General features: G+C 47.4%; 2 protein-coding genes across 3 annotated transcripts in view; one reads left to right on the top strand and one right to left on the bottom strand.

Annotated features, from left to right (window-relative positions):
- Positions 1–2,497, top strand: part of tdp2b (tyrosyl-DNA phosphodiesterase 2b) — an 8,408-nt gene extending 5,911 nt beyond the window's left edge. For both annotated transcript variants that reach the window (XM_014143247.2, XM_014143248.2), the window contains exons 5-7: positions 839–957; positions 1,072–1,242; positions 1,526–2,497. In XM_014143247.2, the coding sequence (XP_013998722.2) occupies positions 839–957; positions 1,072–1,242; positions 1,526–1,813 (578 nt within the window). In that variant the 3' untranslated portion in view covers positions 1,814–2,497. The remainder of the gene's footprint in view (positions 1–838; positions 958–1,071; positions 1,243–1,525) is intronic.
- Positions 2,498–26,464: 23,967 nt separating this feature from the next.
- On the bottom strand, positions 26,465–59,261 carry LOC106570755 (transmembrane protein 64). Its single transcript, XM_014143242.2, has 3 exons — positions 57,680–59,261; positions 32,041–32,196; positions 26,465–27,536 (listed from the first exon to the last, which is right to left on the bottom strand). Exons 1-3 carry the CDS (start codon positions 58,400–58,402, stop codon positions 27,348–27,350), a joined length of 1,068 nt encoding a protein of 355 aa, XP_013998717.1. The 5' UTR covers positions 58,403–59,261; the 3' UTR covers positions 26,465–27,347.
- Between the last annotated feature and the right edge of the window lie 12,828 nt (positions 59,262–72,089).

Here is a 72,089-nt window from a genome sequence, read left to right on the forward strand (position 1 = left end):
AGGGGCAGAAAGACAGATTTTTACCATGTCAGCTCGGGGATTCGATCCAGCAACCTTTCGGTTGTTGGCCCAACGCTCTAACCACTAGGCTGCTTGCCGGGCCAGTTGGGTTATGGGAACAGAACCAGTGTCTTCTGTCTTTTTATGCCAAGGTAATGGGTTCGATTCCCGCTGAGGAATGGACGTTGCTTTGAATAAGTATCTGCTAAATATCATATATACATACAGAGTATACAAAACATTATGAACAACTGCTCTTTCCATGACATAGACTGACCAGGTGAATCCAGGTGAAAGCTATGATCCCTTATTGATGTCAGCTGTTAAATCCACTTCAATCAGTGTAGATGAAGAGGAGGAGACAGGTTTTAACGAAGGATTGTTAAGCCTTGAGACACGGATTGTGTGTCATTCAGAGGGTGAACGGGCAAGACAAAAGATTCAAGTGCCTTTGAACTGGGGTTACGGTAGTAGGTGCCCAGTTCACCGGATTTGTGTGTCAAGAACTGCAGCGCTGCTGGGTTTTTCCACGCTCAACAGTTTCCCTGTGTGTATCAAGAATGGACCACCACCTAAAGGACATCCATCCAACTTGACAGGACTGTGGGAAGCATTAGAGTCAACATGGGGCCAGCATCCCTGTGGAAACGCTTTAGACACCTTGTAGAGTCCATGTCCTGACTAACTGAGGCTGTTCTGAGAGTAAAAGGGGGGGGGGGGGGGTGCAACTCAATACTAGGAAAGTGTTACTAATGTTTTATATAATCTCTGTGAGATGTGTATATATATAAAAAACATTTTTGCCATGACAAACACGTTTGACTTCCTGGACGTTAAGGGGGCGAGGAGGGGTACTTCACTGGTTTGATGCTGAAGAAGTCCAGAGTCAAACTCCTGAGTAGTGACATCATCAGTTACCCAACCACTCAGATGATGAGGAATCTGCTCGTTGCTCAAGTAGGTCGGCACTGATTTTTAAACCAGAACTCCAAACAGGTAATTATCTTGTTAATACACAGCTTATCATAGGTCTGTCGGTGTGTGTGTGCGTTTTTCCCCATTCGGTCTCAGGTGAAGTTCAGGGACCAGGCGATGTGTTTGATGACGTCCCACTTTGAGAGCTGTAAGGGACAGGCGGAGGAGAGGATGAAACAGCTGAGGGAGATGCTGAAGAGAATGAGGGAGGCGCCCAGTAACGTAACTGTCCTATTTGGAGGGGACACCAACCTGAGGGACACAGAGGTTAGGCTCTCTCTCTCTCTCTCTCTCGCTCGCTCTCTCTCTCATATATTATCCTAAAACCGTGATTTCTCTCTGGCCTCTCATATCTCACATAGGAATCTGTAAACCCTTGATAACATTTTCATTTCTGTCCCGTGTGGCTCAGTGTTTGCAACGCCAGGGTTGTGGGTTCGATTCCCACGGGGGGGGACCAGTACAGAGAAAAAAATGTATGAAATGTACGCATTCACTACTGTAAGTCGCTCTGGATAAGAGCGTCTGCTAAAATGTAAAAATGTCTCAGGTGACCAAGGTTGGAGGTCTACCCAGTGGGGTGTGTGACGTGTGGGAGCAGCTGGGGAAGCAGGAGCACTGCAGATACACCTGGGACACCAAGGCCAACAGCAACAAGAGTGTACCGTATGTCAGCAGGTGTCGTTTTGACCGCGTCTACCTCCGACCGGCCAAGGAAGGCCCCGGGTCACGGATGACCCCAGACCATATGGCTCTGGTGGGTTTAGAGAAGCTGGACTGTGGTCGCTACACCAGTGATCACTGGGGAATCTACTGCAGTTTTATCCCTGGCTCCTGAGACTTAAGATTGTGTCCCAAATTGTTCCCTGTAGTGCACTGCTTTTTTTGATCACGAATCAATATAGGGATGCAGCCTAACTGAGAATGAAACATGTTTGCGTGTAGTGGTCCCAGCAGGACTTGGAAGGGGCTAGAGTCTGACGAGTTAAACTTTCCTAAAGGACAGTTTTAAAAGGTTATAGTTGCTCTAATATTGGATAGGTAGCAAGCACAGTCTCTATGGCTACTAACGGTAGGCTCAGAGACGGTTGGCTCACCTTTATTGTAATGCTAGTGCCTTGAGCCGAGGACAGGAAAGGTTTCTGAAGAGGATACAATCTTGCCGTGGTCACCTCACGGATCTCTGGTCCTTGCAAATATACCCTCAGAATGAAAATGTTGGCAGTTTTATGTCCTAAATGGCTCCCTATTTAGTGCACTACTTTAGACCAGAGACCATAAAACTGGTGAAAAGGAGTGCACTATATAGGGAATAGGGGTTTCATTTTGGACAGCAAGCTGTGTTTAAATGCTTTCATTTTTAATTTCAATATGTGATTTGAATATTTGTTTGGTTTTAATAGCAGAAGTCTTACATGTGATGATGATTTCCCTCAAGTCTGTTTTTAGTCCTGTACATTGAAAACACTTGAATAAAATTGAAATAAATACATTTATGGTATAAAACACCTTCAAGAATATATTCAAAAGGCTTGTTTTTCTTAATTAGAGAGGCTTCTATGACATATCGGTTAAACACCTAGGGAATGATGTTGCACAAATTATCAAGTCAAAATGCTAATCAATTTCCATGACAATAGTTAGTTTAGGAGGCATCTGTTCCCATCTCACTGCCCTCTGTCAGCATTTGATTGGCCAACTTTTTAAGGAAGGAAAAACGACAAGTCACGATGCTCTGCTAAAAGCTTTTTCTTCAAGTTGGTGTCCTTGCCAACGATCAACAGCCTACGCAGCATGTTCTCTGCCCTGGTCGGTTTCACAGATCAGATTTCAAGCGTGGAAACAGAATGAGATGAATTGCTAGATTCAAAACAAAATGACCCACAAGCATTTCGCTACACCGCAATAACATCTGTTAAACATGTGACAATTTGATTTGATGTCACTGGGGAAAAAAGCAAACTGGTCAATTTATCATATGCAAAGATTTTACTGAGTTACTGTTCAAGGACATTAGTCAATTGAAAAATTAGGGCCTAATTAATCTATTGCTTTCACATGACAGAATACAGATACCCTTTAAAAAATATATTTTTAAAGGTAGGGTTGTGGATCAGAAAACCAGTCAGTATCTGTTGTGACCACCATTTGCCTCATGCAGCGCGACACATCTCCTTCACATAAGAGTTGATCAGGCTGTTGATTGGGGCCTGTGGGAATGTTGTCCCCAGTCCTCTTCAGTGGCTGTGGGGAAAAGTTGTTGGATTTTGGTGGGAAATGGAACACGAGGTCACTTTTTATGGCGTCTTTAATATCATGTGTCCTGTCATGTCAAGACTTGCTCCCGCTGACCTCTACAATTATATATATTTAACTTTTCCAATGTTCTGCCAGTGCTCAGACCATAGATATATAATTACTAGAATGGACACAGCTATTCTATTTGTAGTTGTATAGTTCAGATGTTTGGCAAGTGTCTACTGGCAGCTGTTTCCTGGATGTTCCTTCACTCAGAGGATGCATCCTAAAAAGCACCATATTCCCTATATTGTGCACTAACTTTGAACATGGACTATAGGGTAGATTTATCTAGGGAATAAGGTGCCATTTGGCACACGCACTTTGGATCTTCTCTGGTCATCGTGGTAGATGGCCGTGTTCCTCCAGACGGTAGATGGTCGTGTTCCTCCAGACGGTAGATGGTCGTGTTCCTCCAGACGGTAGATGGTCGTGTCGACGGTAGATGGCCGTGTTCCTCCAGACGGTAGATGGCGTGTTCCTCCAGACGGTAGATGGCCGTGTTCCTCCAGGCTCTGGGAGGGTGACGGTAGATGGTCGTGTTCCTCCAGACGGTAGATGGCCGTGTTCCTCCAGGCGCTGGGAGGGTGACGGTAGATGGCCGTGTTCCTCCAGGCGGTAGATGGCCGTGTTCCTCCAGGCGGTAGATGGCCGTGTTCCTCCAGACGGTAGATGGTCGTGTTCCTCCAGACGGTAGATGGTCGTGTTCCTCCAGACGGTAGATGGTCGTGTTCCTCCAGACGGTAGATGGCCGTGTTCCTCCAGGCGGTAGATGGCCGTGTTCCTCCAGGTTCTGGGAGGGTGACGGTAGATGGTCGTGTTCCTCCAGACGGTAGATGGTCGTGTTCCTCCAGGTTCTGGGAGGGTGACGGTAGATGGCCGTGTTCCTCCAGGCTCTGGGAGGGTGACGGTAGATGGCCGTGTTCCTCCAGACGGTAGATGGCCGTGTTCCTCCAGGCTCTGGGAGGGTGACGGTAGATGGCCGTGTTCCTCCAGACGGTAGATGGCCGTGTTCCTCCAGGCGGTAGATGGCCGTGTTCCTCCAGGTTCTGGGAGGGTGACGGTAGATGGTCGTGTTCCTCCAGACGGTAGATGGCCGTGTTCCTCCAGGCGCTGGGAGGGTGACGGTAGATGGCCGTGTTCCTCCAGGCGCTGGGAGGGTGACGGTAGATGGCCGTGTTCCTCCAGACGGTAGATGGCCGTGTTCCTCCAGGTTCTGGGAGGGTGACGGTAGATGGTCGTGTTCCTCCAGGTTCTGGGAGGGTGACGGTAGATGGCCGTGTTCCTCCAGGCGCTGGGAGGGTGACGGTAGATGGTCGTGTTCCTCCAGGTTCTGGGAGGGTGACGGTAGATGGCCGTGTTCCTCCAGGTTCTGGGAGGGTGACGGTAGATGGCCGTGTTCCTCCAGGCTCTGGGAGGGCGACGGTAGATGGCCGTGTTCCTCCAGACGGTAGATGGCCGTGTTCCTCCAGGCGGTAGATGGCCGTGTTCCTCCAGACGGTAGATGGTCGTGTTCCTCCAGACGGTAGATGGTCGTGTTCCTCCAGACGGTAGATGGTCGTGTTCCTCCAGACGGTAGATGGCCGTGTTCCTCCAGGCGGTAGATGGCCGTGTTCCTCCAGGTTCTGGGAGGGTGACGGTAGATGGTCGTGTTCCTCCAGACGGTAGATGGTCGTGTTCCTCCAGGTTCTGGGAGGGTGACGGTAGATGGCCGTGTTCCTCCAGGTTCTGGGAGGGTGACGGTAGATGGCCGTGTTCCTCCAGGCGGTAGATGGCCGTGTTCCTCCAGGTTCTGGGAGGGTGACGGTAGATGGCCGTGTTCCTCCAGACGGTAGATGGCCGTGTTCCTCCAGGCGGTAGATGGCCGTGTTCCTCCAGGTTCTGGGAGGGTGACGGTAGATGGTCGTGTTCCTCCAGACGGTAGATGGCCGTGTTCCTCCAGGCTCTGGGAGGGTGACGGTAGATGGCCGTGTTCCTCCAGGTTCTGGGAGGGTGACGGTAGATGGCCGTGTTCCTCCAGACGGTAGATGGTCGTGTTCCTCCAGGTTCTGGGAGGGTGACGGTAGATGGTCGTGTTCCTCCAGGTTCTGGGAGGGTGACGGTAGATGGCCGTGTTCCTCCAGGCGCTGGGAGGGTGACGGTAGATGGTCGTGTTCCTCCAGGTTCTGGGAGGGTGACGGTAGATGGTCGTGTTCCTCCAGGTTCTGGGAGGGTGACGGTAGATGGCCGTGTTCCTCCAGGCTCTGGGAGGGCGACGGTAGATGGCCGTGTTCCTCCAGACGGTAGATGGCCGTGTTCCTCCAGACGGTAGATGGCCGTGTTCCTCCAGGCGCTGGGAGGGTGACGGTAGATGGTCGTGTTCCTCCAGACGGTGGATGGTCGTGTTCCTCCAGGCGCTGGGAGGGTGACGGTAGATGGCCGTGTTCCTCCAGACGGTAGATGGCCGTGTTCCTCCAGGTTCTGGGAGGGTGACGGTAGATGGCCGTGTTCCTCCAGGCGGTAGATGGCCGTGTTCCTCCAGACGGTAGATGGTCGTGTTCCTCCAGACGGTAGATGGCCGTGTTCCTCCAGGCGCTGGGAGGGTGACGGTAGATGGCCGTGTTCCTCCAGGTGCTGGGAGGGTGACGGTAGATGGTCGTGTTCCTCCAGACGGTAGATGGCCGTGTTCCTCCAGACGGTAGATGGTCGTGTTCCTCCAGGTTCTGGGAGGGTGACGGTAGATGGCCGTGTTCCTCCAGACGGTAGATGGTCGTGTTCCTCCAGGTTCTGGGAGGGTGACGGTAGATGGTCGTGTTCCTCCAGACGGTAGATGGTCGTGTTCCTCCAGGTTCTGGGAGGGTGACGGTAGATGGCCGTGTTCCTCCAGGCGCTGGGAGGGCGACGGTAGATGGTCGTGTTCCTCCAGGCGCTGGGAGGGTGACGGTAGATGGCCGTGTTCCTCCAGGTTCTGGGAGGGTGACGGTAGATGGCCGTGTTCCTCCAGACGGTAGATGGTCGTGTTCCTCCAGACGGTAGATGGCCGTGTTCCTCCAGGCGCTGGGAGGGCGACGGTAGATGGCCGTGTTCCTCCAGGTTCTGGGAGGGTGACGGTAGATGGCCGTGTTCCTCCAGGCTCTGGGAGGGTGACGGTAGATGGTCGTGTTCCTCCAGACGGTAGATGGCCGTGTTCCTCCAGACGGTAGATGGTCGTGTTCCTCCAGACGGTAGATGGCCGTGTTCCTCCAGACGGTAGATGGCCGTGTTCCTCCAGGTTCTGGGAGGGTGACGGTAGATGGCCGTGTTCCTCCAGGTGCTGGGAGGGTGACGGTAGATGGTCGTGTTCCTCCAGACGGTAGATGGCCGTGTTCCTCCAGACGGTAGATGGTCGTGTTCCTCCAGGTTCTGGGAGGGTGACGGTAGATGGCCGTGTTCCTCCAGACGGTAGATGGTCGTGTTCCTCCAGGTTCTGGGAGGGTGACGGTAGATGGTCGTGTTCCTCCAGACGGTAGATGGTCGTGTTCCTCCAGGTTCTGGGAGGGTGACGGTAGATGGCCGTGTTCCTCCAGGCGCTGGGAGGGCGACGGTAGATGGTCGTGTTCCTCCAGGCGCTGGGAGGGTGACGGTAGATGGCCGTGTTCCTCCAGGTTCTGGGAGGGTGACGGTAGATGGCCGTGTTCCTCCAGACGGTAGATGGCCGTGTTCCTCCAGACGGTAGATGGCCGTGTTCCTCCAGACGGTAGATGGTCGTGTTCCTCCAGGTTCTGGGAGGGTGACGGTAGATGGCCGTGTTCCTCCAGACGGTAGATGGTCGTGTTCCTCCAGGTTCTGGGAGGGTGACGGTAGATGGTCGTGTTCCTCCAGACGGTAGATGGTCGTGTTCCTCCAGGTTCTGGGAGGGTGACGGTAGATGGCCGTGTTCCTCCAGGCGCTGGGAGGGCGACGGTAGATGGTCGTGTTCCTCCAGGCGCTGGGAGGGTGACGGTAGATGGCCGTGTTCCTCCAGGTTCTGGGAGGGTGACGGTAGATGGCCGTGTTCCTCCAGACGGTAGATGGCCGTGTTCCTCCAGACGGTAGATGGCCGTGTTCCTCCAGGTTCTGGGAGGGTGACGGTAGATGGTCGTGTTCCTCCAGACGGTAGATGGTCGTGTTCCTCCAGGCGCTGGGAGGGCGACGGTAGATGGCCGTGTTCCTCCAGGTTCTGGGAGGGTGACGGTAGATGGCCGTGTTCCTCCAGGCGCTGGGAGGGTGACGGTAGATGGTCGTGTTCCTCCAGACGGTAGATGGCCGTGTTCCTCCAGACGGTAGATGGTCGTGTTCCTCCAGACGGTAGATGGCCGTGTTCCTCCAGACGGTAGATGGCCGTGTTCCTCCAGGTTCTGGGAGGGTGACGGTAGATGGTCGTGTTCCTCCAGGTTCTGGGAGGGCGACGGTAGATGGCCGTGTTCCTCCAGGCTCTGGGAGGGTGACGGTAGATGGTCGTGTTCCTCCAGACGGTAGATGGTCGTGTTCCTCCAGGTTCTGGGAGGGCGACGGTAGATGGTCGTGTTCCTCCAGGTTCTGGGAGGGTGACGGTAGATGGCCGTGTTCCTCCAGGTTCTGGGAGGGTGACGGTAGATGGCCGTGTTCCTCCAGGCTCTGGGAGGGTGACGGTAGATGGCCGTGTTCCTCCAGGTTCTGGGAGGGTGACGGTAGATGGTCGTGTTCCTCCAGGTTCTGGGAGGGTGACGGTAGATGGCCGTGTTCCTCCAGGCTCTGGGAGGGTGACGGTAGATGGCCGTGTTCCTCCAGGTTCTGGGAGGGTGACGGTAGATGGTCGTGTTCCTCCAGGTTCTGGGAGGGTGACGGTAGATGGCCGTGTTCCTCCAGGCTCTGGGAGGGCGACGGTAGATGGCCGTGTTCCTCCAGGTTCTGGGAGGGTGACGGTAGATGGTCGTGTTCCTCCAGACGGTAGATGGCCGTGTTCCTCCAGACGGTAGATGGTCGTGTTCCTCCAGGCGCTGGGAGGGTGACGGTAGATGGTCGTGTTCCTCCAGGCGCTGGGAGGGTGACGGTAGATGGTCGTGTTCCTCCAGACGGTAGATGGCCGTGTTCCTCCAGACGGTAGATGGCCGTGTTCCTCCAGACGGTAGATGGCCGTGTTCCTCCAGGCGCTGGGAGGGTGACGGTAGATGGCCGTGTTCCTCCAGGCGCTGGGAGGGTGACGGTAGATGGCGACGTGTCTCTACAGGTCTGGACAGAGTAGAGTTGGTTTGTCTGATCAAATCAAATCAAATGTATTTATATAGCCCTTCTTACATCAGCTGATATCTCAAAGTGCTGTACAGAAACCCAGCCTAAAACCCCAAACAGCAAGCAATGCATGTGAAAGAAGCACGGTGGCTAGGAAAAACTCCCTAGAAAGAAACCAGGCTATGAGGGGTGGCCAGTCCTCTTCTGGCTGTGCAGGGTGGATATTATAACAGAACATGGTCAAGATGTTAAAATGTTCATAAATGACCAGCATGGTCAAATAATAATAATCATAGTAGTTGTCGAGGGTGCAACAAGCACGTCCGGTGAACAGGTCAGGGTTCCATAGCCGCAGGCAGAACAGTTGAAACTGGAGCAGCAGCACGGCCAGGTGGACTGGGGACAGCAAGGAGTCATCATGCCAGGTAATCCTGAGGCATGGTCCTAGGGCTCAGGTCCTCCGAGAGAAAGACAGAAAGAGAGAAAGAAAGAATTAGAGAGAGCATATTTAAATTCACACAGGACACCGGATAAGACAATAGAAATACTCCAGATGTAACAGACTGACCCTAGCCCCCCGACACATAAACTACTGCAGCATAAATACTGAAGGCTGAGACAGGAGGGGTCAGGAGACACTGTGGCCCCATCCGATGAAACCCCCAGACAGGGCCAAACAGGCAGGATATAACCCCACCCACTTTGCCAAAGCACAGCCTCCACACCACTAGAGGGATGTCTCCAACCACCAACTTACCGTCCTAAGACAAGGCCGAGTATAGCCCACAACGATCTCCGCCATGGCACAACCCAAGGGGGTCTGATGGTGATGTGTCTCTACAGGTCTCAAACAGCAGGAGGTACAAGGCAGGTTGTTAGCCTGGATCCCAGATCTGCTTGTGTGGTCTAGCTAACTCCAATGTAGCATGGGTACCAGTCTGTTTGTACCACCTTGCCACTCCTTGTCTTGACGTGAAAGGACAGCATGAAGTAGGCAAAAGCACAAAAACAGATCTGGGGCCAGGCTAACTACAATGGTCATTGTCACCATAGATAGGAGTTGGCAAGACAACGCACACAGATCTGGGATCCAGGCTATGACGTTATAGCCCAAGCCAGGGGCTTGTATGATTCTGCCCGTTAATATCGTTCAGTTCAATCAACATCAATACGGTCCCGTCATCACATTTCTACACACTTTTCAGGATGTTAACATCTGTTCTAGAGTCATCTCTTTCTCAACCCCCGTCCTACTCCTTACCATTGAGTTAAGCAACAATTTGACCCTGGACCAGCTGTTAAAAGATGCATTTACTGTACAAGTATTCAATAGTTTCAATCAATTGAGCTTGAAATCATGAATTTCCAAAAGAAAACAAATGTTGTTTGTGTCTTTATGTTTAACATGATTTATAAGTTAAGCAGAAACAGTGAAGAAGTCATATACCAGAATGACAAAGCGATAACAGGTTTTAAGACATTTTTGGAAATGTATAAAAAAATAAAACATCCATACCTTATTTAAATAAGTATTCAGACCGTTTGCTATGAGACTCTAAATTGATCTCAGGTGCATCCTGTTTCCATTGATCATCCTTGAGATGTTTCTACAACTTGATTGGAGTCCACCTGTGGTAAATTATATTGATTAGACATGATTTGGAAAGGCACACACCTGTCCTCCGAGACAGGATTGTGTCGTGGCACAGATCTGGGGAAGGGTACCAAAAAATGTCTGCAGCATTGAAGGTCCCCAAGAACACAGTGGCCTCCATCATTCTTAAATGAAAGAAGTTTGGAACCACCAAGACTCTTCCTAAAGCTGTCCACTCGGCCAATCTGACAAATCAGGGGAGACCAAATCAGTGAGGTGACCAAGAACCTGATGGTCAATCTGACAGAGCTCCAAAGTTCCTCTGTGGAGATGGGAGATCCTTCCAGAAGGACAACCATCTCTGCAGCACTCCACCAATCAGGACTTTATGGTGGAGTGGCCAGACGGAAGCCACTCATCAGTAAAATGCACATGACAGCCTGCTTGAAGTTTGACAAAAGGCACCAAAACGACTCTGGCCATGAGAAACAAGATTCTCTGGTCTGATGAAACCAAGACTCTTTGGCCTGAATGCCAAGCATCATGTCTGGAGGAAACCTGGCACCATCCCTACGGTGAAGCATGGTGGTGGCAGGGATTGGGAGACTAGTCAGGATCGAGGGAAAGATGAACAGAGCAAAGTACAGAGAGATCCTTGATGAAAACCTGCTCCAGAGCACTCAGGACCTCAGACTGGGGCGAAGGTTCACCTTCCAACAGGACAACGACCCTAAGCACACAGCCAAGACAACACAGGAGTGGCTTCGGGACAAGTCTCAATATACTTGAGTGGCCCAGCCAGAGCCCGGACTTGAACCCGATCGAACAACTCTGGAGAGACCTGAAAATAGCTGTGCAGCAACGCTCCCCATCCAACCTGACAGAGCTTGAGAGGATCTGCAGAGAAGAATGGTAGAAACTCCCCAAATACAGGTGTGCCAAGCTTGTAGCGTCATACCCAAGAAGACTCGAGGCTGTAAATCGCTGCCAAAGGTGCTTCAACAAAGTACTGAGTAAATGTTATATTTCAGAAGGCAAAAAATGTCTAAAAACCTGTTTTTGCTTTGTCATTATGGGGTATTGTGTGAAAAAACCCCAATTTAATCTATCTTAGAATAAGGCTGTAACGTGCCAAGCGGTGTGAATACTTACTTTCCGAATACAATGTATTCAACAGCTTTTTGAGAAAGACAACCATACTCTGAAGCTGCTTCCAAAACCAGAGAAGAAGAATGAGAAAAGATGGAAGAGAGAGAGCCTGGTGTCTATGGTCATTTTTGGCAGGACAGCACAAACAGGTCTGGGACCAGGCTATGAAAGAGAGAGATGTCAAGCTTGGGAACAAAACAGGGACCAAACCAGATGTTTGGAAGAAGCCCTTGTCAGAATACAGTATTAGAGCTTTACCATCAGAGCACCACCACAATACAGATATGTCATTTAATATGATCGTATTCATTTCATGTTTGATTGTTGGTCTTAAGATGTACCATTTTACATACTAGTGAATTCTTAAACCAGCTTGAATCTGGATCAATAGATTCTTGTATGTTGTTCACATTATGAAAATATTGCTCTGTCTAGGTTTTAGACTGAAAAACTTCTCGTTGTATCGTTTAAAAACGTAAAAACTGTCACGTTCCCCCGAGATAGCAGGAAAGGGGTATCTATGGTCAGGCGCAGGACGCGGAGGTCCGTTGAACAAAACGTTTAATACAGCCAAGGGCAAAACACAGCGACAAGGCAGGGTACACAGTCAACAAAAAGGAAGAGAACAGCTCCAAACTCAAAATAGACAGGGCGCAGCCCGGCAACCCTAATGCCTATCCAAATACGTTGCGTAATCCAATGCATACATACATCCTGCCCACTACAATAAACGTAGCACGAAAACAGACAAACTAAATACCCCCCCCCCACTAATGACAAACAAGGAACAGGTGCAGACTAAAAACAGACATAACCAACAGACACAGAAACGTAGATCGGTGGCAGCTAGTAGGCCGGCGATGACGACCGGGGAGAGGCGCCGCCTTCTGTGGACGTTGTGACAAAAACATAACAGTTCTCATATAAAATCTAAAGGAATACATAACTACTAATAACTAGGTCAAATCTAACTTCTGCTGACATTTGATAAGCCTTTACTTGTAATCTGGCCCAGAAAATAACATCTGGCATCATCAGTAGTTCCTGTTGTGACAAGTCAGGACCACATCTACATACAGGGATATAACCATAGATACCACATCTACACACAGGGATATAACCATAGATACCACATCTAAATACAGGGTTATAACCATAGATACCACATCTACACACAGGGATATAACCATAGATACCACATCTACACACAGGGTTATAACCATAGATACCACATCTACACAACCATAAATACCACATCTACACACAGGGATATAACCATAGATACCACATCTAATACATTAATATACCACATCTACACACATACCATAGATACCACATCTACACACAGGGTTATAACCATAGATACCACATCTACACAACCATAAATACCACATCTACACACAGGGATATAACCATAGATACCACATCTACACAACCATAAATACCACATCTACACACAGGGTTATAACCATAGATACCACATCTACACAACCATAAATACCACATCTACACACAGGGATATAACCATAGATACCACATCTACACATAACCATAAATACCACATCTACACACAGGGTTATAACCATATATACCACATCTACACATAACCATAGATACCACATCTACACACAGGGTTATAACCATAGATACCACATCTACACACAGGGTTATAACCATATATACCACATCTACACAACCATAGATACCACATCTACACACAGGGATATAACCATAGATACCACATCTACACACAGGGATATAACCATATATACCACATCTACACAACCATAGATACCACATCTACACACAGGGATATAACCATAGATACCACATCTACACACAGGGATATAACCATATATACCACATCTACACAACCATAGATACCACATCTACACACAGGGATATAACCATAGATACCACATCTACACAACCATAGACACCACATCTACACACAGGGATATAACCATAGATACCACATCTACACACAGGGTTATAACCATAGATACCACATCTACACAACCATAGATACCACATCTACACAACCATAGATACCACATCTACACACAGGGTTATAACCATAGATACCACATCTACACACAGGGATATAGCCATAGATACCACATCTACACACAGGGTTATAACCATAGATACCACATCTACACACAGGGTTATAACCATAGATACCACATCTACACAACCATAGATACCACATCTACACAACCATAGATACCACATCTACACACAGGGATATAACCATAGATACCACATCTACACACAGGGTTATAACCATAGATACCACATCTACACACAGGGATATAACCATAGATACCACATCTACACACAGGGTTATAACCATAGATACCACATCTACACAACCATAGATACCACATCTACACACAGGGATATAACCATAGATACCACATCTACACACAGGGTTATAACCATAGATACCACATCTACACACAGGGTTATAACCATAGATACCACATCTACACATAGGGTTATAACCATATATACCACATCTACACAACCATAGATACCACATCTACACACAGGGTTATAACCATAGATACCACATCTACACACAGGGTTATAACCATAGATACCACATCTACACACAGGGATATAGCCATAGATACCACATCTACACAACCATAGATACCACATCTGCACACAGGGTTATAACCATAGATACCACATCTACACACAGGGTTATAACCATAGATACCACATCTACACAACCATAGATACCACATCTGCACACAGGGTTATAACCATAGATACCACATCTACACAACCATAGATACCACATCTACACAACCATAGATACCACATCTACACACAGGGATATAACCATAGATACCACATCTACACACAGGGTTATAACCATAGATACCACATCTACACACAGGGATATAACCATAGATACCACATCTACACACAGGGTTATAACCATAGATACCACATCTACACACAGGGTTATAACCATAGATACCACATCTACACAACCATAGATACCACATCTACACACAGGGTTATAACCATAGATACCACATCTACACACAGGGATATAACCATAGATACCACATCTACACACAGGGTTATAACCATAGATACCACATCTACACACAGGGATATAACCATAGATACCACATCTACACACAGGGTTATAACCATAGATACCACATCTACACACAGGGTTATAACCATATATACCACATCTACACAACCATAGATACCACATCTACACACAGGGTTATAACCATAGATACCACATCTACACACAGGGATATAACCATAGATACCACATCTACACACAGGGTTATAACCATAGATACCACATCTACACAACCATAGATACCACATCTACACACAGGGATATAACCATAGATACCACATCTACACACAGGGTTATAACCATAGATACCACATCTACACAACCATAGATACCACATCTACACACAGGGATATAACCATAGATACCACATCTACACACAGGGATATAACCATAGATACCACATCTACACACAGGGTTATAACCATAGATACCACATCTACACACAGGGATATAACCATAGATACCACATCTACACAACCATAGACACCACATCAACACACAGGGACCCTGTATTACATTACATTACATTTAAGTCATTTAGCAGACGCTCTTATCCAGAGCGACTTACAAATTGGTGCATTCACCTTATAATATCCAGTGGAACAACCATCTAAATCTTTTAAGGGGGGGGTTAGAAGGATTACTTTATCCTATCCTAGGTATTCCTTAAAGAGGTGGGGTTTCAGGTGTCTCCGGAAGGTGGTGATTGACTCCGCTGTCCTGGCGTCGTGAGGGAGCTTGTTCCACCATTGGGGTGCCAGAGCAGCGAACAGTTTTGACTGGGCTGAGCGGGAACTGTGCTTCCTCAGAGGTAGGGAGGCGAGCAGGCCAGAGGTGGATGAACGCAGTGCCCTTGTTTGGGTGTAGGGCCTGATCAGAGCCTGAAGGTACGGAGGTGCCGTTCCCCTCACAGCTCCGTAGGCAAGCACCATGGTCTTGTAGCGGATGCGAGCTTCAACTGGAAGCCAGTGGAGAGAGCGGAGGAGCGGGGTGACGTGAGAGAACTTGGGAAGGTTGAACACCAGACGGGCTGCGGCGTTCTGGATGAGTTGTAGGGGTTTAATGGCACAGGCAGGGAGCCCAGCCAACAGCGAGTTGCAGTAATCCAGACGGGAGATGACAAGTGCCTGGATTAGGACCTGCGCCGCTTCCTGTGTGAGGCAGGGTCGTACTCTGCGAATGTTGTAGAGCATGAACCTACAGGATCGGGTCACCGCCTTGATGTTAGTGGAGAACGACAGGGTGTTGTCCAGGGTCACACCAAGGTTCTTAGCACTCTGGGAGGAGGACACAAGGGAGTTGTCAACCGTGATGGCGAGATCATGGAACGGGCAGTCCTTCCCCGGGAGGAAGAGCAGCTCCGTCTTGCCGAGGTTCAGCTTGAGGTGGTGATCCGTCATCCACACTGATATGTCTGCCAGACATGCAGAGATACGATTCGCCACCTGGTTATCAGAAGGGGGAAAGGAGAAGATTAATTGTGTGTCGTCTGCATAGCAATGATAGGAGAGACCATGTGAGGATATGACAGAGCCAAGTGACTTGGTGTAAAGCGAGAATAGGAGAGGGCCTAGAACAGAGCCCTGGGGGACACCAGTGGTGAGAGCACGTGGTGCGGAGACAGATTCTCGCCACGCCACCTGGTAGGAGCGACCTGTTAGGTAGGACGCAATCCAAGCGTGGGCCGCGCCGGAGATGCCCAGCTCGGAGAGGGTGGAGAGGAGGATCTGATGGTTCACAGTATCAAAGGCAGCAGATAGGTCTAGAAGGATGAGAGCAGAGGAGAGAGAGTTAGCTTTAGCAGTGCGGAGAGCCTCCGTGACACAGAGAAGAGCAGTCTCAGTTGAATGACCAGTCTTGAAACCTGACTGATTTGGATCAAGAAGGTCATTCTGAGAGAGATAGCAGGAGAGCTGGCCAAGGACGGCACGTTCAAGAGTTTTGGAGAGAAAAGAAAGAAGGGATACTGGTCTGTAGTTGTTGACATCGGAGGGATCGAGTGTAGGTTTTTTCAGAAGGGGTGCAACTCTCGCTCTCTTGAAGACGGAAGGGACGTAGCCAGCGGTCAAGGATGAGTTGATTAGCGAGGTGAGGTAGGGGAGAAGGTCTCCGGAAATGGTCTGGAGAAGAGAGGAGGGGATAGGGTCAAGTGGGCAGGTTGTTGGGCGGCCGGCCGTCACAAGACGCGAGATTTCATCTGGAGAGAGAGGGGAGAAAGAGGTCAAAGCACAGGGTAGGGCAGTGTGAGCAGGACCAGCAGTGTCGTTTGACTTAGCAAACGAGGATCGGATGTCGTCAACCTTCTTTTCAAAATGGTTGACGAAGTCATCCGCAGAGAGGGAGGAGGGGGGGGAGGGGGAGGAGGATTCAGGAGGGAGGAGAAGGTGGCAAAGAGTTTCCTAGGGTTAGAGGCAGATGCTTGGAATTTAGTGGTAGAAAGTGGCTTTAGCAGCAGAGACAGAAGAGGAGAATGTAGAGAGGAGGGAGTGAAAGGATGCCAGGTCCGCAGGGAGGCGAGTTTTCCTCCATTTCCGCTCGGCTGCCCGGAGCCCTGTTCTGTGAGCTCGCAGTGAGTCGTCGAGCCACGGAGCAGGAGGGGAGGACCGAGCCGGCCTGGAGGATAGGGGACAGAGAAAATCAAAGGATGCAGAAAGGGAGGAGAGGAGGGTTGAGGAGGCAGAATCAGGAGATAGGTTGGAGAAGGTTTGAGCAGAGGGAAGAGATGATAGGATGGAAGAGGAGAGAGTAGCGGGAGAGAGAGAGCGAAGGTTGGGACGGCGCAATACCATCCGAGTAGGGGCAGAGTGAGAAGTGTTGGATGAGAGCGAGAGGGAAAAGGATACAAGGTAGTGGTCGGAGACTTGGAGGGGAGTTGCAATGAGATTAGTGGAAGAACTGCATCTAGTAAAGATGAGGTCAAGCGTATTTCCTGCCTTGTGAGTAGGGGGGGAAGGTGAGAGGGTGAGGTCAAAAGAGGAGAGGAGTGGAAAGAAGGAGGCAGAGAGGAATGAGTCAAAGGTAGACGTGGGGAGGTTAAAGTCACCCAGAACTGTGAGAGGTGAGCCATCCTCAGGATGTAGATGTGGTATCTATGGTTATATCCCTGTATGTAGATGTGGTATCTATGGTTGTGTAGATGTGGTATCTATGGTTATATTCCTGTATGTAGATGTGGTATCTAAGGTTGTGTAGATGTGGTATCTATGGTTATATCCCTGTATGTAGATGTGGTATGTAAGGTTATAACCCTGTATGTAGATGTGGTATCTATGGTTGTGTAGATGTGGTATCTATGGTTATATCCCTGTGTGTAGATGTGGTATCTATGGTTATAACCCTGTGTGAAGATATTGTATCTAAGGTTATATCCCTGTATTTAAATCCAATTGTATTAATCACATGCGCCCCGAATACAACAGGTGTAAATCTTACAGTGAAATGCTTACTTACGAGCCCCTAACCTACCCTCTGTAGAGCCTTGTGGTCGGAGGCCGAGCAGTTGCCATACCAGACAGTGATGCAACCAGTCAGAATGCTCTCGATGGTGCAGCTGTAGAACCTTTTGAGGATCTGAGGACCTATGCCAAATCTTTTCAGTCTCCTGAGGGGGAATAGGTTTTGTTGTGCCCTCTTCACGACTGTCTTGCTGTGCTTGGACCATGTTAGTTTGTTGTTGATGTGGACTACAAGGAACTTGAAGCTCTCAACCTGCTCCACTGCAGCCTCGTCGATGAGAATGGGGGCGTGCTCAGTCCTTTTTTTCCTGTAGTCCACAATCATCTCCTTTGTCTTGATCACATTGTGGGAGAGGTTGTTGTCCTGGCCCCACACGGCCAGGTCTCTGACCTCCTCCCTATAGGCTGTCTCGTCGTTTATCAGACCTACCACTGTTGTGTCATCGGCAAACTTAATTATGGTGTTGGAGTCGTGCCTGGCCGTGCAGTCATGTGTGAACAGGGAGTACAGAACAGGACTGAGCACGCACCCCTGAATGGCCCCTCTGTTGAGGATCAGCATGACGGGTGTGTTGTTACCTACTCTTACCACCTGGGGGTGGTCCATCAGGAAGTCCAGGATCCAGTTGCAGAGGGAGCTGTTTAGTCCCAGGGTCCTTAGCTTATTGATGAGCTTTAAGGGCACTATGGTGTTGAACGCTGAGCTGTAGTCAATGAATAGCATTCTCACATAGGTGTTCCTTTTGTCCAGGTGGAAAAGGGCAGTGTGGAGTGCAATAGAGATTGCATCATCTGTGGATCTGCTTGGGCAGTATGCAAATTGGAGTGGGTCTAGGGTTTCTGGGATGATGGTGTTGATGTGAGCCATGACCAGCCTTTCATGGCTACAGACGTGAGTGCTACGGGTCTATAGTCATTTAGGCAGGTTACCTTAGTGTTCTTGGGCACAGGGACTATGGTGGTCTGCTTGAAGCATGTTGGTATTACAGACTCGGACAGGGAGAGGTTCAAAATATCAGTGAAGACACTTGCCATTTGGTCAGCGCATGCTCGCAGTACACGTCCTGGTAATCCGTGTGGCCCTGCGGCCTTGTGAATGTTGACCTGTCTAAAGGTCTTACTCACATCGGCTGCGGAGAGGTGATCACACAGTCTTCCAGAACAGCTGGTGCTCTCATGCATCTTTCAGTGTTATTTGCCTCGAAACGAGCATAAAAGTAGTTTAGCTTGTCTGGTAGGCTCGTGTCACTAGGCAGCTCTCGGCTGTGGTTCCCTTTGTAGTCTGTAATGGTTTGCAGGCCCTGCCACATCCGACGAGCGTCAGAGCTGGTGTAGTACGATTCGATCTTAGTCCTGTATTGAAGCTTTGCCTGTTTGATGGATTGTCGGAGGGCATAGCGGGATTTCTTATAATCTTCCGGGTTAGAGTCCCGCTCCTTGAAAGCGGCAGCTCTAGCCTTTAGCTCAGCGCGGATGTTGCCTGTAATCCATGGCTTCTGGTTGGGGTATGTACATACATACGGTCACTGTGGGGATGACGTCATCGATGTACGAATTGATGAAGCCAAACACTGATGTGGTGTGTTCCTCAATGCCTTCGGAGGAATCCCGGAACATATTCCAGTCTGTCATAGCAAAACAGTCCTGTAGTTTAGCATCTGCTTCATCTAACCACTTTTTTTATAGACTGAGTCACTAGTGCTTCCTGCTTTAGTTTTAGCTTGTAAGCAGGAATCAGGAGGATAGAATTATGGTCAGATTTGCCAAATGGAGGGTGAGGGAGAGCTTTGTATGCATCTCTGTGTGTGGAGTAAAGGTGGTCCTGAGTTTTTTTTCCTCTGGTTGCACATTTAACATGCTGATAGAAATGCGGTAAAACGGACTTAAGTTTCCCTACATTAAAGTCTCCGGCCACTAGGAGTGCCTCCTCTGGGTGAGCATTTTCTTGTTTGCTTATGGCGGAATACAGCTCAGTCAATGCCGTCTTAGTGCCAGCCTCTGACTGAGGTGGTATGTAAACAGCTACGAAAAATACAGATGAAAATTCTCGATAAATAGTGTGGTCTATAGCTTATCATGAGATACTCTACCTCAGGCGAGCAATAGTTAGAGACTTCCTTAGATATCATGCACCAGCTGTTATTTACAAAAATACATAGTCTGTCGCCGCTGTTCTATCCTGCCGGTACAGCACGTAACCAGCCAGGTGGTTGTTGATAGTGTCGTCGCTCAGATACGACTCCGTAAGATATTACAGTTTTTAATGTCCTGCTGGTAGTTTAACCTTCCTCGTACAGTTGAAGTTTACATACACTTAGGTTGGAATCATTAAAACTCGTTTTTCAACCACTTAACAAATTTCTTGTTAACAAACTATAGTTTGGCAAGTCGGTTAGGACATCTACTTTGTGCATGGCACAAGTAATTTTTGCAGACAGTTTATTTCACTGTATCACAATTGCAGTGGGTCAGAAGTTTACATACACTAAGTTGACTGTGCCTTTAAACAGCTTGGAAAATTCCAGAAAATGCTGTCATGGCTTTTGAAGCTTCTGACAGGTTAATTGACATCATTTGAGTCAATTGGAGGTGTACCTGTGGATGTATTTCAAGGCCTACCTTCAAACTCAGTGCCTCTTTGCTTGACATCATGGGAAAATCAAAAGAAATCAGCCAAGACCTCAGAAAAAAATTGTAGACTTCTACAAGTCTGGTTCATCCTTGGGAGCAATTTCCAAACGCCTTAAGGTACCACGCTCATCTGAACAAACAATAATACGCAAGTATAAACACCATGGGACCACGCAGCCGTCATACCGCTCAGGAAGGAGACGCGTTCTGTCTCCTAGAGATGAACGTACTTTGGTGCGAAAAGTGCAAATCAATCCCAGAACAACAGCAAAGGACCTTGTGAAGATGCTGGAGGAAACAGGTACAAAAGTATCTATATGCACAGTAAAACAAGTCCTATATTGACATAACCTGAAAGGCCTCTCAGCAAGGAAGAAGCCACAGGCTCCAAAACTCCATAAAAAAGCCAGACCACGGTTTGCAACTGCACATGGGGACAAAGATCATACTTTTTGGAGAAATGTCCTCTGGTCTGATGAAACAAAAATAGAACTGTTTGGCCATAATGACCATCGTTATGTTTGGAGGAAAAAGGGGGAGTCTTGTAAGCCGAAGAACACCATCCCAACCTTGAAAGACGGGGGTGGCAGCATCATGTTGTGGGGGTGCTTTGCTGCAGGAGGGACTGGTGCACTTCACAAAATAGATGGCATCATGAGGAGGAAAATGATGTGGATATATTGAAGCAACATCTCAAAACATCAGTCAGGAAGTTAAAGCTTGGTCGCAAATGGGTCTTCCAAATGGACAATGACCCCAAGCATACTTTCAAAGTTGTGGTTAAATGGCTTAAGGACAACAACGTCAAGGTATTGAAGTGGTCATCACAAAGCCCTGAACTCAATCCTATAGAACATTTGTGGGCAGAACTGAACAAGCATGTGCGAGCAAGGAGGCCTGTAAACCTGACTCAGTTACACCAGCTCTGTCAGGAGGAATTGGCCAAAATTCACCCAACTTTGTGGGAAGCTTGTGGAAGGCTACCCGAAATGTTTGACCCAAGTTAAACAATTTAAAGGCAATGCTACCAAATACTAATTGAGTGTATGTAAACTTCTGACCCACTGGGAATGTGATGAAAGAAATAAAAGCTGAAATAAATCATTCTCTCTACTATTATTCTGACATTTCACATTCTTAAAATAAAGTGGTGATTCTACCTGACCTAAGACAGGGAATTTTTACGAGGATTAAATGTCAGGAATTGTGAAAAACTGAGTTTAAATGTATTTGGCTAAGGTGTATGTAAACTTCCCACTTCAACTCTAGGTCATCGATTTTATTATTTTGCACATTTGCTAGCAGAATGGAAGGAAGTGGGGGTTTATTCGATCGCCTACGAATTCTCAGAAGGCCCCTTCTTCTCCGCCTCTTCACGGGGATCTGGGCCTGTTCCCGAGAAAGCAGTATATCGTTCGCGTCTGGCTCGTCAGACTCGTTAAAGGAAAAAAGTATTCTGCCAGTCCGTGGCCAGTAATCACAGTTCTGATGTCCAGAAGTTATTTTCGGTCATAAGAGACGGTAGCAGCAACATTATGTACAAAGTAAGTTGCAAATAAACGAACAAAAACACAATAGGTTGCAGACACGTAAAACGTCAGCCTTCTTCTCCGGCGCCATTGTTATGACGTGGTGTCTAAGTTAAATCAGAATGGTTAAGCTAGCTAGATAGCCTACAGTAACTCAGAATGGTTAAGTCAGCTAGCCTACAGTAACTCAGAATGGTTAAGCCAGCTAGCTAGCCTACAGTAAATCAGAATGGTTAAGTCAGCTAGCCTACAGTAAATCAGAATGGTTAAGTCAGCTAGCCTACAGTAACTCAGAATGGTTAAGCCAGCTAGCTAGCCTACAGTAAATCAGAATGGTTAAGTCAGCTAGCCAACAGTAAATCAGAATGGTTTAGCTAGCTAGCATACAGTAAATCAGAATGGTTTAGATAGCTAGCCTACAGTAAATCAGACCATAATGTACTCAGGGCTCCTTGGCACAACATTTCCTCCTTTCCATCTGTTCCTGTCAGAACTGCAGAGCTGCTAAAATGATCCCGGGCTGATAGCAAAGGACAACCAGGCCAAAGCATAACTGTTCCTATTGGTCAGGCAGGACAGGACCTCCAGGCCAAACCAGTGGACGGTCTTGTCACGACCTGGGTCCTATTCAAAACCAATGTTTCTTATTGGACAAATTCAATTTAGTGGAAAGGAGGTGCCCAATGAACACGAGCCAGTACTGATAGAGACTATCTTAAACAATAAGGCACAATTAAATAATAATAAAATCAAATGAACCCAAAAAAACGGTGTAATATTAAGTGATGCATGGGGAGGTTTGGAGGGAACATGAAAACAGAAGTCAACAAACTCCTAGTTTTCACATTTATATTATTAGCATGCGTGCTTTTACACCTGCATTGCTTGCTGTTTGGGGTTTTAGGCTGGGTTTCTGTACAGCACTTTGTGATATCAGCTGATGTAAGAAGGGCTTTACAAATACATTTGATTTGAAATTTGATGACAGACACAGAGTTACGTCCCAAATGGCACCCTATTCCCTATATAGTGCACTACTTTTGACCATTAAACCATACGTCGTCATTCTGCCAGTGAACCTGACAGTAAAGATAAGTAGTGGTAGTTTGGCAATATAGCATGTCTCTATGGACTAAGGCAGGTTATAGCATGTCTATGTACTAAGGCATGTTATAGCATGTCTCTATGGACTAAGGCAGGTTATAGCATGTCTATGTACTAAGGCAGGTTATAGCATGTCTCTATGGACTAAGGCAGGTTATAGCATGTCTCTATGGACTAAGGCAGGTTATAGCATGTCTCTATGAACTAAGGCAGGTTATAGCATGTCTCTATGTACTAAGGCAGGTTATAGCATGTCTATGTACTAAGGCAGGTTATAGCATGTCTCTATGGACTAAGGCAGGTTATAGCAGGGTTTATCATCAGGTTATAGCAGGGTTTATCATCAGGTTATAGCAGGGTTTATCATACTAGGTAGGTTATAGCAGGGTTTACCATCAGGTTATAGCAGGGTTTATCATCAGGTTATAGCAGGGTTTATCATACTAGGCAGGTTATAGCAGGGTTTATCATCAGGTTATAGCAGGGTTTATCATCAGGTTATAACAGGGTTTATCATCAGGTTATAGCAGGGTTTATCATACTAGGCAGGTTATAGCAGGGTTTATCAGCAGGTTATAGCAGGGTTTATCATCAGGTTATAGCAGGGTTTATCATACTAGGCAGGTTATAGCAGGGTTTATCATACTAGGTAGGTTACAGCAGGGTTTATCATACTAGGTAGGTTATAGCAGGGTTTATCATCAGGTTATAGCAGGGTTTATCATCAGGTTATAACAGGGTTTATCATCAGGTTATAGCAGGGTTTATCATACTAGGCAGGTTATAGCAGGGTTTATCAGCAGGTTATAGCAGGGTTTATCATACTAGGCAGGTTATAGCAGGGTTTATCAGCAGGTTATAGCAGGGTTTATCATACTAGGCAGGTTATAGCAGGGTTTCTCATACTAGGTAGGTTATAGCAGGGTTTATCAGCAGGTTATAGCAGGGTTTATCATACTAGGTAGGTTATAGCAGGGTTTATCATACTAGGCAGGTTATAGCAGGGTTTATCATCAGGTTATAGCAGGGTTTATCATCAGGTTATAGCAGGGTTTATCATCAGGTTATAACAGGGTTTATCATCACGCTATAGCAGGGTTTATCATACTAGGCAGGTTATAGCAGGGTTTATCATCAGGTTATAGCAGGGTTTATCATCAGGTTATAGCAGGGTTTATCATCAGGTTATAGCAGGGTGTATCATACTAGGCAGGTTATAGCAGGGTTTATCATCAGGTTATAACAGGGTTTATCATCAGGCTATAGCAGGGTTTATCATACTAGGCAGGTTATAGCAGGGTTTATCATCAGGTTATAGCAGGGTTTATCATACTAGGCAGGTTATAGCAGGGTTTATCATACTAGGCAGGTTATAGCAGGGTTTATCATCAGGTTATAGCAGGGTTTATCATCAGGTAATAGCAGGGTGTATCATACTAGGCAGGTTATAGCAGGGTTTATCATCAGGTTATAGCAGGGTGTATCATACTAGGCAGGTTATAGCAGGGTTTATCATCAGGTTATAGCAGGGTTTATCATACTAGGCAGGTTATAGCAGGGTTTGTCATCAGGTTATAGCAGGGTGTATCATACTAGGCAGGTTATAGCAGGGTTTATCATCAGGTTATAGCAGGGTTTATCATCAGGTTATAGCAGAGTTTATCATCAGGTTATAGCAGGGTTTATCATCAGGTTATAGCAGGGTTTATCATACTAGGTAGGTTATAGCAGGGTTTATCATACTAGGCAGGTTATAGCAGGGTTTATCATCAGGTTATAGCAGGGTTTATCATCAGGTTATAGCAGGGTTTATCATCAGGTTATAGCAGGGTTTATCATACTAGGCAGGTTATAGCAGGGTTTATCATCAGGTTATAGCAGGGTGTATAATACTAGGCAGGTTATAGCAGGGTTTATCATACTAGGCAGGTTATAGCAGGGTGTATCATACTAGGCAGGTTATAGCAGGGTTTATCATCAGGTTATAGCAGGGTTTATCATCAGGTTATAGCAGGTTGTATCATACTAGGCAGGTTATAGCAGGGTTTATCATCAGGTTATAGCAGGGTTTACCATCAGGTTATAGCAGGGTTTATCATACTAGGCATGTTATAGCAGGCTTTATCATCAGGTTATAGCAGGGTTTATCATACTAGGCAGGTTATAGCAGGGTTTATCATCAGGTTATAGCAGGGTTTATCATACTTGGCAGGTTATAGCAGGGTTTATCAGCAGGTTATAGCAGGGTTTATCATACTAGGCAGGTTATAGCAGGGTTTATCATCAGGTTATAGCAGGGTGTATCATACTAGGCAGGTTATAGCAGGGTTTATCAGCAGGTTATAGCAGGGTTTATCATCAGGTTATAACAGGGTTTATCATCAGGTTATAGCAGGTTGTATCATACTAGGCAGGTTATAGCAGGGTTTATCATCAGGTTATAGCAGGGTTTATCATACTAGGCAGGTTATAGCAGGGTTTATCATCAGGTTATAGCAGGGTTTATCATCAGGTTATAGCAGGGTTTATCATACTAGGCAGGTTATAGCAGGGTTTATCATACTAGGTAGGTTATAGCAGGGTTTATCATACTAGGTAGGTTATAGCAGGGTTTATCATATCATCACCATAGCACCCACCCGTAGCACGCGCTCCAGCAGGTATATCTCACTGATCATCCCCAAAGCCAACACCTCCTTTGGCCACCTTTCCTTCCAGTTCTCTGCTGGCAGTGACTGGAACGAATTGCAAAAATCGCTGAAGTTGGAGACTTACATTTCCCTCACTAACTTTAAACATCAGCTATCTGAGCAGCTAACCGATCACTGCATCTGTAAATAGCCCACCCAATCTACCTACCTCATCCCCATATTGTTTTTATTTACTTTCTGCTCTTTTGCACACCAGTATTTCTACTTGCACATCAATCACTCCAGTGTTAATTTGCTAAATTGTAATTACTTTGCTACTATGGCCTATTTATTGCCTTACCTCCTCACGCCCTTTGCACACACTGTATATAGACTTTTTCTATTGTGTTATTGGACTGTACGTTTGTTTATCCCATTGGTATCTCCGTGTTGTCTGTGTCTCACTGCTTTGCTTCATCTTGGCCAGGTCGCAGTTGTAAATGAGAACTTGTTCTCAACTGGCCTACCTGGTTAAACAAAGGTGAAATAAAAATAAAATACTAGGTAAGTTATAGCAGGGTTTCCCAAACTGTCCTTTTTACAATAAATAAAAAAATCTTCATGCTTAGATTATTTGAATCAGCTGTGTAGTGTTATGGCAATAACCAAGAAGTTGCACCCTGGGGGCCCAGAACTGAGTTTGGGAAACGCTGGCCTATAGTGAAAGAGAAGAACAAGGAAAAAAATGAATAAAAAAAAACTCGTAGTGTGCATTAGCACTAAACCATTTATTTATTTAATCATTGGAAATGAATTCAACATATAGCATAGCCCCTGGTCCCACAGTGTAGAAGAGAAGCCATTGGCCCCTGGTCCCATACTGTAGAAGAGAAGCCATTGGCCACTGGTCCCACACTGTAGAAGAGAAGCCATTGGCCCCTGGTCCCACACTGTAGAAGAGAAGCCATTGGCCCCACACTGTAGAAGAGAAGCCATTGGCCCCTGGTCCCACACTGTAGAAGAGAAGCCATTGGTCTCGGAGATATGAATGGTGAGCTGTGCTGTATAGAGTAGTCAGGTTAACTCTTCCACCACACCGCCAGCCTCGTTGAGATATGAATGGTGAGCTGTGCTGTATAGAGTAGTCAGGTTAACTCTTCCACCACACCGACAGCCTCATTTGGATACGTGTGCATGAAAAGTTCCACCTTCACCTTCTGCTACCATTTCTGTCAAGCCGTCTACACATACAGTTTGACTCGTACCTTCGATAAATCCAACATCTGCACCACACAGAACGAACTGCAACTTCCTCTGCCTCTGCAACGCAATGCAGCAAGGCAAACGCAGCGTTTTAATTGGAAATTAATGTAATTATGGTTTACCAAAAATGCGACGAAGCCGTCGGTGTGTTCGAAGCGTAAGTCCGTGATGACGACACCACCGTACCTGACTACTAAAACACCCGGCACCCCTCAGCTGCACCTACAAGCCCTATAGATCCACACAATCAGCATCCCTATTTGGCAGGTCCTCCTCACTCCAGACTCCTCACCGTGGAAGGCACTCCTATCAGATATCACAACTGCTACACTGGCCAATCCGGTGTTCAGTTCGATCCCAGTCAGGGTTTTGGAGACATTTAAAAAAAAAGAATCAGACCACGTTGATGATCCCGCCCCCGGCCGACGCCCTCTTGCTGCAGTACGTGAAGCCGCTGTGATTGGTGGGAGTGCCGTTCATGTGCGACGTCTTCAGCTCCATCTGACAGGCAGCGATGGCCGCATTCAGCTCCACCTGGGCCCGATGGACAACGTAGAACATCAGGCCTATACTGATGATGATCTGAGAGAGAGAGAGGGGGAAACAGAACCGTGTTTTAGAACCAAGGAATTAATACCACGTAGAACATCAGACCTATACTGGATGATGATCTGAGAGAGAGAGAACTATGGTTTAGAACCACACTGGTTTAGAACCACAGAATAACTGGGCCCGATGGACCACATGGAACATGAGGCCTATACTGATGAAGATCTGAAAGAGATGATGCAAGCTAACTGTCAGAAGATCCTATACTGATGAAGATCTGAGAGAGATGAGGCAAGCTAACTGTCAGAAGATCCTATACTGATGAAGATCTGAGAGAGATGAGGCAAGCTGACTGTCAGAAGATCCTATACTGATGAAGATCTGAGAGAGATGAGGCAAGCTGACTGTCAGAAGATCCTATACTGATGAAGATCTGAGAGAGATGAGGCAAGCTAACTGTCAGAAGATCCTATACTGATGAAGATCTGAGAGAGATGAGGCAAGCTAACTGTCAGAAGATCCTATACTGATGAAGATCTGAGAGAGATGAGGCAAGCTAACTGTCAGAAGATCCTATACTGATGAAGATCTGAGAGAGATGAGGCAAGCTAACTGTCAGAAGATCCTATACTGATGAAGATCTGAGAGAGATGAGGCAAGCTAACTGTCAGAAGATCCTATACTGATGAAGATCTGAGAGAGATGAGGCAAGCTAACTGTCAGAAGATCCTATACTGATGAAGATCTGAGAGAGATGAGGCAAGCTAACTGTCAGAAGGTCCTATACTGATGAAGATCTGAGAGAGATGAGGCAAGCTAACTGTCAGAAGGTCCTATACTGAAAATCTGAGAGAGATGAGGCAAGCTGACTGTCAGAAGATCCTATACTGAAAATCTGAGAGAGATGAGGCAAGCTAACTGTCAGAAGATCCTATACTGATGAAGATCTGAGAGAGATGAGGCAAGCTGACTGTCAGAAGATCCTATACTGATGAAGATCTGAGAGAGATGAGGCAAGCTAACTGTCAGAAGATCCTATACTGATGAAGATCTGAGAGAGATGAGGCAAGCTGACTGTCAGAAGGTCCTATACTGAAAATCTGAGAGAGATGAGGCAAGCTGACTGTCAGAAGATCCTATACTGATGAAGATCTGAGAGAGATGAGGCAAGCTAACTGTCAGAAGATCCTATACTGATGAAGATCTGAGAGAGATGAGGCAAGCTGACTGTCAGAAGATCCTATACTGATGAAGATCTGAGAGAGATGAGGCAAGCTGACTGTCAGAAGATCCTATACTGATGAAGATCTGAGAGAGATGAGGCAAGCTAACTGTCAGAAGATCCTATACTGATGAAGATCTGAGAGAGATGAGGCAAGCTAACTGTCAGAAGATCCTATACTGATGAAGATCTGAGAGAGATGAGGCAAGCTAACTGTCAGAAGATCCTATACTGATGAAGATCTGAGAGAGATGAGGCAAGCTAACTGTCAGAAGGTCCTATACTGAAAATCTGAGAGAGATGAGGCAAGCTGACTGTCAGAAGATCCTATACTGATGAAGATCAATGAAAGGTTTAATTTCTTCATCCATCCATCCACCATGTCCCGTTTCTGAGACAGTAGCTGCCTATGGGTCTAGTTGCTGATGAACATGTTGTTCTTCATCGAATTGTTCTCTTGAAAAAAAAAAAAGGTGTCTGACCTGAAGAACCAAGAACTGTCATTCTAAACAAAAAGGTATTTGGGTGCAGTGTTGATGGTTTTCAGGACAAAGATTAAGTCTGGTCCTGGACTAAGGGGCACTTTCAATTGAGAATATCTAGTGAGTATACAGTACTCGAGTCCAGGACTAGGTTTAATCTGCGTCAAGGAAAACTGGCCCCTAGGGACAGACCCCTGCTGCTGGCTCAGACTAAAGATAAAGTAGTTACAACGCCGTCAGAAAGTATTCATCCTCCTTGACTTATTCCACATTTTGTTGTGTTACAGCCTGAATTCAAAATGGATTAAAACAGTCCCTCCTGTCATCCATCTACACACAATACCCCATAAAGAAAAAGTTTGACATTTTTGCAAAATGTATAGAAAATGAAATAAAGAAATATCTCATTTACGTAAGTATTCACACCCCTTGAGTCAATACTTGGTAGAAGCACTTTTGGCAGTGATTATAGCTGTGAGTCAATCTGGGTAAGTCTCTACAAGCTTTCCACACCTGGAATGTGCAACGTTTGCCCATTATTCTATTTTTTATCTTCAAGCTCAGTCAAATTGGTTTACTGATCATTGTTAGACAAGCATTTTCAGGTCTTACCATAGATTTTTTTTAAGCAGATTTAAGACAAAACTAACTAGGCCACTCATTCACTGTCTACTTGGTAAGTAACTCCAGTGTAGATTTGATCTTGTGTTTTAGGTTATTGTCCTGCTGTAAGGTGAATTCATCTCCCAGTGTCTGGTGGAAAGCAGACTGAACCAGGTTTTCTAGGATTTTGTCTGTGCTTATCTCCACTCTTTCTTTTCTTATCCTGACAAACTCCCCAGTCCTTAATGATTAGAAGCATACCCATAACATGATGCAGCCACCACTATGCATGAAAATATGGAGAGAGTTACTCAGAAATGTGTTGTATTGGATTTGCACCAAACATAACACTTTGTATTAAGGACAAAAAGTTAGTTGCAAACAGGATGCACGTGTTGGAATATTCTGTACAGGCTTCCTTTCTTTCCGGTCACTTATGTTCGTATTGTGGAGTAACTACAATGTTGATCCATCCTCAGTTTTCTCCTATCACAGCCATTAAACTCTGTAACTGTTTTAAAGTCACCATTGGCCTCATGGTGAAATTCCTGAGCTGTTTCCTCCTCTGGTAATTGAGTTAGGAAGGATGCCTGTATCTTTATAGTGACTGGGTGTATTGATACACCATCCAAAGTGTAATTAATAACTTCCCCATGCTCAAAGGGATATTCAAATGTCTGCTTTTTTTTCAAAATCTGCTGACTCTCTGTTCTGACTCACCTGTAGACAAGGTATCCAACTCTCTGTTCTGACTCACCTGTAGACAAGGTATCCAACTCTCTGTTCTGACTCACCTGTAGACAAGGTATCCAACTCTCTGTTCTGACTCACCTGTAGACAAGGTATCCAACTCTCTGTTCTGACTCACCTGTAGACAAGGTATCCAACTCTCTGTTCTGACTCACCTGTAGACAAGGTATCCGCTGACTCTCTGTTCTGACTCACCTGTAGACAAGGTATCCAACTCTCTGTTCTGACTCACCTGTAGACTCAAGGTATCCATACTCTCTGTTCTGACTCACCTGTAGACAAGGTATCCAACTCTCTGTTCTGACTCACCTGTAGACAAGGTATCCCCTGACTCTCTGTTCTGACTCACCTGTAGACAAGGTATCCAACTCTCTGTTCTGACTCACCTGTAGACAAGGTATCCGCTGACTCTCTGTTCTGATTCACCTGTAAACAAGGTATCCGCTGACTCTCTGTTCTGACTCACCTGTAGACAAGGTATCCAACTCTCTGTTCTGACTCACCTGTAGACAAGGTATCCAACTCTCTGTTCTGACTCACCTGTAGACAAGGTATCCAACTCTCTGTTCTGACTCACCTGTAGACAAGGTATCCAACTCTCTGTTCTGACTCACCTGTAGACAAGGTATCCAACTCTCTGTTCTGACTCACCTGTAGACAAGGTATCCAACTCTCTGTTCTGACTCACCTGTAGACAAGGTATCCAACTCTCTGTTCTGACTCACCTGTAGACAAGGTATCCAACTCTCTGTTCTGACTCACCTGTAGACAAGGTATCCAACTCTCTGTTCTGACTCACCTGTAGACAAGGTATCCGACTCTCTGTTCTGACTCACCTGTAGACAAGGTATCCAACTCTCTGTTCTGACTCACCTGTAGACAAGGTATCCAACTCTCTGTTCTGACTCACCTGTAGACAAGGTATCCGCTGACTCTCTGTTCTCACTCACCTGTAGACAAGGTATCCAACTCTCTGTTCTGACTCACCTGTAGACAAGGTATCCAACTCTCTGTTCTGACTCACCTGTAGACAAGGTATCCAACTCTCTGTTCTGACTCACCTGTAGACAAGGTATCCAACTCTCTGTTCTGACTCACCTGTAGACAAGGTATCCAACTCTCTGTTCTGACTCACCTGTAGACAAGGTATCCAACTCTCTGTTCTGACTCACCTGTAGACAAGGTATCCAACTCTCTGTTCTGATTCACCTGTAGACAAGGTATCCGCTGACTCTCTGTTCTCACTCACCTGTAGACAAGGTATCCAACTCTCTGTTCTGACTCACCTGTAGACAAGGTATCCGCTGACTCTCTGTTCTGACTCACCTGTAGACAAGGTATCCGCTGACTCTCTGTTCTCACTCACCTGTAGACAAGGTATCCGCTGACTCTCTGTTCTGACTCACCTGTAAACAAGGTATCCAACTCTCTGTTCTGATTCACCTGTAGACAAGGTATCCAACTCTCTGTTCTCACTCACCTGTAGACTGAAGACAAGGTATCCGCTGATGCTCTGTTCTGCGATGACGTCCTCCATGGTGCGCAGCGTCGTGCCCAGGTAGGAGTTTAGGAGCTGTGTGGGCAGCAGGCCGACTGACGACGCCACCAGGTAGTTTGGCAACGACACGTCTGTGATCTGAAAGGAAGAGATATTGAAAGTCACAGTTAGTCTTGTCCCAGAGCGGCCTCTAGGGAAGGAGCCCCACCTCCAGGGAAGGAGCCCCACCTCCAGGGAAGGAGCCCCACCTCCAGGGAAGGAGCCCCACCTCCAGGGAAGGAGCCCCACCTCCAGGGAAGGAGCCCCACCTCCAGGGAAGGAGCCCCACCTCCAGGGAAGGAGCCCCACCTCCAGGGAAGGAGCCCCACCTCCAGGGAAGGAGCCCCACCTCCAGGGAAGGAGCCCCACCTCCAGGGAAGGAGCCCCACCTCCAGGGAAGGAGCCCCACCTCCAGGGAAGGAGCCCCACCTCCAGGGAAGGAGCCCCACCTCCAGGGAAGGAGCCCCACCTCCAGGGAAGGAGCCCCACCTCCAGGGAAGGAGCCCCACCTCCAGGGAAGGAGCCCCACCTCCAGGGAAGGAGCCCCACCTCCAGGGAAGGAGCCCCACCTCCAGGGAAGGAGCCCCACCTCCAGGGAAGGAGCCCCACCTCCAGGAGGAGCCCCACCTCCAGGAGGAAGGAGCCCCACCTCCAGGGGAAGGAGCCCCACCTCCAGGGAAGGAGCCCCACCTCCAGGGAAGGAGCCCCACCTCCAGGGAAGGAGCCCCACCTCCAGGGAAGGAGCCCCACCTCCAGGGAAGGAGCCCCACCTCCAGAACGGCCTCTAAGGAAGGAGCCCTATTTCCTGTTTCTGTAGCATGAGGCAGCTTCATGTACAATATCATCACCCCCCCTCCCCCCGGACAAGATGCTCGTCTGTAGGTGAAACAATCAACAGCGAAATGTAAAAGGTGAAGAAGTTTGCGTTTTCGGTTGTATTTTTCACCTTTAGATAACAGAGGTTGATTGTTTCTCCTACAGACTAGTGAAGCGCTGTATCCTCTATGTTAAGTCTCTTAACTAACCTATTAAAAAAACAAAAAACACATTGAAAGCGTCGGGCTGAAGTTTAGAGTCCCAGCTAGCTCAGACTCTTATCACTACATTACTCAATAGAAACATGTGTTTCAGTCCTCTTGGCCTAGAACGGCCCAGGAATCATAACGTGAGCCTCCAGATATGACCTTGGTACAGACAGAATGCATATATTATGACTAGCCTAGCAGATACTGGTGGTGGGGGGAAGGAAGAGAGAGAGAGACAGACAAAGACAGACAGACAAAAGGAAACAGACAAAGAAAGACAGACAAAGAAAGACAGACAGACAAAGAAAGACAGACAGACAAAGGAAGACAGACAAAGAGAAACGTCTTGTTGTTGCAATGCACAGAAACAAAGTACTTCCACAGGCTATATACACATTCATGCTAGACAGGCCTACGTCTATGCTTCTCCTTGAAAAGGGTTGAACTTGCACCCTGAGGGAGGCGCGCCCACAGCATGGAGTCTATCCTTAAGACAGTGGCTCTTTCATGTTATTCAGATATCAAATCTTCTTGTTATCTTGTGCTAAGCTAAGCTAAAAACGCACTGTGCCATGATATCTACGCTGTGTGGACTTTCCACCCAGGCATCTGTCTGTTCCTACTGCGTCCCAATGGCACAATATTCCTTTATGAAACCGGCGCACTATGTAGGGAAAAGGTTGTGATTTGGGATGCACCCTGTGGGTAGGGTGCGTATAGAGGCTGTGGGTAGGGTGGGTATAGAGACTGTGGGTAGGGTGGGTATAGAGGCTGTGGGTAGGAGAGGGTGCGTATAGAGGCTGTGGGTAGGGTGGGTATAGAGCCTGTGGGTAGGGTGGGTATAGAGGCTGTGGGTAGGGTGGGTATAGAGGCTGTGGGTAGGGTGGGTATAGAGGCTGTGGGTAGGGTGGGTATAGAGGCTGTGGGTAGGGTGGGGTGGGTATAGAGGCTGTGGGTAGGGTGGGTATAGAAGCTGCGGGTAGGGTGGGTATAGAGGCTGTGGGTAGGGTAGGGTGCGTATAGAGGCTGTGGGTAGGGTGGGTATAGAGGCTGTGGGTAGGGTAGGGTATAGAGGCTGTGGGTGGGAGGCTGTGGGTAGGGTGGTATAGAGGCTGTGGGTAGGGTGGGTATAGAGGCTGTGGGTAGGGTGGGTATAGAGGCTGTGGGTAGGGTGGGTATAGAGGCTGTGGGTAGGGTGGGTATAGAGGCTGTGGGTAGGGTGCGTATAGAGGCTGTGGGTAGGCTGGGTATACGGCACCCTTCATCATATGGGCTCTGCATAGGGGCACTGCATAGGGGCTCTGCATAGGGGCTCTGCATAGGGGCACTGCATAAGGTGCACTGCATAAGGGCTCTGCATAAGGGCTCTGCATAGGGGCTCTGCATAGGGGCACTGCATAGGGGCACTGCATAAGGGCTCTGCATAAGGGCTCTGCATAGGGGCTCTGCATAGGGGCTCTGCATAGGGGCACTGCATAGGGGCACTGCATAAGGGCACTGCATAAGGGCACTGCATAAGGGCTCTGGTCAAAAGAAGCATGCTTCACTCTCAATAACATAGCTGGAAATAGTTGATATTTTATCTGTTCTGCTAAGCCTGGCAGACTATGGGGTTTTGGGTTACAGATCTAAAAAACGCAGTGCTCTCTAAAGCAGGCTACTTCAGCAGGAAACAAACCAGTCAGGAGACATTAGAAATGGACCTTCCTCTTCTACAGAATGTGCTTACTAAAAAGGGGTGGACGGACTCAACGCGACTCCACAAGGGTCTAATAACCAGTCAACCTGGATGCATCACAGGCCTAGCCGTCCGCGTCCCAAATGACTCCCTATTCCCGCTATAGTTCACTACTTCTGACCACAGCGCTCTAGAAAAAGGTGCCATTGGGTCGCGGTCAAAAATTTAGTGAACGTTGGGATTAATGCAAAAATAATTTTGCTAAAAAAAAAAAAGACGGGTGCCTCGACTAGTAGCCTCATATTCCTGAATAAATAAAACCCCTGTGGCTACTTCAACCAACATTCTGAATACCAATACATTTTGTAGGCTAATGTAGCACGTAGGCTAATGTAGCATGTAGGCTAATGTAGCACGTAGGCTAATGTAGCACGTAGGCTAATGTGGCACGTAGGCTAATGTGGCACGAAGGCTAATGTGGCACGTAGGCTAATGTGGCACGAAGGCTACTGTGGCACGTAGGCTAATGTGGCACGTAGGTTACAACCTGTCTGTTGTAACTACGGATATTGCAGTAGCAGAAGCAGGGTTCAGTCTACACATCACATTGGGGCAAAACAATCCGCCTTTTAACCACACATTAACATTTGTGATGATTTGATAGACAGTAGATCATGATAGACATGATTTCAATCCACCAGAGTAGCTGTTCCACCTCTGGGAAGTTGAAGCATGTAGCCGGTAAGCGGAGTTCGACAGTGGGCGAGTTAGTTTTGGATGGCCCGGGGCCTACTGCTATTTGTCATATCGTAGCCTGATTGTTGCTGAAAAAACCCCAAAAAGAACATTCCTACTTTGACTGCCTGTCTGTCTCCTGCTTCAGCCAACGGTTGCAATGATGAACACATTTTATTAAAATCAGTATTTAGACTGCATGTCCGTCTTGACTGTGTTGGACATGTTGCCTATAAAACCTTTCCTAAATAGACTTCCTGTCTGTGCCGTGATAAATAAAGGTCAGAGCAAAGTTGGATCCACAGCCGTCGTCGGAAAGTATTCAGACCCCTTGACTTTCTCCACATTTTGTTACGTTACAGCCTTATTCTAAAATTGATTAAATCATTTTCACACACACACACACACACACACACACACACACACACAATCCCATAATGACAAAGCAAAAAACAGGTTTTTAGAAATGTTTGAAAATGTATTAAAAAAACGGAAAAACCTTATTTACATAAGTATTCAGACCTTTTGCTACGAGACTCGAAATTGAGATCAGGTGCATCCTGTTTCCATTGATCATCCTTGAGATGTTTCTACAACTTGATTGGAGTCCACCTGGAATTGTCCGTAGAGCTCCGAGTCAGGATTGTGTCGAGGCACAGAAAAAATGTCTGCAGCATTGAAGGTCCCCAAGAACACAGTGGCCTCCATCATTCTTAAAAATGGAAGAAGTTTGGAACCACCAAAACTCTTCATAGAGCTGGCCGCCCGGCCAAACTGAGCAATCGGGGGAGAAGGGCCTTGGTCAGGGAGGTGATCAAGAACCCGATGGGCAATCTGTCAGAGCTCCAGAGTTCCTCTGTGGAGATGGGAGATCCTTCCAGAAGGACAACCATCTCTGCAGCGCTCCACCAATCAGGCCTTTATAGTAGAGTGGCCAGACAGAAGCCACTCCTCAGTAAAAGGCACATGACATTCTGCCAAAAGGCACCTAAAGGACTCTCAGACCACAAGATTCTACAGTCTGATGAAACCAAGACTGAACTCTTTATAGCGTCATACCCAAGAAGGGTCTGGATATTTACATAAATGTGATTAAAGATTTTTATTTTGAATACGTTTACAAACATTTCTAAAAACCTGTTTTTCCCCTTTGTCATTGTAGGGTATTGTGATGTCATTGTGGGGTAGTGTGATGTCATTGTGGGGTATTGTGATGTCATTGTAGGGTAGTGTGATGTCATTGTGGGGTATTGTGATGTCATTGTAGGGTATTGTGATGTCATTGTAGGGTATTGTGATGTCATTGTGGGGTAGTGTGATGTCATTGTAGGGTATTGTGATGTCATTGTAGGGTATTGTGATGTCATTGTGGGGTAGTGTGATGTCATTGTAGGGTATTGTGATGTCATTGTGGGGTATTGTGATGTCATTGTGGGGTAGTGTGATGTCATTGTGGGGTATTGTGATGTCATTGTAGGGTATTGTGATGTCATTGTGGGGTAGTGTGATGTCATTGTGGGGTATTGTGATGTCATTGTAGGGTATTGTGATGTCATTGTGGGGTATTGTGATGTCATTGTGGGGTATTGTGATGTCATTGTAGGGTATTGTGATGTCATTGTGGGGTAGTGTGATGTCATTGTAGGGTATTGTGATGTCATTGTGATGTCCTTGTGGGGTATTGTGATGTCATTGTGGGGTATTGTGATGTCATTGTGGGGTAGTGTGATGTCATTGTGGGGTAGTGTGATGTCATTGTGATGTCATTGTGGGTTATTGTGATGTCATTGTAGGGTATTGTGATGTCATTGTGGGGTAGTGTGATGTCATTGTGGGGTATTGTGATGTCATTGTGGGGTATTGTGATGTCATTGTAGGGTATTGTGATGTCATTGTGGGGTAGTGTGATGTCATTGTAGGGTATTGTGATGTCATTGTGGGGTAGTGTGATGTCATTGTGGGGTATTGTGATGTCATTGTGGGGTAGTGTGATGTCATTGTGATGTCATTGTGGGGTATTGTGATGTCATTGTAGGGTATTGTGATGTCATTGTGGGGTATTGTGATGTCATTGTAGGGTAGTGTGATGTCATTGTGGGGTATTGTGATGTCATTGTAGGGTATTGTGATGTCATTGTAGGGTATTGTGATGTCATTGTGGGGTAGTGTGATGTCATTGTAGGGTATTGTGATGTCATTGTAGGGTATTGTGATGTCATTGTGGGGTAGTGTGATGTCATTGTAGGGTATTGTGATGTCATTGTAGGGTATTGTGATGTCATTGTGGGGTATTGTGATGTCATTGTGGGGTATTGTGATGTCATTGTAGGGTATTGTGATGTCATTGTGGGGTAGTGTGATGTCATTGTGGGGTATTGTGATGTCATTGTGGGGTAGTGTATTGTCATTGTGGGGTATTGTGATGTCATTGTAGGGTATTGTGATGTCATTGTGGGGTAGTGTGATGTCATTGTAGGGTATTGTGATGTCATTGTGGGGTAGTGTGATGTCATTGTGGGGTATTGTGATGTCATTGTGGGGTAGTGTGATGTCATTGTGATGTCATTGTGGGGTATTGTGATGTCATTGTAGGGTATTGTGATGTCATTGTGGGGTAGTGTGATGTCATTGTAGGGTATTGTGATGTCATTGTGGGAAAGTGTGATGTCATTGTGGGGTATTGTGATGTCATTGTAGGGTATTGTGATGTCATTGTGGGGTATTGTGATGTCATTGTAGGGTAGTGTGATGTCATTGTGGGGTATTGTGATGTCATTGTAGGGTATTGTGATGTCATTGTAGGGTATTGTGATGTCATTGTGGGGTAGTGTGATGTCATTGTAGGGTATTGTGATGTCATTGTAGGGTATTGTGATGTCATTGTGGGGTAGTGTGATGTCATTGTAGGGTATTGTGATGTCATTGTGGGGTATTGTGATGTCATTGTGGGGTATTGTGATGTCATTGTGGGGTAGTGTGATGTCATTGTGGGGTATTGTGATGTCATTGTAGGGTATTGTGATGTCATTGTGGGGTAGTGTGATGTCATTGTAGGGTATTGTGATGTCATTGTGGGGTATTGTGATGTCATTGTAGGGTATTGTGATGTCATTGTGGGGTAGTGTGATGTCATTGTAGGGTATTGTGATGTCCTTGTGGGGTATTGTGATGTCATTGTGGGGTATTGTGATGTCATTGTGGGGTAGTGTGATGTCATTGTGGGGTAGTGTGATGTCATTGTGATGTCATTGTGGGGTATTGTGATGTCATTGTAGGGTATTGTGATGTCATTGTGGGGTAGTGTGATGTCATTGTGGGGTATTGTGATGTCATTGTGGGGTATTGTGATGTCATTGTGGGGTAGTGTGATGTCATTGTGGGGTAGTGTGATGTCATTGTGATGTCATTGTGGGGTATTGTGATGTCATTGTAGGGTATTGTGATGTCATTGTGGGGTAGTGTGATGTCATTGTGGGGTATTGTGATGTCATTGTGGGGTAGTGTATTGTCATTGTGGGGTATTGTGATGTCATTGTAGGGTATTGTGATGTCATTGTGGGGTAGTGTGATGTCATTGTAGGGTATTGTGATGTCATTGTGGGGTAGTGTGATGTCATTGTGGGGTATTGTGATGTCATTGTGGGGTAGTGTGATGTCATTGTGATGTCATTGTAGGGTATTGTGATGTCATTGTAGGGTATTGTGATGTCATTGTGGGGTAGTGTGATGTCATTGTAGGGTATTGTGATGTCATTGTGGGAAAGTGTGATGTCATTGTGGGGTAGTGTGATGTCATTGTAGGGTATTGTGATGTCATTGTGGGGTAGTGTGATGTCATTGTGATGTCATTGTGGGGTATTGTGATGTCATTGTAGGGTATTGTGATGTCATTGTGGGGTAGTGTGATGTCATTGTAGGGTATTGTGATGTCATTGTGGGAAAGTGTGATGTCATTGTGGGGTATTGTGATGTCATTGTAGGGTATTGTGATGTCATTGTGGGGTAGTGTAATGTCATTGTGGGGTAGTGTAATGTCATTGTGGGGTATTGTGATGTCATTGTAGGGTATTGTGATGTCATTGTAGGGTATTGTGATGTCATTGTAGGGTATTGTGATGTCATTGTGGGGTAGTGTGATGTCATTGTGGGGTATTGTGATGTCATTGTGGGGTAGTGTGATGTCATTGTGATGTCATTGTGGGGTATTGTGATGTCATTGTAGGGTATTGTGATGTCATTGTGGGGTAGTGTGATGTCATTGTAGGGTATTGTGATGTCATTGTGGGAAAGTGTGATGTCATTGTGGGGTAGTGTGATGTCATTGTGGGGTAGTGTGATGTCATTGTGATGTCATTGTGGGGTATTGTGATGTCATTGTAGGGTATTGTGATGTCATTGTGGGGTAGTGTGATGTCATTGTAGGGTATTGTGATGTCATTGTGGGAAAGTGTGATGTCATTGTGGGGTATTGTGATGTCATTGTAGGGTATTGTGATGTCATTGTAGGGTATTGTGATGTCACTGACGCGATTTGGGAGCGTCAGTGTTGTGATTTGGAAGCGTCAGTGTTTTGGCAGAGTGGAGGGTCAAAGGGCAGTCTCGTCTTGGCTCCTGTCCTGGGAGGGACGTTATAACCTTTCGACAGAGAACTTTGCCCAGCGATTCCATGTTGATAATATGTTTTGGTATCTCAGATTGACATGAACAATTAGAAAATCCTTATGAAAGAAGCCATTTTAGGTCCGATCTACAATCTGAAGTACACCACAAGTCCAGTAGGAATCCTGCTAACTCTAAAAGGTGCTGTAAGGATACGTTTTTTTTTAGAAGCACCACCAACCCAGTGAATTGTATTTCAGAATCACTCCATATGAGAGTCTGCTGTAAAGGAATGTAATGATACCAAGATCATTGGGTCTTACAGGAGGCATGGATGGGTCTGAATCGGGCCTAAAATAGCTGCTTTCATTGCGACTTAAAAAAAAAAAAAATGGTTTGTGATACAGAGGATCTAGAGACAAAAGAAATGCCAAACATCGTTCCTTCCAATGAAGTTACTGTGAGAATTACCAGAAGAATCTGAGATAGATAGCGAAAATATTTCTGGGCTACGTTTGTGAATACAGGCTCTGGCGTCAAGGGTGGGACATTTTAACCATTGGACAGGGAACTTCCAAGTCCAATATCCAAGTCCCTCAGTGTCCATATCCCAAATGGCACCGCATTTCCAACAGCCCACTGCCGTTAACCAGGCAGGGCCCACTGCCGTTAACCAGGCAGGGCCCACAGCCCACTGCCGTTAACCAGGCAGGGCCCACAGCCCACTGCCGTTAACCAGGCAGGGCCCACTGCCGTTAACCAGACAGGGCCCACAGCCCACTGCCGTTAACCAGACAGGGCCCACAGCCCACTACTTTTGACCAGTGCCCACAGCCCACTACTTTTGACCAGGGCCCACAGTGAAGCTGTAAAGTATGACCTGCTGACTGGTTTAGGTCAAATGAAAACTACAATCCTATACGACTCACTCACCTCACTATACAATGAATAGGGGGCTATTTGGGACACAAGCTCAGTCAGGAGAAAAGGATGGAACATAATTACTACAGTGAAATACTGGGAGGAGGACACAGTACCTTCAGAAAGTATTCACACCCCCCTGACTGATTCCATGTTGTTGTGTTACAGCCTCAATTAAACAGGTCCCCCCCCCCCCCCCCATCTACACACAAACCCCATTATCACAAAGTGAAAAACATGTTTTTAGACAAATTTTTGCAAATTGCTAAATGACTGTGTGATATTAGGTTGCTTCTTGTGTAAATATTTTCCGTCTAGGATTTTAATGATTTCATGAACATGAATCTCATTTACGTAAGTATTTACACCCCCGAGTCAATACATGTTAGAATCACCTTTGGAAGCGATTACAGCTGTGAGTTTTTCTGGGTAAGTCTCCGAGAGCTTTGCACACCTGGATAGTACAATATTTGCAAATTATTCTTTTTAAAATTCTTCAAGCTCTGTCAAGTTGGTTGTTGATCATTGCTAGACAGTCATTTTCAAGTGCTGCTATAGATTTTCAAGCCAATTTAAGTCAAAATTGTAACTCGGCCCCTTAGGAACATTCAATGTCGTCTTGGTAAGCAACTCCAGTGTATATTTGGCCTTGTGTTTTAGGTTATTGTCCTGCTGAAAGGTGAATATCTCCCAGTGTCTGGTGGAAAGCAGACTGATCCAGGGTTTCATGTAGGATGTTGCCTGTTCTTAGCTCTATTCTGTTTCTTTTTATCCTAAACAACTCCCTAGTCCTTGCTGATGACAAGCATACCCATAACATGATGCAGCCACCACCATGCTTGAGAATATGAAGAATGGTACTCAGGGATGTGTTGTGTTGGATTTGCCCCAAACATAATGCTTTGTATTCAGGACATGAAGTTTCATTTCTGGATCCATCCTCAGTTTCCTCCCATCACATCCATTAAAAACACGGTTTTAACGTCACCATCGGCCTCGTGGTGAAATCCCTGAGCGGTTTCCTTCCTCTCCATCAACTGAGTTAGGAAGGACGCCTGTATCTTTGTAGTGACTGGGTGTATTGATACACCATCCAAAGTGTAATTAATAACTTCACCATGCTCAAAGGCATATTCAAATGTCTACTTCATTTTTTACCCATCTACCAATAGGAGCCCTTCTTTGCGAGGCATTGGAAAACCTCCCTGGTCTTTGTGGTTGAATGTGTGTTTGAAATTCACAGCTCGACTGAGGGACCTTACAGATAATTGTATGTGTGGTGTACAGAGATGAGGTAGTCATTCAACAATCATGTTAAAACACTATCATTGCACACAGAGTGAGTCCATGACACTTATGTGACTAGCAGTTCTGTACTCCTGAACTTATTTAGGCTTCCCATAAAAGGGTTTATATACTTATTGACTCAGGACTTCAGCTTTAAATTTTTTATTAATTTGTAAAACAAAAAAAAAAAATCTAAAAACATCATTCCACTTGTGACACCAAATCTCAATGTAATCCATTTTAAATTCAAGCTGTAACAACAACAAAAATGTGGGGAAAAAAAGTCAAAAGACTGAATACTTCCTGAACTGTATGTTCATGTCTGAACTCAACTGTGGAATAAATAAATGATTATGCAAACAGTAGGGTGGCAGCGGTAACGCTGTAGCAAACTCCTATAAGGCTGTTAGGCTCGGTCAGGTTTCTCTACGTGTGTGGCTTCAGTTCTACAGCAGTAAAATGAATATGGAAAACATTAGTCTAGTTCCCCTTTCAAGAGTGGATGACGCTTGATTTTGTTGAAGATAAACTGTGAACAAACTCTAAAACTTTGATTTTAGAAGTGGCAACTCCAACGTCATTAGCAGCAACTCTGTAACCGTCGTATGCCACCCAGCTTGAAACACAACCTAGTTTCAAGTCTATATTTGTGTGATGCTGTAGGCCTCGCGGACTCCTGAACGGCTAAAGGAAAATGACACTCCTGGGTCTGTAAGGTTAGGGTACTACCCAAACAAAATGCTACCTATTTTATATAACTACAAAATGCTACCTATTTTATATAACTACAAAATGCTACCTATTTTGCATAACTACAAAATACAAAATGCTACCTATTTTGCATAACTACAAAATGCTAAATGCTACCTATTTTGCATAACTACAAAATGCTAAATGCTACCTATTTTGCATAACTACAAAATGCTAAATGCTACCTATTTTGCATAACTACAAAATGCTAAATGCTACCTATTTTATATAACTATAAAATGCTAAATGCTACCTATTTTGCAACTACAGTAGGCTAAGAAAGCCACTCTGACATGCAACAACTCTAGAACCATCTTAAGTCACGCCAACCAGAAAAATGTAAGTTTATAAATAGTTACAGGTTGCAGTTGGACAAATCAAACTGGACAGTAAGCAAGATCATCTGTACGGTCACAGTGAAGGCACTATCCAACCAAAACGCTAACCCTTTCATTAAAAAACAGCCGTAGCCAATCTATCCAAGCCACCATAACAGGCATTAGGGCTCTCTTTCTCCCAGTATCCAGGTACACAGGACATACCAAAAATGATCTACTGAACGAGCAAACGTAGCTACTAGAAGGTATCAGATGAAAGTTAGTAGTTATGATGTCATCTACAGTAGTCAATGTGGTCTGTCCAGAACAGCTGCTGTCCCCTACAGTAGTCAATGTGGTCTGTCCAGAACAGCTGCTGTCCCCTACAGTAGTCAATGTGGTCTGTCCAGAACAGCTGCTGTCCCCTACAGTAGTCAATCTGGTCTGTCCAGAACAGCTGCTGTCCCCTACAGTAGTCAATCTGGTCTGTCCAGAACAGCTGCTGTCCCCTACAGTAGTCAATCTGGTCTGTCCAGAACAGCTGCTGTCCCCTACAGTAGTCAATCTGGTCTGTCCAGAACAGCTGCTGTCACCTACAGTAGTCAATCTGGTCTGTCCAGAACAGCTGCTGTCCCCTACAGTAGTCAATCTGGTCTGTCCAGAACAGCTGCTGTCACCTACAGTAGTCAATCTGGTCTGTCCAGAACAGCTGCTGTCCCCTACAGTAGTCAATCTGGTCTGTCCAGAACAGCTGCTGTCCCCTACAGTAGTCAATCTGGTCTGTCCAGAACAGCTGCTGTCCCCTACAGTAGTCAATCTGGTCTGTCCAGAACAGCTGCTGTCCCCTACAGTAGTCAATGTGGTCTGTCCAGAACAGCTGCTGTCACCTACAGTAGTCAATCTGGTCTGTCCAGAACAGCTGCTGTCACCTACAGTAGTCAATCTGGTCTGTCCAGAACAGCTGCTGTCACCTACAGTAGTCAATCTGGTCTGTCCAGAACAGCTGCTGTCACCTACAGTAGTCAATCTGGTCTGTCCAGAACAGCTGGTCTGTTACACCTGGGTGGAAGCAGTGTTTTGATACTAAACAATGTGTGCTGTCAAAACAACTCATGTCCACGTTTGTAAGAGACTGACTGCTCAATATGTTCCTTTGTTGTTTTCGACTAAAGCTACGGAGTATATTACTACAACCTGAACCTAATCCGACATCCTGCTGATCTTCATAAAGCAATAGAAGGGTTGACATATGTAGCGTAACCTAGCCTAATTAAAATACATCTTGCCCATTTAAAATGCAATATCATGCTAATGTCTAAGATTGGTAGATGGGGGGGGATTACACTCGATTATCTGGAACATTTGGGAAGCATAGAAAAATCAAACAATTTTTATTTTTTAGGCCTACCGTCTATGCTAACGATATCTGCAGTCATTATGAAAACACGCATATTTAAATATGATTACCAACACAATCAAATCAAGTGTATTTATATAGCCCTTCGTACATCAGCTGATATCTCAAAGTGCTGTACAGAAACCCAGCCTAAAACCCCAAACAGCAAGCAATGCAGGTGTAGAAGCACGGTGGCTAGGAAAAACTCCCTAGAAAGGCCAAAAACCTAGGAAGAAACCTAGAGAGGAACCAGGCTATGAGGGGTGGGGATTCAAGATATTAGGCTACATTTTACTCTGATACAATTTGAAAACCAGTATGGAGTGCGATTGAGATTGCGTCATCTGTGGATCTGTCGGGGCGGTACGTGAATTAGAGTGGGTCTAGGGTTTCCTGGCACGATGATGGTGTTGAAAGCCATGACCAGTCTTTCAAAACACTTCATGGCTACCGACATGAACGTAGAGAAAGCCCATTCTCTTTGGCAATGACAAGGAGTGGCAAGGAGTGGAATGCTAGATAAAGAGACTGGTACTCAGACCTGGGAATTATTATTTGGGGTTACGGGCCACTCTTGAACATCTAAACCTATAAATAAAAGGATCTCAGAAAAGTACATCTGTGTTTAAAGTTTACTTCAGCTTTTTTTTGTACTGTCCAGTTTATACTGTAAACAGCAGCTTGGCCTGCAGTAGGTCCAGTTTGTGTAAACAGCAGCTAGGGCTGCAGTAGGTCCAGTCTGTGTAAACAGCAGCTTGGCCTGCAGTAGGTCCAGTCTGTGTAAACAGCAGCTAGGGCTGCAGTAGGTCCAGTCTGTGTAAACAGCAGCTAGGGCTGCAGTAGGTCCAGTCTGTGTAAACAGCAGCTAGGGCTGCAGTAGGTCCAGTCTGTGTAAACAGCAGCTTGGCCTGCAGTAGGTCCAGTCTGTGTAAACAGCAGCTAGGGCTGCAGTAGGTCCAGTCTGTGTAAACAGCAGCTAGGGCTGCAGTAGGTCCAGTCTGTGTAAACAGCAGCTTGGCCTGCAGTAGGTCCAGTTTGTGTAAACAGCAGCTAGGGCTGCAGTAGGTCCAGTCTGTGTAAACAGCAGCTTGGGCTGCAGTAGGTCCAGTCTGTGTAAACAGCAGCTTGGCCTGCAGTAGGTCCAGTCTGTGTAAACAGCAGCTAGGGCTGCAGTAGGTCCAGTCTGTGTAAACAGCAGCTTGGCCTGCAGTAGGTCCAGTTTGTGTAAACAGCAGCTAGGGCTGCAGTAGGTCCAGTCTGTGTAAACAGCAGCTAGGGCTGCAGTAGGTCCAGTTTGTGTAAACAGCAGCTAGGGCTGCAGTAGGTCCAGTCTGTGTAAACAGCAGCTTGGCCTGCAGTAGGTCCAGTCTGTGTAAACAGCAGCTAGGGCTGCAGTAGGTCCAGTCTGTGTAAACAGCAGCTTGGCCTGCAGTAGGTCCAGTCTGTGTAAACAGCAGCTAGGGCTGCAGTAGGTCCAGTCTGTGTAAACAGCAGCTTGGCCTGCAGTAGGTCCAGTTTGTGTAAACAGCAGCTAGGGCTGCAGTAGGTCCAGTCTGTGTAAACAGCAGCTAGGGCTGCAGTAGGTCCAGTTTGTGTAAACAGCAGCTAGGGCTGCAGTAGGTCCAGTCTGTGTAAACAGCAGCTAGGGCTGCAGTAGGTCCAGTTTGTGTAAACAGCAGCTAGGGCTGCAGTAGGTCCAGTCTGTGTAAACAGCAGCTTGGCCTGCAGTAGGTCCAGTTTGTGTAAACAGCAGCTAGGGCTGCAGTAGGTCCAGTCTGTGTAAACAGCAGCTAGGGCTGCTGTAGGTCCAGTCTGTGTAAATAGCAGCTAGGCCTGCAGTAGGTAGGTTTATACTGTAAACAGCAGCTTGGCCTGCAGTAGGTCCAGTTTGTGTAAACAGCAGCTAGGGCTGCAGTAGGTCCAGTCTGTGTAAACAGCAGCTAGGGCTGCAGTAGGTCCAGTTTGTGTAAACAGCAGCTAGGGCTGCAGTAGGTCCAGTCTGTGTAAACAGCAGCTTGGCCTGCAGTAGGTCCAGTTTGTGTAAACAGCAGCTAGGGCTGCAGTAGGTCCAGTCTGTGTAAACAGCAGCTAGGGCTGCAGTAGGCAGGTTTATACTGTAAACAGCAGCTAGGCCTGCAGTAGGTCCAGTCTGTGTAAACAGCAGCTAGGGCTGCAGTAGGTCCAGTCTGTGTAAACAGCAGCTAGGGCTGCAGTAGGTAGGTCCAGTTTGTGTAAACAGCAGCTAGGGCTGCAGTAGGTCCAGTTTGTGTAAACAGCAGCTAGGGCTGCAGTAGGTAGGTTTATACTGTAAACAGCAGCTAGGCCTGCAGTAGGTAGGTTTATACTGTAAACAGCAGCTAGGCCTGCAGTAGGTCCAGTCTGTGTAAACAGCAGCTAGGGCTGCAGTAGGTCCAGTCTGTGTAAACAGCAGCTTGGCCTGCAGTAGGTCCAGTTTGTGTAAACAGCAGCTAGGGCTGCAGTAGGTCCAGTCTGTGTAAACAGCAGCTAGGGCTGCAGTAGGTCCAGTCTGTGTAAACAGCAGCTAGGGCTGCAGTAGGGCCAGTCTGTGTAAACAGCAGCGAGGGCTGCAGTAGGTCCAGTTTGTGTAAACAGCAGCTTGGCCTGCAGTAGGTCCAGTTTGTGTAAACAGCAGCTAGGGCTGCAGTAGGTCCAGTCTGTGTAAACAGCAGCTAGGGCTGCAGTAGGTCCAGTCTGTGTAAACAGCAGCTTGGGCTGCAGTAGGTCCAGTCTGTGTAAACAGCAGCTAGGGCTGCAGTAGGTCCAGTTTGTGTAAACAGCAGCTAGGGCTGCAGTAGGTCCAGTTTGTGTAAACAGCAGCTAGGGCTGCAGTAGGTCCAGTCTGTGTAAACAGCAGCTAGGGCTGCAGTAGGTCCAGTCTGTGTAAACAGCAGCTAGGGCTGCAGTAGGTCCAGTCTGTGTAAACAGCAGCTAGGGCTGCAGTAGGTCCAGTCTGTGTAAACAGCAGCTAGGGCTGCAGTAGGTCCAGTCTGTGTAAACAGCAGCTAGGGCTGCAGTAGGTCCAGTCTGTGTAAACAGCAGCTTGGCCTGCAGTAGGTCCAGTCTGTGTAAACAGCAGCTAGGGCTGCAGTAGGTCCAGTCTGTGTAAACAGCAGCTAGGGCTGCAGTAGGTCCAGTCTGTGTAAACAGCAGCTAGGGCTGCAGCAGGTCCAGTCTGTGTAAACAGCAGCTAGGGCTGCAGTAGGTCCAGTCTGTGTAAACAGCAGCTAGGGCTGCAGTAGGTCCAGTCTGTGTAAACAGCAGCTAGGGCTGCAGTAGGTCCAGTCTGTGTAAACAGCAGCTTGGCCTGCAGTAGGTCCAGTCTGTGTAAACAGCAGCTAGGCCTGCAGTAGGTCCAGTTTGTGTAAACAGCAGCTAGGGCTGCAGTAGGTCCAGTCTGTGTAAACAGCAGCTTGGGCTGCAGTAGGTCCAGTCTGTGTAAACAGCAGCTAGGGCTGCAGTAGGTCCAGTCTGTGTAAACAGCAGCTAGGGCTGCAGTAGGTCCAGTCTGTGTAAACAGCAGCTAGGGCTGCAGTAGGTCCAGTCTGTGTAAACAGCAGCTAGGGCTGCAGTAGGTCCAGTCTGTGTAAACAGCAGCTAGGGCTGCAGTAGGTCCAGTCTGTGTAAACAGCAGCTAGGGCTGCAGTAGGTCCAGTCTGTGTAAACAGCAGCTAGGGCTGCAGTAGGTCCAGTCTGTGTAAACAGCAGCTAGGGCTGCAGTAGGTCCAGTCTGTGTAAACAGCGGCTAGGGCTGCAGTAGGTCCAGTCTGTGTAAACAGCGGCTAGGGCTGCAGTAGGTCCAGTCTGTGTAAACAGCGGCTAGGGCTGCAGTAGGTCCAGTCTGTGTAAACAGCGGCTAGGGCTGCAGTAGGTCCAGTCTGTGTAAACAGCAGCTAGGGCTGCAGTAGGTCCAGTCTGTGTAAACAGCAGCTAGGGCTGCAGTAGGTCCAGTCTGTGTAAACAGCAGCTAGGGCTGCAGTAGGTCCAGTCTGTGTAAACAGCAGCTAGGGCTGCAGTAGGTCCAGTCTGTGTAAACAGCAGCTAGGGCTGCAGTAGGTCCAGTCTGTGTAAACAGCAGCTAGGGCTGCAGTAGGTCCAGTCTGTGTAAACAGCAGCTAGGGCTGCAGTAGGTCCAGTCTGTGTAAACAGCAGCTAGGGCTGCAGTAGGTCCAGTCTGTGTAAACAGCAGCTAGGGCTGCAGTAGGTCCAGTCTGTGTAAACAGCAGCTTGGCCTGCAGTAGGTCCAGTTTGTGTAAACAGCAGCTAGGGCTGCAGTAGGTCCAGTTTGTCTGTAAACAGCAGCTAGGGCTGCAGTAGGTCCAGTTTGTAGTAAACAGCAGCTAGGGCTGCAGTAGGTCCAGTTTGTGTAAACAGCAGCTTGGCCTGCAGTAGGTCCAGTCTGTGTAAACAGCAGCTAGGGCTGCAGTAGGTCCAGTCTGTGTAAACAGCAGCTAGGGCTGCAGTAGGTCCAGTCTGTGTAAACAGCAGCTAGGGCTGCAGTAGGTCCAGTCTGTGTAAACAGCAGCTAGGGCTGCAGTAGGTCCAGTCTGTGTAAACAGCAGCTAGGGCTGCAGTAGGTCCAGTCTGTGTAAACAGCAGCTAGGGCTGCAGTAGGTCCAGTCTGTGTAAACAGCAGCTAGGGCTGCAGTAGGTCCAGTCTGTGTAAACAGCAGCTAGGGCTGCAGTAGGTCCAGTCTGTGTAAACAGCAGCTAGGGCTGCAGTAGGTCCAGTCTGTGTAAACAGCAGCTAGGGCTGCAGTAGGTCCAGTCTGTGTAAACAGCAGCTAGGGCTGCAGTAGGTCCAGTCTGTGTAAACAGCAGCTTGGCCTGCAGTAGGTCCAGTTTGTGTAAACAGCAGCTAGGGCTGCAGTAGGTCCAGTCTGTGTAAACAGCAGCTAGGGCTGCAGTAGGTCCAGTCTGTGTAAACAGCAGCTAGGGCTGCAGTAGGTCCAGTCTGTGTAAACAGCAGCTTGGCCTGCAGTAGGTCCAGTCTGTGTAAACAGCAGCTAGGGCTGCAGTAGGTCCAGTCTGTGTAAACAGCAGCTAGGGCTGCAGTAGGTCCAGTTTGTGTAAACAGCAGCTAGGGCTGCAGTAGGTCCAGTCTGTGTAAACAGCAGCTAGGGCTGCAGTAGGTCCAGTTTGTGTAAACAGCAGCTAGGGCTGCAGTAGGTCCAGTCTGTGTAAACAGCAGCTAGGGCTGCAGTAGGTCCAGTTCTGTGTAAACAGCAGCTAGGGCTGCAGTAGGTCCAGTCTGTGTAAACAGCAGCTAGGGCTGCAGTAGGTCCAGTCTGTGTAAACAGCAGCTAGGGCTGCAGTAGGTCCAGTCTGTGTAAACAGCAGCTAGGGCTGCAGTAGGTCCAGTCTGTGTAAACAGCAGCTAGGGCTGCAGTAGGTCCAGTCTGTGTAAACAGCAGCTAGGGCTGCAGTAGGTCCAGTCTGTGTAAACAGCAGCTAGGGCTGCAGTAGGTCCAGTTTGTGTAAACAGCAGCTAGGGCTGCAGTAGGTCCAGTCTGTGTAAACAGCAGCTAGGGCTGCAGTAGGTCCAGTCTGTGTAAACAGCAGCTAGGGCTGCAGTAGGTCCAGTCTGTGTAAACAGCAGCTTGGCCTGCAGTAGGTCCAGTCTGTGTAAACAGCAGCTAGGGCTGCAGTAGGTCCAGTCTGTGTAAACAGCAGCTAGGGCTGCAGTAGGTCCAGTCTGTGTAAACAGCAGCTAGGGCTGCAGTAGGTCCAGTCTGTGTAAACAGCAGCTAGGGCTGCAGTAGGTCCAGTCTGTGTAAACAGCAGCTTGGCCTGCAGTAGGTCCAGTTTGTGTAAACAGCAGCTAGGGCTGCAGTAGGTCCAGTCTGTGTAAACAGCAGCTAGGGCTGCAGTAGGTCCAGTTTGTGTAAACAGCAGCTAGGGCTGCAGTAGGTCCAGTCTGTGTAAACAGCAGCTAGGGCTGCAGTAGGTCCAGTCTGTGTAAACAGCAGCTAGGGCTGCAGTAGGTCCAGTCTGTGTAAACAGCAGCTAGGGCTGCAGTAGGTCCAGTCTGTGTAAACAGCAGCTAGGGCTGCAGTAGGTCCAGTCTGTGTAAACAGCAGCTAGGGCTGCAGTAGGTCCAGTCTGTGTAAGCAGCAGCTAGGGCTGCAGTAGGTCCAGTCTGTGTAAACAGCAGCTAGGGCTGCAGTAGGTCCAGTCTGTGTAAACAGCAGCTAGGGCTGCAGCAGGTCCAGTTTGTGTAAACAGCAGCTTGGCCTGCAGCAGGTCCAGTTTGTGTAAACAGCAGCTAGGGCTGCAGTAGGTCCAGTCTGTGTAAACAGCAGCTTGGGCTGCAGTAGGTCCAGTTTGTGTAAACAGCAGCTAGGGCTGCAGTAGGTCCAGTCTGTGTAAACAGCAGCTAGGGCTGCAGTAGGTCCAGTCTGTGTAAACAGCAGCTAGGGCTGCAGTAGGTCCAGTCTGTGTAAACAGCAGCTAGGGCTGCAGTAGGTCCAGTCTGTGTAAACAGCAGCTAGGGCTGCAGTAGGTCCAGTCTGTGTAAACAGCAGCTTGGCCTGCAGTAGGTCCAGTTTGTGTAAACAGCAGCTAGGGCTGCAGTAGGTCCAGTCTGTGTAAACAGCAGCTTGGCCTGCAGTAGGTCCAGTCTGTGTAAACAGCAGCTAGGGCTGCAGTAGGTCCAGTCTGTGTAAACAGCAGCTAGGGCTGCAGTAGGTCCAGTCTGTGTAAACAGCAGCTAGGGCTGCAGTAGGTCCAGTCTGTGTAAACAGCAGCTAGGGCTGCAGTAGGTCCAGTCTGTGTAAACAGCAGCTTGGCCTGCAGTAGGTCCAGTCTGTGTAAACAGCAGCTAGGGCTGCAGTAGGTCCAGTCTGTGTAAACAGCGGCTAGGGCTGCAGTAGGTCCAGTCTGTGTAAACAGCGGCTTGGCCTGCAGTAGGTCCAGTCTGTGTAAACAGCGGCTAGGGCTGCAGTAGGTCCAGTCTGTGTAAACAGCAGCTAGGGCTGCAGTAGGTCCAGTCTGTGTAAACAGCAGCTAGGGCTGCAGTAGGTCCAGTCTGTGTAAACAGCAGCTAGGGCTGCAGTAGGTCCAGTCTGTGTAAACAGCAGCTAGGGCTGCAGTAGGTCCAGTCTGTGTAAACAGCAGCTTGGCCTGCAGTAGGTCCAGTTTGTGTAAACAGCAGCTAGGGCTGCAGTAGGTCCAGTTTATACTGTAAACAGCAGCTAGGGCTGCAGTAGGTACGGTCTATACGTAAACAGCAGCTTGGCCTGCAGTAGGTCCAGTCTGTGTAAACAGCAGCTAGGGCTGCAGTAGGCCAGGTCTATCTGTAAACAGCAGCTAGGCCTGCAGTAGGTCCAGTCTGTGTAAACAGCAGCTAGGGCTGCAGTAGGTCCAGTCTGTGTAAACAGCAGCTTGGCCTGCAGTAGGTCCAGTTTGTGTAAACAGCAGCTAGGGCTGCAGTAGGCAGATTTATACTGTAAACAGCAGCTAGGCCTGCAGTAGGTAGGTTTATACTGTAAACAGCAGCTTGGCCTGCAGTAGGTCCAGTTTGTGTAAACAGCAGCTAGGGCTGCAGTAGGCAGGTTTATACTGTAAACAGCAGCTAGGCCTGCAGTAGGTAGGTTTATACTGTAAACAGCAGCTAGGGTTGCAGTAGGTAGGTTTATACTGTAAACAGCAGCTTGGCCTGCAGTAGGTCCAGTTTGTGTAAACAGCAGCTAGGCCTGCAGTAGGCAGGTTTATACTGTAAACAGCCTAATGCATGGCAGACTACTACGGTCTGCATTTCTTCCAGACACATTTAGATGAAGCTAGGATAATTCACCATATATTGGTTCACTTTAGAGAGGAGCAAAACTTCTCTCCCCACACTTATTTCACAACATTTGATTTAATTTACTAAATGACCTGTCGTTCAGTAAACTTGCTTGGACAAGGAGCAATGACAATAACAACTAGAAGCATGGGCTTGGATCACAGCATAACAACAGGCGTCGTCCGCAATGGAATAATTACACCAACAGACCAAGCAGACGGACTAAAACATCCATATGGCCTCAGACAAGACGACAGGAAACAACTAGATTCAACAATGACTAGCTGGGAATTCTGATTCCTACATGACGTCTGGGGAAAAGGGAGACTCGTGCCCTGAGACGAGTGACTGAAACAGTGTGTGTGTGTGTGTGTGTGTGTGTGTGTGTGGAGAAATGAGAGCAGTGGCTTGTTCTAATCCAATCGTTGCAAAGGTTTCAACCGATAGCCCGCCCGTTTCTTTGCAGACAGAAGAAGTAGCCAATAGTTATTTAGAGAACACAGAGCTTCACACTGTTTGAGTGAAAGAGATGTGTGCTGGCAGCTGGAAATGACTTTTTTTTCTGATCACAGATCATTTAAAAAGAAATACTTGTCGTAGTCATATTTCTCCATATCTGATACAATACACATTGTGTCAGAGTATTCTGCACAGCCCTAGCCTAGTGTGTGTAGCTTTGGGAACGTCCCAGCCCCGTTCTCCCGGGAACGCCCGGCCCTGTTCTCCTAAGTGTGCAGGCTTGTGTTCCAGCCCTGCTCGAACACACCTGATACTGCAAATCAGCTTCTCATCAGGACCTAGGCTACATTAGCTGAGTCATTAAAGTATGTTGGAGCAGGGCTGGAACAAAGGCCTGCACATCCACTAGGTGGTCGACCACCCTCGCTGGCGGCCTCTGTCTCAAATGACACCCTATTCCCTTTATAGTGCAATACGTAGTACGGCTGAATGTGGGTAAAAGAAATCTAATTCCGATTTAATAAAACATTTTTTAAATCTACATAAAAACACTTGGGTGAACTGTTGGAATAATATAAATATAATGATTTATATTAAGAAGCAAGGTGGAAAGCGGCATCATTCTTGTTTGTAACAATGTGTTGACTGTATTTGACCTAACAGAACATCATCCACAATAATATGCCAGCCTGGACCTAACAGAGGAGGAGCCAGCCTGGACCTAACAGAGGAGGAGCCAGCCTGGACCTAACAGAGGAGGTCGAGCCTGGACCTAACAGAGGAGGAGCCAGCCTGGACCTAACAGAGGAGGAGCCAGCCTGGACCTAACAGAGGAGGTCGAGCCTGGACCTAACAGAGGAGGTCGAGCCTGGACCTAACAGAGGAGGAGCCGGCCTGGACCTAACAGAGGAGGAGCCAGCCTGGACCTAACAGAGGAGGAGCCAGCCTGGACCTAACAGAGGAGGAGCCGGCCTGGACCTAACAGAGGAGGAGCCGGCCTGGACCTAACAGAGGAGGAGCCGGCCTGGACCTAACAGAGGAGGAGCCGGCCTGGACCTAACAGAGGAGGAGCCGGCCTGGACCTAACAGAGGAGGAGCCAGCCTGGACCTAACAGAGGAGGAGCCAGCCTGGACCTAACAGAGGAGGAGCCAGCCTGGACCTAACAGAGGAGGAGCCAGCCTGGACCTAACAGAGAAGGAGCCAGCCTGGACCTAACAGAGGACGAGCCAGCCTGGACCTAACAGAGGACGAGCCAGCCTGGACCTAACAGAGGACGAGCCAGCCTGGACCTAACAGAGGACGAGCCAGGCTGGACCTAACAGAGGACGAGCCAGGCTGGACCTAACAGAGGAGGAGCCAGCCTGGACCTAACAGAGGACGAGCCAGCCTGGACCTAACAGAGGACGAGCCAGGCTGGACCTAACAGAGGACGAGCCAGGCTGGACCTAACAGAGGACGAGCCAGCCTGGACCTAACAGAGGACGAGCCAGCCTGGACCTAACAGAGGAGGAGCCAGGCTGGACCTAACAGAGGAGGAGCCAGCCTGGACCTAACAGAGGAGGAGCCAGCCTGGACCTAACAGAGGAGGAGCCAGCCTGGACCTAACAGAGGAGGAGCCAGCCTGGACCTAACAGAGGAGGAGCCAGCCTGGACCTAACAGAGGAGGAGCCAGCCTGGACCTAACAGAGGAGGAGCCAGCCTGGACCTAACAGAGGAGGAGCCAGCCTGGACCTAACAGAGGAGGTCGAGCCTGGACCTAACAGAGGAGGAGCCGGCCTGGACCTAACAGAGGAGGAGCCGGCCTGGACCTAACAGAGGAGGAGCCGGCCTGGACCTAACAGAGGAGGAGCCGGCCTGGACCTAACAGAGGAGGAGCCGGCCTGGACCTAACAGAGGAGGAGCCAGCCTGGACCTAACAGAGGAGGAGCCAGCCTGGACCTAACAGAGGAGGAGCCAGCCTGGACCTAACAGAGGAGGAGCCAGCCTGGACCTAACAGAGGAGGAGCCAGCCTGGACCTAACAGAGGAGGAGCCAGCCTGGACCTAACAGAGGAGGAGCCGGCCTGGACCTAACAGAGGAGGAGCCAGCCTGGACCTAACAGAGGAGGACCCAGCCTGGACCTAACAGAGGAGGTCGAGCCTGGACCTAACAGAGGAGGAGCCAGCCTGGACCTAACAGAGGAGGAGCCAGCCTGGACCTAACAGAGGAGGAGCCAGCCTGGACCTAACAGAGGAGGTCGAGCCTGGACCTAACAGAGGAGGAGCCAGCCTGGACCTAACAGAGGAGGAGCCAGCCTGGACCTAACAGAGGAGGAGCCAGCCTGGACCTAACAGAGGAGGAGCCAGCCTGGACCTAACAGAGGAGGAGCCAGCCTGGACCTAACAGAGGAGGAGCCAGCCTGGACCTAACAGAGGAGGAGCCAGCCTGGACCTAACAGAGGAGGAGCCAGCCTGGACCTAACAGAGGAGGAGCCAGCCTGGACCTAACAGAGGAGGAGCCAGCCTGGACCTAACAGAGGAGGAGCCAGCCTGGACCTAACAGAGGAGGAGCCAGCCTGGACCTAACAGAGGAGGAGCCAGGCTGGACCTAACAGAGAAGGAGCCAGGCTGGACCTAACAGAGGACGAGCCAGGCTGGACCTAACAGAGGACGAGCCAGGCTGGACCTAACAGAGGACGAGCCAGGCTGGACCTAACAGAGGACGAGCCAGGCTGGACCTAACAGAGGACGAGCCAGGCTGGACCTAACAGAGGACGAGCCAGGCTGGACCTAACAGAGGACGAGCCAGGCTGGACCTAACAGAGGACGAGCCAGGCTGGACCTAACAGAGGACGAGCCAGGCTGGACCTAACAGAGGACGAGCCAGGCTGGACCTAACAGAGGACGAGCCAGGCTGGACCTAACAGAGGACGAGCCAGGCTGGACCTAACAGAGGAGGAGCCAGGCTGGACCTAACAGAGGAGGAGCCAGCCTGGACCTAACAGAGGAGGAGCCAGCCTGGACCTAACAGAGGAGGAGCCAGCCTGGACCTAACAGAGGAGGAGCCAGCCTGGACCTAACAGAGGAGGAGCCAGCCTGGACCTAACAGAGGAGGAGCCAGCCTGGACCTAACAGAGGAGGAGCCAGCCTGGACCTAACAGAGGAGGAGCCAGCCTGGACCTAACAGAGGAGGAGCCAGCCTGGACCTAACAGAGGAGGAGCCAGCCTGGACCTAACAGAGGAGGAGCCAGCCTGGACCTAACAGAGGAGGTCGAGCCTGGACCTAACAGAGGAGGAGCCAGCCTGGACCTAACAGAGGAGGAGCCAGCCTGGACCTAACAGAGGAGGAGCCAGCCTGGACCTAACAGAGGAGGAGCCAGCCTGGACCTAACAGAGGAGGAGCCAGCCTGGACCTAACAGAGGAGGAGCCAGCCTGGACCTAACAGAGGAGGAGCCAGCCTGGACCTAACAGAGGAGGAGCCAACCTGGACCTAACAGAGGAGGAGCCAGCCTGGACCTAACAGAGGAGGAGCCAGCCTGGACCTAACAGAGGAGGAGCCAGCCTGGACCTAACAGAGGAGGAGCCAGGCTGGACCTAACAGAGGACGAGCCAGGCTGGACCTAACAGAGGAGGAGCCAGCCTGGATCTAACAGAGGAGGAGCCAGCCTGGATCTAACAGAGGAGGAGCCAGCCTGGATCTAACAGAGGAGGAGCCAGCCTGGATCTAACAGAGGAGGAGCCAGCCTGGACCTAACAGAGGAGGAGCCAGCCTGGACCTAACAGAGGAGGAGCCAGCCTGGATCTAACAGAGGAGGAGCCAGCCTGGATCTAACAGAGGAGGAGCCAGCCTGGATCTAACAGAGGAGGAGCCAGCCTGGATCTAACAGAGGAGCCAGCCTGGATCTAACAGAGGAGCCAGCCTGGATCTAACAGAGGAGCCAGCCTGGATCTAACAGAGGAGGAGCCAGCCTGGATCTAACAGAGGAGGAGCCAGCCTGGATCTAACAGAGGAGGAGCCAGCCTGGATCTAACAGAGGAGGAGCCAGCCTGGACCTAACAGAGGAGGAGCCAGCCTGGATCTAACAGAGGAGGAGCCAGCCTGGATCTAACAGAGGAGGAGCCAGCCTGGATCTAACAGAGGAGAGCCAGCCTGGATCTAACAGAGGAGCCAGCCTGGACCTAACAGAGGAGGAGCCAGCCTGGATCTAACAGAGGAGCCAGCCTGGATCTAACAGAGGAGCCAGCCTGGATCTAACAGAGGAGCCAGCCTGGATCTAACAGAGGAGCCAGCCTGGATCTAACAGAGGAGCCAGCCTGGATCTAACAGAACAGCCTGGAACTGAGCTGTTTGAGTGACAGGGGGCAGGGCCTGTGTGTGGGAAGCAGCTGGTAGAGGGAGAGAGAGTACAAAGAGTAACCCAGAAAAACAAACATCGCAGTATGCATACTGCACATGTCAATATTACAATTTCTATACCAATGCAATTCATTGTGTAGCCCTACTATTTAGGGAATAGTGTTCCATTTGGGAAGCACTTTCTGGTTCCCGTTTCTCACCTGCACAGACAATGGAGAAAAGGATCAAAGACACCATCAGAAACTGTACTTGTAAGATTTTCAACCATACTCACTGAGAAAACTGCATTCTGGAGTCCAAAAGGAATGGGCGTGAGTCTCGCTAAGGCCACAACTTTGAGTCCACTCCCCCCCTCCACCACCCGTATTACAGCACTGAGCTGTTCAGAGTTCCCCACCTTGTTGACCACCCAGGTCGTCAACAGTCTCTTACACACCAGGTGAGCCAGGAAGGTACCTATGAGCACCCCCACCATGACCAGCCCCATACCCAGCACGAAGCCGTACAGGTACCCCGCAGCCACGTTCAGTACGATGTAGCCCCAGCCGAATGGGAAGGACACGATGATCAGACCAACTATGAACAGCAAGGCTCCAACCAGGCTGTCCAAGCTCTCCACCCAGAGGAGAAGGTCCTTGAGGTACTGTCGGACGAGAGCCACGGAGGAGAAGCACACAGCTGTCAGAATGCACGCCAGGAGGGCGCTCTTGAAACAACACGTGGTAATACAACACGGGTGTCTGAAATCCCCGTTGGTGGCGCCGCCACCGGTGAATGACACGCCAGTGTCAACGATGCTCTCCGGGTCTCCGTCTGACTTCCCGACGGCGCCTCCTCTCTCGTCAAAGGCGTTGCATATTAAGATGTCTATTTTATCGCAGTCGTCCGGGGTGGATCTCTGGAGCCAGCGGTTCAGCTGGATCTGTCCTCTGACCGCGGCGTGTTTCAGGACCTTTAGGACGACCTGCAGGGATGGTGGTGACCCTGCGCCCCACATCGTTGCCCTACAACTGAGTCTCAGGGAGATGGACAGTCACTCTGACTAGTTGTGCCCAGATTTAAGACGGAGCGCTGTAAACTTGAATATTACCGGTTTCCTTTTTGTAGAAACGATGACGCTTGAACATAAATAATGACAACAGAGAGATAATTAGGATGACGTGGTGACGGTGAGAAAGGTTATGGATGGGGACACATTCCTATTCCTCAGCATACAGGATAACTGTTCACATAGGCTTCAAAAAGGAGAATTCTTCCAGTCTGGGTTTCCATCATATGAATGATCATCCAGTGTGACAGTTCTTGATCTTGGGTACACTAATTTGGGAGACATGCCAGTGAAATGATTTCTGAAAAACAAGGTTTTCACATCGCCTGGAATCATCGGAGGAAAAACGTAAATGACACACAGCAGCTACCGTCACAAAAATCACTGCGTTGAAAAGCATCGGTCGATGTTAATCTGACAAACCGAGACAAGGCAACAACAAACTGATCAGAAAGTCACGGTACCGCTTAAATACGTCTGATCCAAACCAACTACACGTATCGATACGGGAAACGGTCCAAAGATAAATCCGTGCAAAGACTCGTAACTTTTGCGAGTCCTCTGTCGTATTTCTGTGAAAATGTTTTGCTGGCGGTGTAAAGTCCTGATCCAGCCCAACGGGCACAGTCACCGAACATTGACCTTGTTGTTCTCTTCCTGGTGCACGGTGATAACCGGAGCGTCTCCCGGGTCCGTCTGATAGCCAGCTGACTCTTATTACTAGTCGTTTTGGCCACAATAGTAAGTGGCGTTGACGTTGAACGCTATTCATACACCAGCCACTGCTCTGTTTGTTTCCCAGAATGCCAAGTTCCAGACCATGTGACTACTACCGTTCTGGCCTATGAACCACGGCGGAATAAAACCCGGAATAAACCCAGCTAACGGGCTCTTTCTGTGGATACCACATCCACCACGGGTCCTTGGACAAACCCACAGAGTAACACAGTACGAGTTATAATACACTTCAACCTAATCAGAACAGGGAAATGGTTAGAATCTGGGTTTTCCACCTTTATTTAACTAAGTCAGTGAAGAAGAAATTGTTCTTTACAATGACAGTCTACGCGGACCAAACTATAGAGACAGTTAAAATCAGGGCTGTGTTTCGTGTAGGTTTACCCTGAGAGGGTGTATAGTGGAAATCTCTCTCAGACCAGATGATCTATCAATATATTCATCTCGATTTACTCTCACACTCCAAAATGATAATCACATCAACGTAAACATCAGGCAAGACTACAAATCCCTGCAGGTCATCACCTTCACTAACAGGTATTGATCCTACAGGTCATCACCTTTACTAACAGGTATTGATCCTACAGGTCATCTCTAACAGGTATTGATCCTACAGGTCATCACCTTTACTAACAGGTATTGATCCTACAGGTCATCTCTAACAGGTATTGATCCTACAGGTCATCACCTTTACTAACAGGTATTGATCCTACAGGTCATCTCTAACAGGTATTGATCCTACAGGTCATCTCTAACAGGTATTGATCCTACAGGTCATCTCTAACAGGTATTGATTCTGCAGGTCATCTCTAACAGGTATTGATCCAACAGGTCATCTCTAACAGGTATTGATCCAACAGGTCATCTCTAACAGGTATTGATCCTACAGGTCATCTCTAACAGGTATTGATCCTACAGGTCATCTCTAACAGGTATTGATCCTACAGGTCATCTCTAACAGGTATTGATCCTACAGGTCATCACCTTCACTAACAGGTATTGATCCTACAGGTCATCACCTTTACTAACAGGTATTGATCCTACAGGTCATCTCTAACAGGTATTGATCCTACAGGTCATCACCTTTACTAACAGGTATTGATCCTACAGGTCATCTCTAACAGGTATTGATCCTACAGGTCATCTCTAACAGGTATTGATCCTGCAGGTAATCTCTAACAGGTATTGATCCTACAGGTCATCTCTAACAGGTATTGATCCTGCAGGTCATCTCTAACAGGTATTGATCCTACAGGTCATCTCTAACAGGTATTGATCCTACAGGTCATCTCTAACAGGTATTGATCCTACAGGTCATCTCTAACAGGTATTGATCCAACAGGTCATCTCTAACAGGTATTGATCCTACAGGTCATCTCTAACAGGTATTGATCCTACAGGTCATCTCTAACAGGTATTGATCCAACAGGTCATCTCTAACAGGTATTGATCCTACAGGTCATCTCTAACAGGTATTGATCCTACAGGTCATCTCTAACAGGTATTGATCCTACAGGTCATCTCTAACAGGTATTGATCCTACAGGTCATCACCTTTATTAACAGGTATTGATCCTACAGGTCATCACCTTTACTAACAGGTATTGATCCTACAGGTCATCTCTAACAGGTATTGATCCTACAGGTCATCTCTAACAGGTATTGATCCTACAGGTCATCTCTAACAGGTATTGATCCTGCAGGTCATCTCTAACAGGTATTGATCCTACAGGTCATCTCTAACAGGTATTGATCCTGCAGGTCATCTCTAACAGGTATTGATCCAACAGGTCATCTCTAACAGGTATTGATCCTACAGGTCATCTCTAACAGGTATTGATCCTACAGGTCATCTCTAACAGGTATTGATCCTGCAGGTCATCTCTAACAGGTATTGATCCTACAGGTCATCTCTAACAGGTATTGATCCTGCAGGTCATCTCTAACAGGTATTGATCCTACAGGTCATCTCTAACAGGTATTGATCCTACAGGTCATCTCTAACAGGTATTGATCCTACAGGTCATCTCTAACAGGTATTGATCCTACAGGTCATCTCTAACAGGTATTGATCCTGCAGGTCATCTCTAACAGGTATTGATCCTACAGGTCATCTCTAACAGGTATTGATCCTGCAGGTCATCTCTAACAGGTATTGATCCTACAGGTCATCTCTAACAGGTATTGATCCTACAGGTCATCTCTAACAGGTATTGATCCTACAGGTCATCTCTAACAGGTATTGATCCTACAGGTCATCTCTAACAGGTATTGATCCTGCAGGTCATCTCTAACAGGTATTGATCCTACAGGTCATCTCTAACAGGTTTAACGGTGAAGTTTAACGGTGAAGTTTAACGGTGAGGTTTAACGGTGAAGTTTAACGGTGAAGTTTAACGGTGAGGTTTAACGGTGAGGTTTAACGGTGAGGTTTAACGGTGAAGTTTAACGGTGAGGTTTAACGTCGGTTGGCATCCAATATGTTGCATTTGCGCCCCTCAACTGAACTATAGTATAGATCCATTACACTACAACGATACAAAATGGGGAAAAGGGGAAGCGAGGAGAAAAAAGTTAATAAAAAAAAATACATATTTTAATTACCCTACTAACTAGCCCTCATTAAAACCCTTCAGGGCATTCAACTACTTTAAACCCTTTGTGATCCTAGCCCACGCCAACGACCTCAGAGGACGAGACACCACCACTCAACACACCCTGGAACTCTCCCCGATGTCCAATCTCATACCCCCAAGTACTTCCCTGCAGCTGCCACTACAACGTCTATTTCCTGTGATTTACGTTCTATTTCCGCAGTACAGTTGATAACCATCGCTATGAAGCCAACCTTACTGAAACATATCATATATATTATCACTCAACTCAAACTCACTCATTGGCTATCCCTTCGTTGCAGATCTACTATTTACAGGGATCTTCTCAGAATCCTTCACCTTTTACTAGTGGAGGCTGCTGAGGGGAGAACGGCTCATAATAATAGCCGGAACGGAGCAAATGGAATGGCAACAAACACCAAGAAACCATGTATTTGATACCATTCCACTGATTCTGCTCCAGTCATTACCACGAGCCTGTTCGCCCCAATTATGGTGCCACCAACCTCCTGTGCCCTTGACCCATTGTCATGTCCTGATCCTAGTAAGATGTCCTTTTCTATAGTAGAGTAGGTCAGGGCGTGACAGGGTGTGTTTTGGGTTGATCTATGTTTTCTATTTCTATGTTTTAGTTCTAGTTTTTCTATTTCTCGGTTGGGGTTGTATGAGTTGATCTCCAATTGGAGGCAGCTGGTCCTCGTTACCTCTGATTGGAGATCATTTTTAAGTAGGGGTTTTTCTTCCTGGGTTTTGGAGGGTGATTATCTTTTGAGTAGTGTTTCTTTCTCTCTGCGTCACGGTTTGTCGTTTTGTCATTTTCAGTTATTTATGTTTTGCAAAGTTTCACGGATTTAATAAAATGTGGAACTACAACCACGCTGCACTTTGGTCCGCTCCTTTCGACATCCTCTTCTACGTTCTTCAGTGTCTCAGCATAGGACACCCTGTGCATTACTCTGGCTCTAGACACCTCAACCTGCCTCTCTCACAACTTTATCCACTGAAAAAAACGACACAGTTCTCTATGCCATGCCCTCTGGCTGCACACTTCCCACACAAGGTCTCTCAGCCTTAACAGTCGTCGTCGTCCACAAAGCGGCAAGGCGAGCTGGCTAACTCTGGCCTATTCTTTCTTTGGATTGGTGGATACAATTTCAATTTAATTTCAATTTAAGGGGCTTTATTGGCATGGGGAAACATATGTTTACATTGCCAAAGCAAGTGAAATAGATAATAAATAAAAAGTGAAATAAACAATAAAAATGAACAGTAAACATTACACTCACAAAAGTTCCAATAGAATAAAGACATTTCAAATGACATTATGTATATGTACAGTGTTGTAATGATGTGCAAATAGTTAAAGTACAAAATGGAAAATAAATAAACATAAATATGGGCTGTATTTACAATGGTGTTTGTTCTTCACTGGTTGCCCTTTTCTTGTGGCAACAGGTCACAAATCTTGCTGCTGTGATGGAACACTGTGGTATTTCACCCAGTAGATATGAGAGTTTATCAAAATTGGGGGTGTTTTCTAATTCTTTGTGGATCTGTGTAATCTGAGGGAAATATGTGTCTCTAATATGGTCATACATTGGGCAGAAGGTTAGGAAGTGCAGCTCAGTTTCCACCTCATTTTGTGGGCAGTGTTGCACATAGCCTGTCTTCTCTTGAGAGCCATTTAAAATCCGCTGAGTTGGGCATCTCTGGTTGATATCTATCTTTGTGTGGCTGTCTGACTCTGGTCGGCCATTTAAAATCCGCTGAGTTGGGCATCTCTGGTTAATATCTATCTTTGTGTGGCTGTCTGACTCTGGTCAACCGGCCATTTAAAATCCTGTCGTCTGACCGTTCACCATTTAAAATCCGCTGAGTTGGGCATCTCTGGTTGATATCTATCTTTGTGTGGCTGTCTGACTCTGGTCGGCCATTTAAAATCCGCTGAGTTGGGCATCTCTGGTTAATATCTATCTTTGTGTGGCTGTCTGACTCTGTTCGGCCATTTAAAATACGCCACCTACTGGAGGAAGACATATTTCCCCCCGAGTTGAGCCTCTCTCTCTCTCTCTCTCCTCTCTGTCCTCATCAACTGCAGCTTGATGTCGGAACCAAAGCATTGCGGGAGACCTTGTTTTTTTTGTGTGTTTAAAAAAAAAGAAATACATAAACAAATGAAATGTCCTACTTGCGACAATATGGCTAATGTAATTATCTCGATGTTATTGTAATATTTTGTCCCATGTTATAGCCCACAATGTGTCTAGGCTACACATGGGTTACCGTAGAGGATAACACTGGTAATTTCCGAGGCTTAACCTGTGTCCGGAAACCGGCCCTTAATGAGCAAGTATTTTTTGACTGCGTGGCATGTTGTTTACCCAGTCATTTATGTGAACTGGTGTAAATGTACAGAGTATTCGGAAAGTATTCAGACCCCTTGACTTCTTCCACATTTTGTTACGTTACAGCTTTATTCTAAAATGTATTACAAAATATATATAATTCTTCATCAATCTACACACATTACCCCATAATGACAAAGCAAAAACAGGTTTTTAGAAAATTTAGCAAATGCATAATATATATATATATTTTTTAAATATCACTTTACATACATATTCAGACCCTTTACTCAGGATTTTGTTGAAGCACCTTTGACAGTGATTACAGCCTTGAGTCTTCTTGGGTATGACGCTACAAGCTTGGCACACCTGTATTTGGGGAGTTTCTCCCATTCTTCTCTGCAGATCCTCTCAAGCTCTGTCAGGTTGGATGGGGAGCGTCGCTGAACAGCTATTTTCAGGTCTCTCCAGAGATGTTTGATCGGGTTCAAGTCCAGGCTCTGGCTGGGCCACTCAAGGATATTCAGAGACTTGTCCTGAAGCCACTCCTGTGTTGTCTTGGCTGTGTGCTTAGGGTCGTTGTCCTGTTGGAAGGTGAACCTTCACCCCAGTCTGAGGTCCTGAGTGCTCTGGAGCAGGTTTTCATCAAGGATCTCTCTGTACTTTGCTCCGTTTATATTTGCCTTGATCCTGACTAGTGTCCCAGTCCCTGCCGCTGAAAAACATTCCCACAGCATGATGCTGCCACCACCATGCTTCACCGTAGGGATGGTGCCAGGTTTCCTCCAGACATGATGCTTGGCATTCAGGCCAAAGAGTCTTGGTTTCATCAGACCAGGGAATCTTGTTTCTCATGGTCAGAGTCCTTTTGGTGCCTTTTGGCAAACTTCAAGCAGGCTGTCATGTGCCTTTTACTGAGGAGTGGCTTCCGTCTGGTTACTCTACCATAAAGGCCTGATTGGTGGAGTGCTGCAGAAGTGGTTGTCCTTCTGGAAGGTTTTCCCATCTCCAGAGAGGAACTCTGGAGCTCTGTTAGAGTGACCATTGGGTTCTTGGTCACCTCCCTGACCAAGGCCCTTCTCCCCCGATTGCTCAGATTGCCCGGGCGGCCGGCTCTAGGAAGAGTCTTGGTGGTTCCAAACTTCTTCCATTTAAGAATGATGGAGGCCACTGTTCTGGGGACCTTTCAATGCTGCAGACATTTTTTGGTACCCTTCCCCAGATCTGTGCCTCGACACAATCGTGTCTCAGAGCTCTACGGGCAATTCCTTCAACCTCAACCCAAATTGGTCTACATGGACAAGTTCTGGCCTGGTTTAGATCTTATCTGTCGGAAAGATATCAGTTTGTCTCTGTGAATGGTTTGTCCTCTGACAAATCAATTGTACATTTCGGTGTTCCTCAAGGTTCCGTTTTAGGACCACTATTGTTTTCACTATATATTTTACCTCTTGGGGATGTCATTCGAAAACATAATGTTAAATTTCACTGCTATGCGGACGACACACAGCTGTACATTTCAATGAAACATGGTGGAGCCCCAAAATTGCCCTCGCTAGAAGCCTGTGTTTCAGACATAAAGAAGTGGATGGCTGCAAACTTTCTACTTTTAAACTCGGACAAAACAGAGATGCTTGTTCTAGGTCCCAAGAAACAAAGAGATCTTCTGTTGGATCTGACAATTCATCTGGATGGTTGTACAGTCGTCTCAAATAAAACTGTGAAGGACCTCGGCGTTACTCTGGACCCTGATCTCTCTTTTGAAGAACATATCAAGACTGTTTCAAGGACAGCTTTTTTTCCATCTACGTAACATTGCAAATATCAGAAACTTTCTGTCCAAAAATGACGCAGAAAAATTAATCCATGCTTTTGTTACTTCTAGGCTGGACTACTGCAATGCTCTACTTTCCGGCTACCCGGATAAAGCACTAAATAAACTTCAGTTAGTGCTAAATACGGCTGCTAGAATCCTGACTAGAACCAAAAAATGTGATCATATTACTCCAGTGCTAGCCTCCCTAGACTGGCTTCCTGTTAAGGCAAGGGCTGATTTAAAGGTTTTACTGCTAACCTACAAAGCATTACATGGGCTTGCTCCTACCTATCTTTCCGATTTGGTCCTGCCGTACATACCTACACGTACGCTACGATCACATGACGCAGGCCCCCTTAATTGTCCCTACAATTTCTAAGCAAACGGCTGGAGGTAGGGCTTTCTCCTATAGAGCTCCATTTTTATGGAATGGTCTGCCTACCCATGTGAGAGACGCAGACTCAGTCTCAACCTTTAAGTCTTTACTGAAGACTCATCTCTTCAGTAGGTCCTATGATTAAGTATAGTCTGGCCCAGGAGTGTGAAGGTGAACGGAAAGGCTGGAGCAACGAACCGCCCTTGCTGTCTCTGCCTTGCCGGTTCCCCTCTCTCCACTGGGATTCTCTGCCTCTAACCCTATTACAGGGGCTGAGTCACTGGCGTACTGGTGTTCTTCCATGCCGTCCATGGGAGGGGTGCGTCACTTGAGTGGGCTCAATTGAATTTACCACAGGTGGACTCCAATGAAGTTGTAGAAACATCTCAAGGATGATCAATGAAACAGGATGCACCTGATCTCAATTTCGAGTCTCATAACAAAGGGTCTGAATACTTATGTTAATAAGGTATTTCTGATCTTTATTTTTTATAAATTAGCAAATATACCTTCAAACTTTTTTCGCTTTGTCATTATTGGGTATCGTGTGTCGATTGATGAGGATCTTTATTTATTTAATCCCTTTTAGAATAAGGCTATAATGTGACAAAATGTGGAAAAAGTCAAGGGGTCTGAATACTTTCTGAATGCACTGTGCATTCATCCACTCACAGTAAAGTGAACAGTAACCTGGGGAAAGTTTTCTGTAATATAAATGTAAGAGTGGGCTTCCCGAGAGGCGCAGCGATCTAAGGCACTGCATCGCAGTGTTTGAGGCATCACTACAGCTCCGTGTTCGATCCCAGGTTGTGTTACAGCCGGCCGTGACCAGGAGACCCATGAGGCGGCCCACAATTGGCCCAGTGTTATCCGGGTTAGGGGAGGGTTTGCAGGACCGAGATTTCCTATACCCATCGCGCACTAGCACCTCCTTGTGGCGGGCCGTGCGCCTGCAAGCTGACTCCGGTCGTCAATTGGATGGTGTTTCCTCTGACACATTGGTGCAGCTGGCTTCCGGGTTAAGACACATTGGTGCAGTGTGGCTTGGCAGGATGGTGTTTCAAAGGATACATGGCTCTCGACCTTCACCTCTCCCGAGGCCGTAGGGGAGTTGCAGCGATGGGACGAGAATGTAACTACCAATTGGACACCACGAAAAAGGGGTGTTTAAATTTTTTTTTAATAAAGATTGTAAGAGTTATAAACTTCCTTAATAAGCACAATGTCTACAGAGCACGACCAATCATATTTACACACCACAATATTACCAAAATGCTCTCTTGCTTTATCGACTTCCAAACAGCATTTGATTTTATTTGGCATACAGGACTGTTCTACAATGTTATTGAAAGTGGTGTAGGGGGTAAAACATGACATAATTAAAATCAACGTATACTGGCAATACATGCAGCATCAAAATGATTGAGTCTTTGAACGAAGACGGATATAAATCTGTCTAAAACGGATAAAATACAACACCCACATCACACACTGCCACCTGGTGGGCACTGGAAACACAACACCCACATCACACACTGCCACCTGGTGGGCACTGGAAACACAACACCCCGTCACACTGCCACCTGGTGGGCACTGGAAATACAACACCCCGTCACACTGCCACCTGGTGGCACTGGAAATACAACACCCCGTCACACTGCCACCTGGTGGGCACTGGAAACACAACACCCCGTCACACTGCCACCTGGTGGGCACTGGAAATACAACACCTCGTCACACTGCCACCTGGTGGGCACTGGAAACACAACACCCCGTCACACTGCCACCTGGTGGGCACTGGAAACACAACACCCCGTCACACTGCCACCTGGTGGGCACTGGAAATACAACACCCCGTCACACTGCCACCTGGTGGGCACTGGAAACACAACACCCCGTCACACTGCCACCTGGTGGGCACTGGAAACACAACACCCCGTCACACTGCCACCTGGTGGGCACTGGAAATACAACACCCACATCACACACTGCCACCTGGTGGGCACTGGAAACACAACACCCCGTCACACTGCCACCTGGTGGGCACTGGAAATACAACACCCACATCACACACTGCCACCTGGTGGGCACTGGAAATACAACACCCACATCACACACTGCCACCTGGTGGGCACTGGAAATACAACACCCACATCACACACTGCCACCTGGTGGGCACTGGAAACACAACACCCACATCACACACTGCCACCTGGTGGGCACTGGAAATACAACACCCACATCACACACTGCCACCTGGTGGGCACTGGAAATACAACACCCACAACACACACTGCCACCTGGTGGGCACTGGAAATACAACACCCACATCACACACTGCCACCTGGTGGGCACTGGAAATACAACACCCACATCACACACTGCCACCTGGTGGGCACTGGAAATACAACACCCACATCACACACTGCCACCTGGTGGGCACTGGAAATACAACACCCACATCACACACTGCCACCTGGTGGGCACTGGAAACACAACACCCCGTCACACTGCCACCTGGTGGGCACTGGAAATACAACACCCCGTCACATTGCCACCTGGTGGGCACTGGAAATACAACACCCACATCACACACTGCCACCTGGTGGGCACTGGAAATACAACACCCACATCACACACTGCCACCTGGTGGGCACTGGAAATACAACACCCACATCACACACTGCCACCTGGTGGGCACTGGAAATACAACACCCACATCACACACTGCCACCTGGTGGGCACTGGAAATACAACACCCACATCACACACTGCCACCTGGTGGGCACTGGAAATACAACACCCACATCACACACTGCCACCTGGTGGGCACTGGAAATACAACACCCACATCACACACTGCCACCTGGTGGGCACTGGAAATACAACACCCATATTACACACTGCCACCTGGTGGGCACTGGAAACACAACACCCCGTCACACACTGCCACCTGGTGGGCACTGGAAATACAACACCCACATCACACACTGCCACCTGGTGGGCACTGGAAATACAACACCCACATCACACACTGCCACCTGGTGGGCACTGGAAATACAACACCCACATCACACACTGCCACCTGGTGGGCACTGGAAATACAATCATAATAATATTGCTGTCTGGAGATGGGATCCAGTCTTGCTGTCTGAAGGTGTGATCCAGTCTTGCTGTCTGAAGGTGGGATCCAGTCTTGCTGTCTGGAGGTGGGATCCAGTCTTGCTGTCTGGAGGTGTGATCCAGTCTTGCTGTCTGGAGATGGGATCCAGTCTTGCTGTCTGGAGATGGGATCCAGTCTTGCTGTCTGGAGATGGGATCCAGTCTTTCTGTCTGGAGATGGGATCCAGTCTTGCTGTCTGGAGATGGGATCCAGTCTTGCTGTCTGGAGGTGGGATCCAGTCTTGCTGTCTGGAGGTGTGATCCAGTCTTGCTGTCTGGAGGTGTGATCCAGTCTTGCTGTCTGGAGGTGTGATCCAGTCTTGCTGTCTGGAGATGGGATCCAGTCTTGCTGTCTAGAGGTGTGATCCAGTCTTGCTGTCTGGAAGTGTGATCCAGTCTTGTTGTCTGGAGGTGTGATCCAGTCTTGCTGTCTGGAGGTGTGATCCAGTCTTGCTGTCTGGAGGTGTGATCCAGTCTTGCTGTCTGGAGATGGGATCCAGTCTTGCTGTCTGGAGGTGTGATCCAGTCTTGCTGTCTGTAGATGGGATCCAGTCTTGCTGTCTGGAGGTGGGATCCAGTCTTGCTGTCTGGAGGTGTGATCCAGTCTTGCTGTCTGGAGATGGGATCCAGTCTTGCTGTCTGGAGGTGGGATCCAGTCTTGCTGTCTGGTGATGAGATCCAGTCTTGCTGTCTGGAGATGAGATGCAGTCAGTCGGAGTATATTTCTACCTACCATATAACACCATAGGAGAGTTGTATTGTGCAATAGGATACACACTACATTTGTACTAGGGCCCATATCAAAAGTAGTGCACCAAAAACAGAATAGGGTGCCATTTGGGATGTGCAGTTGAAGTCAGAAGTTTACATAATAAAATCGATGACCTAGAGTTGAAGTGGGAAGTTTACATACACCTTAGCTAAATACATTTAAACTCAGTTTTTCACATTTCCTGACATTAAATCCTCGTAAAGATGTTTCTTCAATATATCCACATCATTTTCCATCATCATGAAGCCATCTATTTTGTGAAGTGCACCAGTCCCTCCTGCAGCAAAGCACCCCCACAAAGCTCTACCAACTGTGGCTCAGTTGGTAGAGCATGGTGTGTGCAACGCCAGGGTTGTGGGTTTGATTCCCACGGGGGGACAGTACAACAACAAAAAATGCATGAAATGAAAATGAACTGTATGAAATGTATGCATTCACTACTGTAAGTCGCTCTGGATAAGAGCGTCTGCTAAGTGACTAAAATGTCAAATGTAAACATGGTGCCACCCCCGTGCTTCACGGTTGGGATGGTGTTCTTCAGCTTGACAGCTGCGTGGTGCCATGGTGTTTATACAGATGAACGTGGTACCTTCAGGCGTTTGGAAATTGCTCCCAAGGATGAACCAGACTTGTGAAGGTCTACAATTTCTTTAGATTTTCCCATGATGTCAAGCAGAGGCACTGAGTTTGAAGGTAGGCCTTGAAATACATCCACAGGTACACCTCCAATTGACTCAAATTATGTCAATTAGCCTATCAGAAGCTTCTAAAGCCATGACATCATTTTCTGGAATTTTCCAAGCTGTTTAAAGGCACAGTCAACTTAGTGTATGTAAACTTCTGACCCACTCGAATTGTGATACAGTGAATTATAAATAATTGTTGTAAATAATTGTTGGAAAAATGACTTGTGTCATGCACAAAGTAGATGTCCTAACCGACTTGCCAAAACTATAGTTTGTTAACAAGAAATTTGTGGAGTGGTTGAAAAACGAGTTTGAATGACTCCAACCTGAGTGTATGTAAACTTCCCACTTCAACTGTATGTAATGTGATGTATGTCCATACGGAGAACATTGTCCTTCACGTATATAGAGAGGTAGATCTGGGAGATGGAGTCAGTGACTCAAGTCTTCTGTTGATCTGAATAGAAAAATCAGCAAAAATCATGAATGGAAACAGAGAGCAAGACTCACATCCGTTCATTTTATTGATAAATTATCTTTTTTTTAAAAAGACCAAACGGTTTCAACGTCGATGAATTAACTAACGTAACTCTGTTTCATTTCATTCACATTCAGAACAACATTAGTTAAGAGATTGTGGCCCATTTTTTTGTTTTGCTCTTCTTCCTCTCAACAGGATTTCTCATCTACTGCAACGCCAACTAGCTGGGTTTCACTGGCTACAGGAAACCATTAAAATAAAATCAGGAAGTAGGTTAACATTCGAGTAGCACAGGTGGGAGAGCCGGAGAGTTAAGGATCGGATCAAAACAAAAAAACTATTGACAGAACCTTTCCTTTCTGAATCTCCGATAAACTACACAACCCTGGTGTCGGTTAGAAAACGGACAACAACAACAACAACAACAACAACATGCGAATGGGATTTCCCATCAAGGGGTGTGTTGAAAAATGCATCTCATTCTTCCACCAATGACGAGAAGGCAATTCAAATACAGTAGATAAGTAGTTAGGTACAGTGGAGGTAAACACTAGGACGTGATAACAGTATAGTGGAGGTAAGGCATAGTGGAACAGACATGATAACAGTATAGTGGAGGTAAAGCATAGTGGAACAGACATGATAA

The sequence above is a fragment of the Salmo salar genome, chromosome ssa14 (assembly GCF_905237065.1).
Source record: "Salmo salar chromosome ssa14, Ssal_v3.1, whole genome shotgun sequence".
NCBI lineage: Eukaryota > Metazoa > Chordata > Actinopteri > Salmoniformes > Salmonidae > Salmo > Salmo salar.

What these genes read in the sequence shown, in the direction of transcription:
- LOC106570755 (XM_014143242.2), bottom strand. Translation starts at nt 58,402, where the DNA reads ATGTGGGGCGCAGGGTCACCACCATCCCTGCAGGTCGTCCTAAAGGTC. An exon ending in TCCAGAATGCAGTTTTCTCA is followed by an intron (nt 32,197 to 57,679) that starts GTGAGTATGGTT and finishes TCTTCCTTTCAG; the next exon opens with ATCACAGACGTGTCGTTGCC. An exon ending in ACCTTGTCTTCAGTCTACAG is followed by an intron (nt 27,537 to 32,040) that starts GTGAGTGAGAAC and finishes TCTCTCTCTCAG; the next exon opens with ATCATCATCAGTATAGGCCT.